General features: G+C 38.9%; 4 protein-coding genes and 3 non-coding genes across 7 annotated transcripts; 3 read left to right on the forward strand and 4 right to left on the reverse strand.

The window, feature by feature from the left end:
* Positions 1 to 17,781: 17,781 nt before the first annotated feature.
* On the reverse strand, positions 17,782 to 18,987 carry LOC130957504 (uncharacterized). The gene has a single exon (XM_057884360.1). The coding sequence runs from the start codon at positions 18,985 to 18,987 to the stop codon at positions 17,782 to 17,784; it is 1,206 nt and encodes a 401-aa protein (XP_057740343.1).
* Positions 18,988 to 20,436: 1,449 nt separating this feature from the next.
* On the forward strand, positions 20,437 to 22,533 carry LOC130954379 (ylmG homolog protein 2, chloroplastic). The gene is made up of 3 exons (XM_057881118.1): positions 20,437 to 20,862; positions 20,946 to 21,151; positions 21,978 to 22,533. Exons 1-3 carry the CDS (start codon positions 20,545 to 20,547, stop codon positions 22,249 to 22,251), a joined length of 798 nt encoding a protein of 265 aa, XP_057737101.1. The 5' UTR covers positions 20,437 to 20,544; the 3' UTR covers positions 22,252 to 22,533.
* Positions 22,534 to 23,178: 645 nt separating this feature from the next.
* On the forward strand, positions 23,179 to 23,517 carry LOC130957505 (uncharacterized). The gene has a single exon (XM_057884361.1). The coding sequence runs from the start codon at positions 23,179 to 23,181 to the stop codon at positions 23,515 to 23,517; it is 339 nt and encodes a 112-aa protein (XP_057740344.1).
* Positions 23,518 to 23,899: 382 nt separating this feature from the next.
* LOC130954753 (uncharacterized) lies at positions 23,900 to 25,972 on the reverse strand. Its single transcript, XM_057881517.1, has 2 exons — positions 25,795 to 25,972; positions 23,900 to 24,573 (listed from the first exon to the last, which is right to left on the reverse strand). The coding sequence occupies exons 1-2, from the start codon at positions 25,883 to 25,885 to the stop codon at positions 23,969 to 23,971; spliced, it is 696 nt and encodes a 231-aa protein (XP_057737500.1). The 5' UTR covers positions 25,886 to 25,972; the 3' UTR covers positions 23,900 to 23,968.
* Positions 25,973 to 39,243: 13,271 nt separating this feature from the next.
* Positions 39,244 to 39,351, forward strand: LOC130958854 (small nucleolar RNA R71). The gene has a single exon (XR_009077956.1). It is a non-coding gene; the product is annotated as a small nucleolar RNA R71 (small nucleolar RNA).
* Positions 39,352 to 56,729: 17,378 nt separating this feature from the next.
* LOC130959231 (small nucleolar RNA R71) lies at positions 56,730 to 56,837 on the reverse strand. Its single transcript, XR_009078324.1, has one exon. It is a non-coding gene; the product is annotated as a small nucleolar RNA R71 (small nucleolar RNA).
* Positions 56,838 to 69,869: 13,032 nt separating this feature from the next.
* LOC130959726 (small nucleolar RNA R71) lies at positions 69,870 to 69,973 on the reverse strand. Its single transcript, XR_009078793.1, has one exon. It is a non-coding gene; the product is annotated as a small nucleolar RNA R71 (small nucleolar RNA).
* Between the last annotated feature and the right edge of the window lie 1,787 nt (positions 69,974 to 71,760).

Consider the following 71,760-nt stretch of genomic DNA (forward strand, 5'->3'; position numbering starts at 1 on the left):
ATAAGATCTAAACTTGTCAATGGCATAAACCACTGCAAGTAATTCTTTTTCTGTGGTTGTGTAATTCTTCTGTGCATCATTTAGAACACGGCTAGCATAGTAAATGACATGCAGAAGTTTGTTATGCCTCTGTCCCAACACTGCACCAATGGCATGGTCACTGGCGTCACACATTAATTCAAATGGTAATGCCCAATCTGGTGCAGAGATGACTGGTGCTGTGACCAGTTTAGCTTTCAGGGTCTCAAATGCCTGCAGACACTGTGTGTCGAACACAAATGGTGTGTCAGCAGCTAGCAGGTTACTTAAAGGTTTTGCAATTTTCGAAAAATCCTTTATGAACCTTCTGTAAAATCCTGCATGCCCCAGAAAGCTTCTGATTGCCTTAACATTGGCAGGTGGTGGTAATTTTTCAATTACTTCTACCTTTGCCTTATCCACCTCTATTCCCCTGCTTGAAATTTTATGCCCAAGGACAATTCCCTCAGTCACCATAAAGTGGCATTTCTCCCAGTTTAAAACCAGGTTAGTCTCTTGGCATCTTTTCAGGACAAGTGCTAGGTGATTAAGACAGGAGCTGAATGAGTCTCCATATACTGAGAAGTCATCCATGAAGACTTCCAAAAATTTCTCTACCATATCTGAGAAGATAGAGAGCATGCACCTCTGAAAGGTAGCAGGTGCATTGCACAGACCAAAAGGCATTCTTCTGTAGGCAAACACGCCAGAAGGGCAAGTAAATGCTGTTTTCTCTTGGTCCTGAGGATCTACTGCAATTTGGTTGTAGCCTGAATAGCCATCCAAAAAGTAGTAGTAATCATGACCAGCTAGTCTTTCTAGCATTTGGTCTATGAATGGTAAAGGAAAATGATCCTTTCTGGTGGCTGTATTGAGCCTTCTGTAGTCAATACACATGCGCCACCCTGTGACTGTTCTTGTAGGAACCAGTTCATTTTTTTCATATGAACCTGTCATGCCTCCCTTTTGGGGACAACTTGGACAGGGCTCACCCAGGGGCTATCAGAAATAGGATAAATAATCCCAGCCTCTAGTAATTTAGTGACCTCTTTCTGCACCACCTCCTTCATGGCTGGATTTAGCCTCCTTTGTGGTTGAACCACTGGTTTGGCATTATCTTCTAACAGGATTTTGTGCATGCATCTAGCTGGGCTAATGCCCTTAAGATCACTTATGGACCACCCAAGAGCTGTCTTGTGTGTCCTTAGCACTTGAATCAGTGCTTCCTCTTTCTGTGGATTCAAAGCAGAGCTTATAATCACTGGAAAAGTGTCACCCTCTCCCAGAAATGCGTACTTCAGGGATGGTGGTAGAGGTTTGAGTTCAGGTTTGGGAGGTTTATCCTCCTCCTGAGGAATTTTCGAAAATTCCTTTGCTTCCTCTAGTCCTTCTTGATCAGGTTGAGCATCTTTGAAGATGTCCTCAAGCTCTGATTCTAGGCTTTCAGCCATATTGATCTCTTCTACCAGAGAGTCAATAATGTCAGCGCCCATGCAGTCATTTGGTGTGTCTGGATACTGCATAGCTTTTACATCATTCAACTTGAACTCATCCTCATTGACTCTGAGGGTTACTTCCCCTCTTTGTACATCAATGAGAGTTCGTCCAGTTGCTAGGAAAGGTCTTCCTAGAATGAGAGTTGCACTCTTGTGCTCCTCCATTTCCAGCACCACAAAGTCAGTTGGAAAAGCAAAGGGTCCAACCTTGACAATCATGTCCTCTATTATGCCTGATGGGTGTTTAATGGAGCCATCAGCAAGTTGGAGGCATATCCTGGTTGGTTTGACTTCTCCAGCCAACCCAAGCTTTCTGATAGGGATGCAGGTATTAGATTGATGCTTGCTCCAAGATCACATAGAGCTGTCTTGGTGCAAGCACCTTCTAATGTGCATGGTATCATAAAGCTTCCAGGATCTTGAAGCTTTTCTGGTAAGCTTTTCAGAATGACTGCACTGCATTCTTCAGTGAGAAACACTTTTTCAGTTTCTCTCCAATCCTTCTTATGACTTAAGATCTCTTTCATGAACTTAGCATAAGAAGGTATTTGCTCAAGTGCCTCTGCAAACGGAATCTTTATTTCAAGAGTCCTTAGATAGTCTGCAAAGCGGGCAAATTGCTTATCCTGTTCCGCTTTGCGGAGTTTCTGAGGATAAGGCATCTTGGCTTGATATTCTTCAACCTTAGATGCTGCAGGTTTATTCCTTACAGAAGTGGTTGAAGAAGCCTTTTTAGAGGGATTACTGTTAGCACTCTCAGGTGTCTGATCTTCCCTTGGCGTCTGAACGCCAGGATTGGGTGGAAAATGGGCGTTAAACGCCAGCTTTTCCCCCTTTTCTGGTGTTTGAATGCCAGAACTGGGCAGGGAATGGGCGTTTAACGCCAGCTTTTCCCCCTTTTCTGGCGTTTGAACGCCAGAACTGGGCAGGGAATGGGCGTTTAACGCCAGCTTTCCTTCCCTTTCTGGCGTTTGAACGCCAATAACATTCCTCTCTGGGCTCTTACTGTCCTCAGAGGGATTTTGAACAGTGGTTTGGTTATCCTCTGTCAATTGTTCCTTGTTTGGCTTTTTGCTCTTTTGAGCAGTGTTATTCAGTGTCTTTCCATTCCTCAGTTGAACTACTTGACATTCTTCTGTTATCTGTTTAGATATTTGCTGTTTTGCTTGATTCAACTGCAGTTCTAAGTTCTTGTTGGCAACCTTAGTATCATGGAGCATTTCTTTAAATTCTGCTAACTGTTCTGTCATCAGGAGCAATTGTTGATTAAGCTCATTCATCTGTTCTTGAGGACTAGGATCAGTGACTAATGCCATGACTTCCTCTTTTGGAGCGAACTCATTGCTAGAATATAAGTATTGATTTCTAGCAACAGTGTCTATAAGCTCTTGAGCTTCTTCAATTGTCTTCCTCATGTGTATAGATCCACCAGCTGAGTGGTCTAAAGACATCTGAGCTTTTTCTGTGAGCCCATAGTAAAAGATGTCTAACTGTACCCACTCTGAAAACATTTCAGAGGGGCATTTTCTAAGCATACCTCTATACCTCTCCCAGGCATTATAAAGAGATTCCTTATCCTCTTGTTTAAAGCCTTGGATGTCCAGCCTTAGCTGTGTCATCCTCTTTGGAGGGTAAAAATGATTCAGGAATTTGTCTGATAACTGTTTCCATGTTTTTATGCTTGCTGTAGGTTGGTTGTTCAACCACCTTTTAGCTTGATCTTTTACAGCAAACGGAAACAGTAATAGTCTGTAGACATCCTGATCTACCTCTTTATCATGTACTGTGTCAGCAATTTGTAAGAACTGTGCCAGAAACTCAGTAGGTTCTTCCTGTGGAAGACCGGAATACTGGCAATTTTGCTGCACTATGATAATGAGTTGAGGATTTAGCTCAAAGCTGCTTGCTTTGATGGGAGGTGTACAGATGCTACTCCCATATGCAGCTGTAATGGGGTTAGCATATGACCCCAGAGTCCTTTTGGACTGATTAATCCCACTTAAGTCCATAATGGACAAAAGGGAAATGATAATAATTGCAAAGAGATAAATTTTGTTTTTTTTTTTTTGAATTTAAACGAAAAATTAAAATAAAACAAAAGGAAATTAAAATAAAAAAAATTCGAAAATCAAAAAGAAAACAAGATCAAAGCAAATTGAGAACTAAATCAATCAGTTAACTAAAAAGATTTTGAAAATAGCTATTAAAAAGATATGATTGAAAAATTTTTATGAAAAAGATTTGATTTTTGAAAAGAGGAAAGAGAAAAACAACAAAAAGACACCAAACTTAAAATTTTTAGAAAATCAAACACTAAATTTTCGAAAATTTTGAAGGAAAACACAAAGGGGACACCAAACTTAGAATTTTTATGAATCAAAAAGGGACTAAGAACATGCAAAAACGAAAATCCTAAAAGAAAAACAAAAGCATGCAATTGACACCAAACTTAGAATATGAAACTAGACTCAACTAAAAGACTCTAAACCAACAAAAATAAAACAGTCCTAATCTAAGCAACAAGATAAGCCGTCAGTTGTCCAAACTCGAACAATCCCCGGCAACGGCGCCAAAAACTTGGTGCACGAAATTGCAATCACACTTTTGCAATCCCGCACAACTAACCAGCAAGTGCACTGGGTCGTCCAAGTAATACCTTGCGTGAGCAAGGGTCGATCCCACGGAGATTGTCGGCTTGAAGCAAGCTATGGTTATCTTGTAAGTCTTAGTCAGGATATCAGAAATTATCAGGATTGATTGTAAAAAGCAAAAGAACATGAAATGGTTACTTGTTTTTCAGTAATGGAGAATAGGTTGAAGTTTTGGAGATGCTCCATCTTCTGAATCTCTGCTTTCCTACTGTCTTCTTCATCAAACACGCAAGACTCCTTCCATGGCAAGCTGTATGTAGGGTTTCACCGTTGTCAGTGGCTACCTCCCATCCTCTCAGTGAAAATGTTCCTATGCTCTGTCACAGCATGGCTAATCAGCTGTCGGTTCTCGGTCAGGCCGGAATAGAATCCATCGATCCTTTTGCGTCTGTCACTAACGCCCCGCCTGCTAGGAGTTTGAAGCACGTCACAGTCATTCAGTCATTGAATCCTACTCAGAATACCACAGACAAGGTTTAGACCTTCCGGATTCTCTTGAATGCCGCCATCAGTTCTAGCTTATACCACGAAGATTCTGATTAAGGAATCCAAGAGATATCTACTCAATCTAAAGTAGAACGGAGGTGGTTGTCAGGCACACGTTCATAGTTGAGAATATGATGAGTGTCACAGATCATCACATTCATCCGGATTAAGAACAAGTGATATCTTAGAATGGAAGCAAGCATGATTGAATAAGAAACAGCAGTAATTGCATTAATCCATCAAGACACAGCAGAGCTCCTCACCCCCAACCATGGGGTTTAGAGACTCATGCTGTGGAAGGTACACAAAGAAACGTGTAAAGTGTCATGAGGTCCAGATACAATGTCAAAAGATCCTATTAATAGTAAACTAGTATCCTAAGGTTTACAGAAATGAGTAAATGACAGAAAAATCCACTTCCGGGCCCACTTGGTGTGTGCTTGGGCTGAGCAATGAAGCATTTTCGTGTAGAGACCTTTTCTGGAGTTAAACGCCAGCTTTTATGCCAGTTTGGGCGTTTAACTCCAAGTTTTATGCCAGTTCCGGCGTTTAACGCTGGAATTCCTGAGGCCGAATTGCTACGCCGGTTTGGGCCATCAAATCTTGGGCAAAGTATGAACTATCATATATTGCTGGAAAGCCCAAGATGTCTACTTTCCAATGCCGTTGAGAGCGTGCCAATTGGGCCTCTGTAGCTCCAGAAAATCCACTTCGAGTGCAGGGAGGTCAGAATCCAACAGCATCTGCAGTCCTTTTCAGTCTCTGAATCAGATTTTTGCTCAGAACCTTCAATTTCAGTCAGAAAATACCTGAAATCACAGAAAAACACACAAACTCATAGTAAAGTCCAGAAAAGTGAATTTTAGCTAAAAACTAATAAAAATATACTAAAAACTTAACTAATTATACTAAAAACATACTAAAAACAATAACAAAAAGCGTACAAATTATCCGCTCATCACCCGCCCTCAGGAGTTTGAAGCTCGTCACAGTCATTCAATCATTGAATCCTACTCAGAATACCACAGACAAGGTTTAGACCTTCCGGATTCTCTTGAATGCCGCCATCAGTTCTAGCTTATACCACGAAGATTCTGATTAAGGAATCCAAGAGATATCTACTCAATCTAAAGTAGAACGGAGGTGGTTGTCAGGCACGCGTTCATGGTTGAGAATATGATGAGTGTCACAGGTCATCACATTCATCCGGGTTAAGAACAAGTAATATCTTAGAACGGAGGCAAGCATGATTGAATAAGAAACCGTAGTAATTACATTAATCCATCAAGACACAGCAGAGCTCCTCACCCCCAACCATGGGGTTTAGAGACTCATGCTGTGGAAGGTACACAAAGAAACGTGTAAAGTGTCATGAGGTGCAGTTACAATGTCAAAAGATCCTATTAATAGTGAACTAGTAATCTAAGGTTTACAGAAATGAGTAAATGACAGAAAAATCCACTTCCGGGCCCACTTGGTGTGTGCTTGGGCTGAGCATTGAAGCTTTCATGTGTAGAGACCTTTTCTGGAGTTAAAAGCCAGCTTTCATGCCAGTTTGGGCATTTAACTCCAATTTTTATGCCAGTTCTAGCGTTAAACGCTGGAAATTCTGAGGCTGATTTGCAACGCCAGTTTTGGCCATCAAATCTCGGGCAAAGTATGGACTATTATACATTGCTGGAAAGCCCAGGATGTCTACTTTCCAACGCCGTTGAGAGCGCGCCAATTGGGTTTCTGTAGCTCCAGAAAATCCACTTCGAGTGCAGGGAGGTCAGAATCCAACAGCATCTGCAGTCCTTTTCAGCCTCTAAATCAGATTTTTGCTCAGATCCCTCAATTTCGGCCAGAAAATACCTGAAATCACAGAAAAACACACAAACTCATAGTAAAGTCCAGAAAAGTGAATTTTAACTAAAAACTAATAAAGATATACTAAAAACTAACTAAATCATACTAAAAACATACTAAAAACAATGCCAAAAAGCGTATAAATTATCCGCTCATCATGGCTCCATGAGAGCCACTGTCAAGCTATTGACATTAAAGAAGCGCTTGTTGGGAGGCAACCCAATTTTATTTATCTAATTTTTATTTTATTCTATTTTATTGTTATTTTGTGTTTTATTAGGTACATGATCATGAGGAGTCACGAAAAAATCATAAAAATTAAAACCAGAATCAAAAACAGCAGAAGAAAAAATTCACACCCTGGAGGAAGCACAGGCTGGCGTTCAACGCCAGCAAGATGCATCTGGCTGGCGTTCAACGCCAGAACAAAGCACCATTCAGGCGCTGAACGCCAGAAACAAGCAACATTCTGGCGCTGAACGCCAGGAATGTGCCCAGAGAGGAAAAACTGGCGCTGAACGCCAGTAACAAGCATGAAACTGGCGTTCAACACCATAAACATGCTTTACATGGGCGTTGAACGCCCAGAATGTGCACCAATGGGCGTTTAAATGCCAGAATGGTGTGCAAAGGCATTTTACATGCCTATTTGGTGCAGGGATGGAATTCCTTGACACCTCAGGATCTGTGGACCTCACAGGATCCCCACCTACCTCGCCCTCTCTCTTTCCATTCATGGTCATCCCTTCTGTTTTTCATTCACCACCTACATCTATCCACTCTTCCCCATACACCCCACCTACCTTTACAATTCAACTTCTCTTTCCCACCCAATCCCACCCATATAGCCGAATCCATCTCCCCTCACTCACCTTCATTTTTCTTCTTCTTCTTCCTCTCTTCTTTCTTCTCTTGCTCGAGGGCGAGCAATATTTTAAGTTTGGTGTGGTAAAAGCATAGCTTTTTTGCTTTTCCATTACCATTAATGGCACCTAAGGCCAGAGAAACCTCAAAGGAAAGACAAAAGCTTCCACCTCTGAGTCTTGGGAGATGGAAAGACTCATATAAAGCCGTCATAGCTCAGTGGTAGAACATGTGGCTGCAAATCAAGAGATCCCTGAGATACCTCAGGGAATAAGTTGTCTTCCACACAAACATTGGAAGCAACTAAGGGTAGAAACACCAAAATTACTAGGAATCATTCAACAGAAGCAAGGAAGAGACATAGAGGAGCTCAAAGAGCACCATTGGACCTTCAAGAAGGCGCCACCCTCACTCAGGTGGATTCATTCCTTGTTCTTTATTTCTTTCTATTTTTCAGTTTTTAATGTTGTGTTTATCTATGTTTTGTGTCTTTATTTCATGATCATTAGTATGTAACCATGCCTTAAAGCTATGAATAAAATCCATTAATCCTTCACCTCTCTTAAATGAAAAATGTTTTAATTCAAAAGAACAAGAAGTACATGAATTTCGAATTTATCCTTGAATTTAATTTAATTATATTGATGTGGTGACAATACTTTTTGTTTTCTGAATGAATGCTTGAACAGTGCATATGTCTTTTGATCTTGTTGTTTATGAATGTTAAAACTGTTGGCTCTTGAAAGAATGATGAACAAAGAGAAATGTTATTGATAATCTAAAAAATCATGAAATTGATTCTTGAAGCAAGAAAAAGCAGTGAAAAAGAAAGCTTGCGGAAAAAAAAAAAGAGAAGGAGTAGTAGAAAAAGCCAATAGCCCTTAAAACCAAAAGGCAAGGGAAAAAAGGATCCAAGGCTTTGAGCATCAATGGATAGGAGGGCCCAAGGAAATTAAATCCAGGCCTAAGCGGCTAAATCAAGCTGTCCCTAACCATGTGCTTGTGTCATGAAGGTCCAAGTGAAAAGCTTGAGACTGAGTGGTTAAAGTCGTGATCCAAAGCAAAAAGAGTGTGCTTAAGAGATCTAGACACCACTAATTGGGGACTCTAGCAAAGCTGAGTCACAATCTGAAAAGGTTCACCCAATTATGTGTCTGTGGCATTTATGTATCCGGTGGTAATACTGGAAAACAAAATGCTTAGGGCCACGGCCAAGACTCATAAGTAGCTGTGTTCAAGAATCAACATGCTTAACTAGGAAAATCAATAACACTATCCGAAATTCTAAGTTCCTAAGAGACGCCAATCACTCTAAACTACAAGGGAAAAAGTGAGATGCCAAAACTGTTCAGAAGCAAAAAGCTACAAGTCCCGCTCATCTAATTAGAATTAATATTCATTGATATTTTGGAATTTATAGTATATTCTCTTCTTTTTATCCTATTTTGATTTTCAGTTGCTTGGGGACAAGCAACAATTTAAGTTTGGTGTTGTGATGAGCGGATAATTTATACGCTTTTTGGCATTGTTTTTAGGTAGTTTTTAGTAAGTTCAAGCTACTTTTAGGGATGTTTTCATTAGTTTTTATGTTAAATTCACATTTCTGGACTTTACTATGAGTTTGTGTGTTTTTCTGTGATTTCAGGTAATTTCTGGCTGAAATTGAGGGACTTGAGCAAAACTCTGAAAAAGGCTGACAAAAGGACTGCTGATGCTGTTGGAACCTGACCTCCCTGCACTCAAAATGGATTTTCTGGAGCTACAGAACTCCAATTGGCGCGCTCTCAACGGCGTTGGAAAGTAGACATCCAGAGCTTTCCATCAATATATAATAGTTCATACTTTATTTGGAAATTGACGACGTAACTTGGCGTTGAACGCCAAGTACATGCTGCTGTCTGGAGTTAAACGCCAGAAAAACGTCATGATCCAGAGTTGAACGCCCAAAACACGTCATAACTCGGAGTTCAACTCCAAGAGAAGCCTCAGCTCGTGTATTGATCAAGCTCAGCCCAAACATACACCAAGTGGGCCCCGGAAGTGGATTTATGCATCAATTACTTACTCATGTAAACCCTAGGAGCTAGTTTATTATAAATAGAACATTTAACTAATGTATTTGATCAGCTTGGGACGATTAGTTCTCAGATCATGGGAGCTGGCCATTCGGCCATGCCTGAACCTTTTACTTATGTATTTTCAACGGTGGAGTTTCTGCACACCATAGATTAAGGGTGTGGAGCTCTACTGTACCTCAAGTATTAATGCAATTCTATTTTCTTCCATTCAATTCTCTCTTGTTCTTATTCCAAGATATTCATTCGTACCCAAGAACATGATGAATGTGATGATTATGTGACGCTCATCATCATTCTCACCTATGAACGCGTGTGATTGACAACCACTTCCGTTCTACATGCAACAGAGCTTAAATGTGTATCTCTTAGATTCCCCAACAGAATCTTCGTGGTATAAGCTAGATAGATGGCGGCATTTATGAGGATCCGGAAAGTCTCACCTTGTCTGTGGTATTCCGAGTAAGATCCTGGGAATCCAGAAAGTCTAACCTTGTCTGTGGTATTCCGAGTAGGATTCCGGTAATGAATGACTGTGACGTGCTTCAGACTCGCAAGTGCTGGGCGTTAGTGACAGACGTAAAAGAATCAAGGGATTCTATTCCAGTAGGAGTGGGAACCAACCAGTGATTAGCCGTGCTGTGACAGAGCGCGTGAGCGTAGTTTTCACTGCGAGGATGGGATGTAGCCTTCGGCCAGTGTGATGCCTCCAGACGATTAGCCATGCGAGTGACAGCGCAGAGGACCATTTTCCAGAGAGGATAGAAAGTAGCCATCGTCGAACGGTGAACCCCTATACACAGCTTGCCATGGAAAGGAGTAAGAAGGATTGAGTTGAAGCAGTAGGAAAGTAGGCATTCTTGAGCCATACAGTCTCTCCATTCGCTTATCTGAAATTTTCACCAATGAATCTGCATAAGTATTCTATCCCTTTTATTATTTCTATTTTCTTATTTCTATTTTCGAAACCATAAACCAATTTAATCTGCCTAACTGAGATTTACAAGGTGACTATAGCTTGCTTCATACCAACAATCTCTGTGGGATCGACCCTTACTCACGTAAGGTTTATTACTTGGACGACCCAGTACACTTGCTGGTTAGTTGAACGGAGTTGTGAATTCAACTGGTGCCATAATAATGATTTCATACAAGTACAAAAGAATATGGATCACAATTTCGTCCACCAATAGGAGGGTTCATTTGTTGGGAGAAAGGGTTCATGGTAGGAAGGTGGTTCATCTTGATAAGGATATGGAGATGGTGAATATTGAGGTGGTGGTTCTAAGTATGGCTCGTAGGGTGGTTGGTATGGTGGATAAGGATTAGGGTCATATGGAGGTGTTTGGTGGAAAGAGGCTTGTGAGTATGGTGGTCCAAAGTCATGTTGAGGATATCTATCATTTTGGTATGCATTGCAGAATGGTCTTCGTCCATGATATCTTGGAAGGTGTTGTTGCCTAAAGGGTTGATCAGATCCTCTTGGCTCCATCCATCCTTGATTGGTCTGACCTTGATGCATATTCTTGCTGTGGTTTCTATTTCCTTCAACAAAGTTAGAACCAAACTCAAAGCGAGATGGGTGAGAATTCATAGTAGTTATCAGAAATAAGGGAAACAGGGAGAAACAAATAAACAAGTTAAAGAAAAATATTTACAATAACCAATAATAAGGCACACGTTTGCAATTCCCCGGCAACGGCGCCATTTTGACGTTAGGATTTTTGCTAGTAAAGAATTTATAAAAATATTCGCGTTGTAGATATAGCTTCTAAACTAACAGAAATCCCTTCGTACAAAAGTTTGGTTGTCACAAGTAACAAACCCCTTTAAAATTGATAACCGAGTATTTAAACCTCGGGTCGTCTTCTCAAGGAATTGTAGGGAAGTATGTTCTTATTATTGGTTATGAAAAAGTGTGTTTTGGGGTTTTGGATTAAGGTAAAAGGTTAGTTGAATGACAAGTAAAATAAAATAATAATAACTGTAAAATAAACCTTTGGCAAGGTATAAGAACTGGAAGTCCTATCCTAGTTATCCTTATCAATTGTGATGAGAATTGGATTTTTCTCCCACCTTGTTAACCTTTAACTATGAAGGTAAGTTAAGTGGATGAATTAATTCGAATCCTCAAGTCCTAGCCTTTCCTTGGGAAAGGCTAGAGTTATTGGAATATGAATTAATGAAATGAAGAAATCCAATTTTCAATCAACGATGAGTTTGATAACTCTAGAGTCACCAATTATTTAACCAAAGACAAAAGGGAAACTATCTAAATTAAATAAAAAGCATTCATAAATAAAACAATCATAAACTGAAATACCTCAAATAACATTAATTAAGAAAATCAATCCAAACATGGAACATTGAAAATAAATAAATACAAAGAACATTAAACCTGGGATTGAGAGTCACTCCTAAAACTAAGAGAAGTCCTAAATCCTAATCCTAAGAGAGAGGAGAGAACCTCTCTCTCTGAAAACTACATCTAAAATAATAAAAAGAGAATTATGAATAGCATGATAATGAATGGATGCATTCCCCCACTTTATAGCCTCTAATCTGTGTTCTATGGGCCGAAAACTGGGTTAGAAACAGCCCAGAAGTCACTTTCAACGCTTTCTGGTCCGTACAGGTCGCGGCCAAGTGACGCGGAGGCGTCATCCACGCGTTCGCGCGGATTGCAGTTCGCAGATGCGACACGGGCGCGTCATTCACGCGTTCGCATCGCCTAACTTCGAGGCAGCTATGACAAATTATATATCAAATCGAAGCCCCGGACGTTAGCTTTCCAACGCAACTGGAACCGCGTCATTTGGATCTCTGTAGCTAAAGTTATAGCCGTTTGAGTGCGAAGAGGTCAGGCTAGACAGCTTAGCAATTCCTCCAATTTCTTGTATTCCTTCTACTTTTGCATGCTTCCTTTCCATCCTCTAAGCCATTCCTGCCCTATAATATCAGAAAACACTTAACACACATATCAAGGCATCTAATGGTAATACGAGAGGATTAAACATAGGGAACTTAAGGTCAAAGAAGCATGTTTTCAATCAAAGCACATAATTAGGAAGGCAAATGTAAAACCATGCAAATAGTATGAATAAGTGGGTAAAGAGTTGATAAAATCCACTCAATTAAGCACAAGATAAACCATAAAATAGTGGTTTATCAAGCTCCTTTGCTTGATCCTTCTAAATTTCAATCCTTCTTAAAGAAGAAAAAAGAAAAAGATGCTGGTGTTTCTGGGGTTGTCAAGGAGGCTTGTGGGGAGGCTGCTCAATCCGCCGCTCAACCTGCTTCATCATTCAAGAGAAAAAGGGTGGAAACTAACCAGTCCCTTGAGGTTATTTCTGAGGGTGAGAAGGACGTTGTTGGTTGCGACAGATCTATGTTTGATTGCCAGAGGCAGCTGCATGGGTTCATTCCTGGGACGAACACACACTCTTTGTGGAGTGATCAATTTTTCATTGCCGAGCTCTCAGATAGGGTTTCCCAATACCCTTGCGATATGCTCATGACTCGCTGTATTGGTATGGAGGGCATGGGAAAATTTATTCAGGTTAGTTTTTTGCGTTATGATCGGCTTTCTTTATTTTGTTTCTGATTTCACCCTAGTTCATATTTTTTGTGTACTTGTAGATCGTTGCCTCGCGTCTTATGTGTGTCGGCCGAACGACGGAGCTGGTTGGGGCTGAGCATCAGGTCACTGTCGGGAGGGTCGCTGAACTAGAGAAGTTGTTGAAGGAAAAGGATGTGGCTATGGAGAGAGTTCTGAAGGAGAGGGATGAGGTGGCCACTAAGATGAAGTCGTCTGAAGACGAAGCTACCCGTCTCAGAGACCAGATATGACTTCTGTAATCTGAGATTAAGAATAGTGATTTGGCTAAAGGGCAGTTGACTTTCCGAGTTCATGAGTTAGAGGAGTTAGGGATGGAAATGTTTGCTTCAGGCTTTGACCGGGCTGTTAGTCAGATTGCGGCCTTGGCACCTGAGTTTGATTGTGCTCGGCTGAATGTGACAAAAATTGTGATTGATGGAAAGCTGGTGGTAGATGGCACGGTGGAGGATCATGATGAGAATGTCCCACCTACCTGACATGTTTATCTTTTTTAGACATATTTTGTTTTTTGTTTGTAATGATAACTCTTGTTTTGCCGAGCTATGGTTGGTTTGATATTTTGTGAACACTTGGTTCTTGTTTTGACTTAAGTTATGTGTTGACCGTGGTTAGGTTACATTGATGATATGATTATTTTGATAGAATGGTATATTGAACGATAGTGTAAGATAGGTGAATATTGAACAGTAGTGTAAGATAGGTGAACAAATAATTGGTTGCATTTGTTTGATTTAGGCGTCCGGCCTCATTAAAACCCTCCTTAGGTAAAAACCCCTTTTGGGATAAAAAATCTCTAAGGGGGAAAAAGAGTGCCTTCATTCGCACAATGTACAACTTTATGATCTGTACAACTTTAGTGAAGAAATGTTCCAATTCCCTGAAATTGGACTGCCCTGTAATGTTTGTAGCTGGTAAGCCCCCATTCCGAGCACTTTGGACACTCGGAATGGTCCCTCCCAGTTTGCGGCGAGCTTTCCATGTGAAATTGGTTGTCTGGCTTCTTCTGTTCGTCTGAGAACTAGGTTGCCCTCCTCGAATGTCCTTGGCACCACTTTCTTATTATGCCTTCTTTCTGCCAGTTGTTTTCGGGCTCTTTGTTTGATGGCGGCTATTTCCGTATCCTCTTCTGCGAGGTCAAGCTCGGCATTTCTTGCGTTGTATTATGTAGTTTGTCGTATAGTTCGGCTCTTAATGTGGGGATGTCGACTTCTACCGGGATTAGTGCCTCCGAACCATAGATTAGTTTAAAAGGTATCTCGCCCGTGGTGGTTTGTATTGTGGTGTTTTAGCTCTATAATACTTTTGGAATTAGCTCCGCCCATTCTCCCTTTGCATTATCGAGTTTTTTCTTTAGTGCCTGCAGTATAACTCGGTTAGCAGCCTCGGCTTGCCCATTTGTTTGTGGGTGTTCGACCGAGCTAAAATAATGTTGTATATTAAAGTTATTTAGAAATGAACCGAGCTTATTATCTGTGAATTGCCTACCATTGTCTGATATTATTTCCTTTGGTATTCTGAATCGACATATGATATTTTTCCAAATGAAAGATCGTACCTTTTTGGCCATTATTCTCGCCAATGGTTGTGCCTCTATCCATTTGGAGAAATAGTCTATTTATACTAGGAGAAATTTTACCTGGCCTGGTGCTATTGGAAATGGGCCGAGGATGTCGAGCCCCCATCTGTGAAAAGGCTAGCTTACCTCCATGCTATGTAATACTTCGGCCGGCTTTGCAGAGATGGCGGCATGCTTCTGGCATTTGTCACATGTTTTGACTTTCGTTATGTAATCCCTTTTCATGGTCGGCCAATAATATCCTGTTCGGATGATCTTTGCGGTGAGAGCTCGTCCTCCGATGTGGTTTCCACATATGCCCTCATGAACTTCGTCCATCACTTCTTTTGCCTCTTCTTCATTTAGGCATTTTAGCAATGGTTGTGAGAAACTGCGCCTGTATAGTTCTCCTGCTATGTTTGTGTAGAGACTTGCTTTTCGTCTGAAGTGTTGCGGGTTGAGTTCGTCTCTAGGTATGATACCTGCATTGATGTACTCAAGGAAAGGTGTTCTCCAGTCGCGGAGGTGGTTAATGTTTATTATAAATAATAGTTCAATGCTGGGTTTTTTAAGTGTGAGTTGTGATAATGTCGATGTTTGTGTGTCTGCCCTAGTGGCGGCAAGTTTGGATAATATGTATGCCCTAACATTCTTTTCTCTATGCACATGTAGAATAATGAACGAACTGAACTTTGAAATGAGATCCTTTGCTATGAGCCAATATCGCTCTAGCAAGGGATCTTTTACCTGAAACTCTCCTCGGATTTGTTGAACCACCAAGAGGGAATCACAAAATGCTGTCAGGCTTTGTACTTAGAGGCTCAGGGCGAGCTTGAATCCTGCTATGAGAGCCTTATATTCGGCCTGATTGTTGCTTGTTGGGAAGTGAAACTGAAGGGACTGCTCGGCCACCACTTTGTCCCCTTCTTTCACGATTATCCCAGCTCCGCTTCCTCCTCAGCTGGATGCCCCATCAACGTGTAACTCCCAAGGTTTATTGTTCTCGTCCGGGGTTAGTTCTGAGATGAAGTCTGCGAGGACCTGTGCTTTCAATGCCGACCTTGGTTGAAATTGGATATCAAATTCTGAGAGCTCGATAGACCATTTGGTCAGACGTCCAGCCAGTTCCGGTTTTGTCAGTATTTGTCTTAATGGTTGGTTCGTCCGTACTATTACTGTGTGGCTCTAGAAGTAGTGTCTAAGTCTTCTTGCTGTTGTCACAAGTGTTAGAGCTAGTTGTTCTATCTTCAGATACCTTTGTTCTACTGATTGCATGACTCTACTAACGAAGTATACTAGTTGTTGTATTTTTTCTGTCTCAATAACTAAAACCGAGCTTATAGAATGGTTAGAAATTGATAAGTACAAATATAAGGGTTTACCGCTTCTGGTCTTTGCAGCATTGGTGGTGATGACAAAATTGTTTTGAGCTCGACGAACGCTTTCTCGCATTCCTCTGTCCATTGGAACTTTTTATTCTTTGTTATTGCTTGGAAAAAGTGGTATGATCGGCTTGATGCTGATGGTAGGAACCGGGATAGTGCGGCTACTTTTCCTACCAATTGTTGTACTTCTTTTATTATTTTAGGGCTCGTCATATTAAGTATTGCTTCGCATTTTTCAGGATTTGCTTCGATTCCTTGTGAAGTTAGCATAAATCCGAGGAATTTGCCTCCTTGTACCCCAAAGGCACATTTTTCTGGGTTGAGTCTCATCTTGTATGCTCTTATCTATGCAAATATCTCTTTTAGGTCTTCGCAGTGTGACTTTTCCTGGGTGGTCTTGTTGACCATATCGTCGACATAGATCTCCATGTTTCGACCTATTTGGTGATGGAATACTTTGTCCATCAGCCGTTGGTAGGTTGCGCTTGCATTCTTTAGACCAAATGACATTACTTTATAACAAAAATTTCCATGTTTAGTTATAAATGTTGTTTTGCTTTGGTCTTCTGGATGCATGAGTATCTGGTTGTAGCCAGAGTATGCATCCATAAGCTCAAGCTTTTGAAACCCGATGCGTTATCTACGAGTTTATCGATGTAGGGTAAAGGATAGGCATCCTTGGGGCATGTCTTATTTAAATCTGTAATGTCGACGCACATGCGCCATTTACCTGAGCTTTTCCTTACCATTACCACGTTCGAGAGCCATGTGGTGAATCTGATTTCTTTGATGAAATTGACTTTAAGAAGCTTTTTGGTTTCTTCTAGTGCTGCCTTTGATTTTTCTGCTCCGAGATTCCTCTTCTTCTGAGCTACAGGTCGGCTTGTTCTGTCGGTGGCGAGTTTATGGCAGATGATGTTTGGATCTATTCCTGGCATGTTTGCCGGAGTCCAAGCGAATAGATCGGCGTTGTCTTGTAATACTTTTATGAGCTCGGACCTTTCTTTTCCTTATAAGGCTTGACCAATGTATGTTGCTTGTTCTGGCTTGGCAGTCAATGGAACTTTCTGAAGTTCATCCGTTGGTTGAGGTCTTTCTTTAGTGTCCATTCGGGGATCAAGCTTGGCTAGGGTTAGGACTTCATTTTGACTGTGGATCGCTTTGACTTCTTGTTGATGTTTTTCTTTTGTCTCCAACTTCTTCAGGCTTGCGTTGTAGCACTGCCGAGCTTGTTGGTGATCCGAGTGGAGTGTTGCTATCCTTCCGTCCTATGCCTGAAATTTAACACATAGATGAAAGGTGGATACTACTGCCCTGAACATGTTCAGAGCAGGTCTTCCGAGAATAATATTGTAAGGACTTGGGCAATCAACTACCAGGTATTGTAAGTCAATAATTTTTGATAATGAGTCTTCTCCTATAATCGTCTTTAGCCATATATATCCCTTGATGGGGACCCTTTCTCTAGAGAAACCTACTAGTTCTCTGGATGAGGGTTGTATAAGTTTTTCAGATAATTTCATTTTTAGAAAAGTGGAATAGAAAAGTACATCTGCACTGCTACCTGGGTCTAAAAGGACTTTTCTTACCAATAGCTCGCCTGTTTGGATAGAGATTACCACTGGGTCATCTAGGTTTGGTGCTGCCGAGCATATGTCTGTCTGGCTTAACGTGATTTGGAGGTCGGACTTGTCTTTGTTTTGTGGCGTTGTTCCTTTGATTGTCAACATTGCGCGGTAGCTTCTTTTTCTTGCCGAGGTTGTTGCACCTCTGCTGGCAAACCCTCAAAAAATGCAATTTATAATGCCTTTTGGTAGTGCATTGTTTGACCATTTATTGTCCTCCTTGCTTCCTGAGGTCTGTTGGCGTTCTTCTCGGTCTCGGCTGTTTTCTTTATGTTTTCTTCCTTCAATATATTTGTCCAGAAGACCTTGCCGAGCTAATCTTTCTAGTAGATCTTTAGCTATGACGCATTTGTCGGTTGTATGTCCGTACTTCTGATGGAAAGCGCAGTGTTTACTTCTGTCGATGAATCGTTGGTCTTGATAGCTTCCTGCTCTTGCCGGAGGTTTTATAATTTTGGCATTGAGTATTTTTTTGATTATCTTCTCCCTCTTTGTGTTGAACCTGGTGTAATTGTCGAACTTTAGGGTGAGCTTAAATGGTTTCCTGGAGTCTTTGTGGTCGGTCGACCTTATTGTTCGGCTTTCCTTCCTTCTGGGTTGCCTTCTTTCTACTTTTTTGGCTTCACGGAGTTTCTCGATCTCCATTTGTCCGGCCGCCCTTTCTTGAAATTCTTCTAATGTTTTTAGTTTTGTTACCGCGATTGTTTCTCTGAACTTCCCGGGTTTGAGACCGGCCTTGAGGGCGTGTAGGTGGACAGCAGGGTCCAGGTCTGGTATCTCCATGGTGGCCTCTAGAAATCTCGTCATATAGTCTTTTAGGCTTTCTTGTGGACCTTGGCGGATGGTTCCTAGGTAGTCTGATCCGTGCACATATATTCGTGCCACCGCGAAGTAGTCGATGAAGGACTTCGCCAACTCCTCAAATGAAGAGATTGATCCTTCGGGTAATTTTGAAAACCAAAATAATGCAGCTCCATCAAGGTATGTGGGAAAAGCCCTGCAAAGCACGGGTTCATTGTTAGGGCCATTAAAGAACATCATAGATTGGAATTTCCTAATGTGAGCCCGGGAATCACCAATCGCCTTATACGGCTCAAGGGAAGATGGCAGTATGAAATTTTTCGGCATCTGATAGTTGGTAATTTTCTCAGAGAACGGGTTGTCCAAGGTTAACTTCTCCTTTGGTAGGTTGACGCTCAGTAGGTCTGTGTTGTCTTTGCCTGGGCCCTTGGGGCCGTTCTCCTCGTGTTTTTCGACGTTGTTTCGAGTGGACATCTCAGCGAGTCTTTGGACTTCAGCTTGCAGTTTTGCCATCTGGGCCAGGGGCTTGGCCTGAGTGATTTGGTGACCTCCATTATCGGCCATACTGGAGAGTTGAGAAACCCTGCACAAAGAAGATACGAAGTGCAATATGAAGTAAAAATGTGGGGTTAGATTAACTCTCGGGCCCCACGGTGGGCGCCAAATGTTCTATCCTGAGTACGCCGAGGTATATAGCTTCCGGGTGGGCACTTGGATCCTAGGTCAAGATATACGTCGTCCCGGGGCAGCGTTGCGGATTAACCTCGACCCTCTGAAATACGGCGGGGGAGCACCTGCACAAAGCACTCCGACGCTCAAGTAAGTATGTGAATTATAAAGGAATAAAGGAATAATAAGTGAGAATGAGTTCTGTGACCTGTCTCTCCTGGGCTATTGGAGTTTGGTTTTATAGATGAATGCCGTGTTGTGCATTGCTTGTTTGTTCCGATATTAGGGGCTCAGATGGTGAGTTTCGTTGCTGTTAATAACGGCTAGGGAATAGTGTTTGACCTGTGTGATTTCGGTCAAGTGGTTGCTTCAATTGAGTGTTGGCTTCCGAATTTTAAGGTCGGTTTCGATTCTGATCTCATTTCCGAATTTATAGGGTACACATCACTAACAATTAATAATAATTAATTTATTATCATACCTAGATCTTAATAAAAATTATCACTACAATAAATTTATTAATAATAATTAATAATAATTAATTTATTATTCAATCATACTTATAATTTTAATAAAAATTATTACTATAATATTTTTTTAATTTCTAATATTATCATTATTATTTTAATTAAATTAAAATATTTAATAATAAAAACTTATATAATTGAGATTATCAAAATAATTATTAATAATGTAGAACTTCGAACAATTAACGTCTTTTATTTTTTTTTTTAACATTGTTAAAGGTTGATGGTCTAATTTTTTTTGCTCCCAGGACTAATTTCATCAACAATGAAAAAAAAAAGGAGAAAGTGAAGTTGGAATGACCGAAGCAGGAGTGGAATGAGAATAAAAGGGGGGGGGGGGGGGGGGTCATCACCGGATAGTATACAATTATGGGGTGAATGCATGTTTAACGCTTGGTATGCAATGTGCAAATGGGAGTGAATTTTCTTTTGTAGAAAAAAATTGGATGGTATTTAGTGTAAAATTTTATTTTTTATTGTTCTCTTTTTTTTTATTTAATTTTAGTTTTATTTATAAAATTAAAAGTAAGAGATCACATCTTATTCTTTTAGATGTGAAAAAAAATGAAAAAGATCCATTTTCTATGCAAATTGAATAGTCTGTAATGTTTGTAATTGGACCCTTTGATTATTCTCTTCAAATCGAACCATCTAATTTGTCAAACCTTGGATATACACCCTGCACTTCCATAACCGAATTATACACCACATTTATCCCAATATCAAAATTAAAAAAAAAAGTGTGTAATATTACCTAACTAATAATATCTTAATTTAATTACCAGAAATAGATAGATAGTGGATATTTATTTATCTGGATTAGGATTATCTTGTCCACGCGCTTGCGTTATCCTGTGAGGGTTGCATAGCCTCTGGTAAGAGATACATAGAGAGAGAGAGGTAGGTTGAGTGTCGTTGAACTGCAATGGCCGTGACTATGAATGTAAATGAGTCATCGTCAACGACAACGACTACTGCCACTGAGATAGACGAAGCTAAGAAGGCGGCGTCGTTTTGCTCGGTACGCAGTTGGGGAAATCCTCAAACGCCGTTTGCACTCCCATTCCGCCGTTTCGGAGCTCCAACCTCCAACGCCTCTCCGAACAATCACATCATCAACATTCCTGAATTGCGCAGGTTCATGAGCGATGCTGCGCATGACCTCATCAGATTCGCTTCTCAAAACCCCGTTGTCAACAAACTCATCTCTCTCCACTCCCAATTCCAGAGCATATGCCTTCAGGTATCGCTCGGTTTCTTACTTAAACGAATTTCGCGAGCAGTTACGGTTATATTCTACTGATTCCTTGATTTTGGCGGTTGCAGATTCGGCGTAGTAGCTTGAAGAGCATGGGGTCGGTGAGTGGTAGTCACAATTTCGCAGCTGTTTTACCTGGCGGTGACTCGGTGGCGGGTCTCGTGGTTTCTAACGGAATCCTGAATTTCTTGAACATTTACAATACTTTGCTCGTTGTTAGGCTTGTTTTGACCTGGTTCCCCAATTCTCCTCCTGCCATTGTTAGCCCTCTCAGGTTAAACTTTCTTCCTTTCGACCTTTTTACATGCATTATTATTATTATTCACCACACAGTACACACGTATTTCACATTTGGATTATAACTAGGTTCTGGAATTAGGACATTAGGTTTAGGAACAGTTTCAAAAGGTCAATGATCACCTGACCTGTGCCAATTTCATATCAGTTCAGAATACTTTATAATGCTGAAGCCAATCTTCTAATTTATCAATCATATCAGAAATGTTGTAGGCGATGTCTTTATTCTGTATGTTGGATGGTGTCCCCATTAATCACCCACCGAATGTTCTATTCATCAAATTTAGAGTAAACTCTTAATCTTGTCCTAGACCAAGAACAAGGAAGACAGTTATATCTCGAGATTTTAAAACGACAAATTTGTTCGTCACCATTCAAAATAGTTGACATGCTAGTTCTCCTTGTGCATGTTGAGGGACTAATCTATCGCAAATTTTCAAATGTCGAGGCATGTTGAGTGTTTACTCTTAATCAGATGGTTCTGGATGATGGATTAAGTATGTGTATCTGTATGGGTTGATTAGATGGTTGCTGGATTGATGGATCTGCTCTTGTCGTTGCATAGAAGGTTCTGATATGATTCAAGATTCACCTTTACCGTTGGCCAAAGTACCAATTAAGAATTAAGAATAGAGAGATAAATATTTATTTACTGAATATTCTTGCATGACTTATATGCTCTTAAACTTTCAGTTGATCCATTGATTCGGGAACATGTTTCATGATAGCATACAGTAGTTTATTTGGTTCTTGAATTTGCAAGTGTTAATTGGTAATAAAATGATGATTATTTTTTCCTTCAGCACCATATGTGACCCATATCTGAACATATTCCGTGGACTCATTCCCCCTCTTGGAGGAACACTGGATCTCTCTCCCATCCTAGCATTCTTGGTCCTAAATGCATTCACTAACACCGCTGCTGCACTCCCTGCTGAGCTTCCAGCCGCAGAACAATCTGAACAACGTTGTGCACCACCATTGCAGCCATCTGATGTTACTACTTTTGCACAAAAGAAATGGTTGAGACGACTTCAAGGGAACAACAGGTCAAAGAGCTCTGATCGTGTTAATTAGAATATAAAAATAAAATATTTATTTGTCCCTTTGGCTGTTTATGAATTAATAATGTACATTGGTTTCTGATTTGTTCCCAATCTTTGTAGTTCTAGGCAGCACAATTTTTGAGCTTGTGGTACCGTAGATTTGGAGAGTTATTTTAGGCCACTGGTCAAATCGCACTGGTATAAAGCACCAGTTATATATTTCGGAGTAATCATACTATGTCATTTGTTTAAATTCTGTTTGTATGTATATATAACCACAATAAACCTTTCGGCAAGAATGCACTGTCAGTCTGTCATAATGCATAACTGGATAGGTTAATATATTTTCCACAAATAATTATGACACAAAAACAGCAACTCAGCAACAAAAAGAATGATATATTATCACTTAATTACGAGAAGATTATTTCTCAGAAACAATTAAAACAACATACCCAATAGTTTTAGTTTGTTACGTTTTTCACACTTTTTGTTAGTGAGTTCGTTACGTTGAGTTACACATTCGGGAAAAACCCACTATCGAATGTTGAGCTTTGTTCATGGAAAAATGGAAAATATTATCCCTACAGAAAAAGAATATTGAGCATCGAATATTTCCAGTCCTCTGCTATAACTTTACCTTTTTTAATAACTTTACCTTTTTTACACATAAATGATAAAACTGCGGTTGTAATGTAACATTATAAATCAGTAACAAAACATTAAATACTAATTGCGTAGCAATCGTAGCATTAATGCATTATTCCTTATTCTGATTCTTTTAGTGAAGAAAAAAGTAACTAGGATTTTGAATAATGAAAAAGGAATCTTCGAGTGTTGCCTATACACTTGTTAATGCAAATGCTAAAGTAAGTCACCGAATAAACGCAACCAGTTTTGGTAGGTTTTCCAGCAACACTTCAGTTTAGTTGTTTCTAAATTCCAACAGAGATTGTGAATGGAAGTTGAAGGAGGAGCATTCAGAAGGGGAAGCAGAGTTTCTTCATACGAGAAACTCGCCGCCATAGGGTTGGTGGTGCTAGCAGTGGCCTCTCCTCTTTACATAGACAGCAAGCCGGAGAGCGAATCGGAAGAAGATGAACCAATAAACTTTGCTTTTTGGTTGCCTGTGTTGCTCTTTCTGTTGATGTTAGCCATTGCTTTATCCACTCTCCTCGATCAGAGCTTCACAAGGTTTGATCGTAACTGGATTCACAGAGTTGGTGGCTCTTCTGGTGGTATTATTCTCATTCTCACTATCCTTTTTCTTGTTTTGAAGTTTAAGTCTTCTGTGTAATAATAAGTATGTTTGATCAAAAGCAGTTACTTATAGATATCCAAAGGTGACCATGTTAAGGATATTTTTTTTCTGATGTATCTCTGATATGTGAAAAACTTAGTTATCATATTAATGTTGTGGACTTGATGCGAGTTTAATGTTCTATCATAAAACGTTTTATACAGTCATCTAAATTCGGAGGTGGTTCGAATTGAAAAGATTGCATGCAAAAATCATTCCCTCTAATTACGAATTCTTGTTTCCCCTGAGAATACCAAAGATTTATATGCAATCAACAATTTAAGCAATATAATTAGGCATGAATCTCTTAAGAAATAACAAAAGAAAAAGAAAAAGAAAATGAAAAAAAAAAAGAAAGAATAGTTGAGGCCATGGCATATACAATAAACATGACAAAGGCCTTTGGATCAAAGTGGAAATCCATACAAAAATCATCTCAATTTTTAGATCATAATGGCAAAGCAATCCCCAAGGCAACCAGAATTGAAGTGGCAAGTAGCCACATCCCTCTTATTGGAGACCAACCATGGGCACCACTGCACTCATCATTCGCACCGCTAAAGCAACCAGGCTTCGATATTTTAGCCACACCATCCTCAAAGGTGAAGGTGCTGTTAGGTTTGCCACTGCTGAACAGAACACACCAGAAATAAGGAGAACCTCCATCAGTTCCTGTAACAGCAGCTCCAACCTGAGTGTGATTCTTACTATAAAGTATGTCTAAGCTTTTCTGGTTTCTTATCAGGATTTCGGAGAATGCCTCAGGTGCATGGACATACTTCGTTTGACACCCTAGGAACCGGCCGGTTATGGGACCAAGACTTGATACCTTAACACCACAACTTGGGGCAAAAACTTCGGCAAACTGAGATTCCGGAGGCTTCTTGGCATCAGGTCCTCCCACAGCACCACAGTCTCCCTGGTATGCCTTGATGTATTGTAAAGCAATGCAGGCCAGGCCTGGGTTATCGTATAAAGATGATGCCTTATGAGCAGTTCTGTTGTCATTAATCACAGCTACCAACTTGTCCGCAGGGTTTTTAGTCACTTTTACTGCAAAGTTTTGTTCATTAATTGCAACTGGGAAATTAGAAAACAGATACATGGGGAGAATGCTTGTAAACTCATGAAGAAATCAATTCAAGAATTAGGTACAGATACTGAACAATAAATGATATGGCACTTCAGGACTTTCATTAAGCAAATAACTAGGCTCTATATTAGGAAGAAAGTAATGATGTGGTCAAAATTAGTGAAAAAAAAATACAATATGTATATAAATTACAGCAATACGTGACCCTCACCAAAACACAGACAAGTTAATAGCATAGCAAACACCGGCAAGGTTAACGAGACAATAATCTAAAATTAATTTATTTAACTTAACATCTATACTTACACACTTATTACATCTAATATTACCAATTTATTCCAACAATAATTAATGAATACAAAATAAGGTAAGTTGAGAATTGATTTAGTCCGATTTTTATTGTCTTCCAAATATATTTTTTATCAAACAGTAGCTATATATAGCACATCCAAGAGAGGAGGAACAAGTAGCAAGCTTCAATTACACAAATAAAAAAAATAAAAAATAAAAAATTTCCCCACCTCTTAGTTTTTAATGTTTATATTTTGGGCTTGGATAAAAACCAAATTATGGTAAAACAACTAATTCATCTTTGATAAATATATATTTCTCTAGTGGTCATTGTGAAGGCCAGAAATTCATTAGCCAAAAAACACGTTCTCCGCCTCTCAGATCAACAACAATTCTCTAGCTGAAGTTATATTTCTGTATAATCAGCCTTAGGGAAAATGGGAAATGGCTGAATAAGCACTTGAGCTGTAAACCGCAAATGGGGTTGTTGCCATTGGAAACAGAAGATACGGTCAATGGCACACCCTTAGAAGTTAATAACTGATACAATTAATTCAGTTCCAATATTCAAGAATACAACATATATGTGAAGTCCAAGATCCAAAATGGGAAAAAGGTGTTCTTTATCCTGAATTTATTTAAGGAACCAAACATTGCACTAGAGTTATATATAAGACATCAAGATCTAGACACATATAAACAGCTATGAGCTTCTCACTGCCATTGTAAGCACTTGTTTTTGTTTATAGATAAAAACGGCAAGGATGCAACACACGCATGAGAGAGACTAACAAGAACTGAAAGTAAGCAACTTTATACAGAAAGATTGTAATGCAGATCAAAACAGAGAGAGGGTCCAAATCTGATTGGGTTTAGAGTTTAGGACTTACTTTGAGCGTGAATGGAAGCAGTGGCAGCATGAAGGAAGAGAAGTGTCGCGAAAAAATAGGAGGAGATGGTGATGATAATTGTGTTGGCCATTGCTGTGTGTTTGAAGAGAAGAGAGAAAGAGTAGATCGGAGTGGAACAGGGGAGAGAGTCAGTGTTATGTCAGCTTCAATAGCTGTAATGTAAGTATCAAGTATGTAACAACCGAGTGCCCCACTCCAACTTGCTTTTTTGTTTTTTTCATTAATTTATTAATTCTTATTCTGTTTTTGCCTATGGCTCTTATGTGGTGAAAGTGTGAAACCAATGTTCTGAAAACCAATGATAATACACATATTGCCATTTTTATGTTTTAAGATGTGAGAAAACAATTTTTTGTAATTTTTGTGAAAATATATAATAATATAATAATATTATATATATATATATATATATATATATATATATATATATATATTGTATTAATTAATAGTTATTCTTTACGAAAATATATGATAATACTATATATATAGTGTATTAATAAAATTACTTTATAAATATAGTTGCTTATGGTATAATATTTTATTATAATAATATATCTTTTTATCTAGATATGTTATTTAATTTATTTGTTAAAAATTATTTTAAGAATAGAATAATTTTCGCATTAACTTTGGATTGTGTCACTGATGCAACTCTGTATGTGTTGAGAATGAAAATATGAAATTTGAGTTAGATGCTTTTTTATTAGAGATTCTAAATAAAATAAATTGTTCAAGTCTATTACCACACAAGTTGATCATGAAGGTTGGCGCTCCTGTTATATTGCTGCGGAATATAGACCAAACTAATGGTTTGTACAATGAAACGAGAATGCAAGTTAAAAGAATGAGAAACCATGTAATAGAATGTAAGACTTTAACCGGTAACAAAGCTAGAAATATTGTTCTTATCCCAAGACTGAATCTAATTCCAAATAATGAAACATTACCAATAAGATTTCAAAGAAGATAATTTTCAATTATTATGTCATTTGCAATGATAATAAATAAGTCTCAAGAAAATTTTTTATCAAAAGTTGGAATATACTTTTTAAGGCCAGTTTTCACCCATGGTCAACTCAATTGTATGTTGTGTTATCAAGAGTAAAGAGTAAAGATGGTCTGCGAGTGTTGTTGCAAGATTATAGAGAAGATAACTGCACGATGAATGTGGTATATAGAGAAGTTTTTTAGAGCTTATAATGAAAAGATAATTTCTAAATCTCTTAATCAAATTTATTAAAATTTATTACTATTAATTAAAAAAATTGACAAATTATATGTGCTAATGAATAATACATTCTTATTTTACATTTATAACTTGAGAATATTAAAATTATCATAAAAATCTATATTATTTTATTCTCTTGATAAACTATTTTAAAATTATGTTAATCATATAATTTTGTATACTAATATTAATATAATATTGTTTCAGGTATATGTTTTACAGATATCAGAGGAGATTGTTAAGTTATTTTTTAGTGATTTTAATTTATTTATTATTTATTAGAGAACTTTGTGCATTAGAATTCTCTAATAATTTGTTGTTTATTTTGAACTGATTTTGATATGTTCTTACTTCACAGTAAAACAACATATAAAAATTTGTTGATGGGTTTAAGTATTACTAAGTTATTTATGGTCATATTGAGTATATATATCTGATTTATTGAAAAAAGTAGATTACTAAAACCGATTAATAACTATTTTAGAGATAATACACTTAACACTAAATTAAGAAAAAATGAACAATGCATAACATGTTACTCTTTTATTAATCAAATTATTATAATTCAAATTAATTTTAAAAAATAATTTAAAATTATAATTTCAATCATATCACATGCATGACACGGGTTATTACACTTATTTCTCTCTAATTTTAGTTTATAATATTGTTTTAGTTTAGTTTTATTTACATTTTCTTGTTCCTCTATGTTAGTTCATTAACTCTTTCTTGTTAGTTATTGTTTACATCATTTTAGCTTATGAACTCTTGTTGAATTTGTAATTTTCCTTTAATGAATTTGATATTTTATGTTTTTTGTTGCTTATTGGAATTGTTATTATTATTTTCTTGAATTGAGTAGTTGTCGATTTTACTAATTTTTGTAATTTATGAAGTTTCATGATTATGCACTCTAGGTGTTTGATAAAATGCTTGACTTAGTTATAGAGTAGATTTTTCATTCTTGGTTTGAGTTGGAAATTTGGGTGAACTTGAGTCATTGAGGTCCGATATTGATTGGTAATTTATGATTGTTAATTAATCTTGTTTTCATTAACGCTAATCTTCTACTAATTCAATTAATAAGTTGGTTAGGACTTATGGATTATGATTAATTATACCTACTTGACTTCCTCAATATGTAGATGTTGACGAAGTGGGATTAACTCTCCATAATTATCATGCTTATTGTCAGTAAAAAGGATAGTGATTTTTAACCCTCAACCTAGCCAAGATTCTTTTAGCATTTGAAATTACTTTCTTTTACTAGTTAATTGTCTTAATTGCCCCTAGTTTAATTTCTTGCTTGTTTGTTCGAGTTCTTGCTATTTAAATTCTCGTTACTTGCAATCAAAACCCTAATTTTTCTCAGCCAATAATATGCACTCTATTGTGATTCCAAGAGAGAACGATTTAGAATTAAACTCCTGGTTATTTATTTTAGAATTTGTGACAATTTTTACCAAACTTTGAAGAGCATTGAATTCCAGTTTAAAGTTACACCGAAATTGAGCTTTTAAACTTGTGAAGTTCTAAACCGGTGTTTAGCGCTTTAATCAAGTTTTTGGCACCGTTGCCGGAGAATTGCAATGTGTGCTTGTTATTGTGAATATGTGAATAGTGTGAATAGCTTATTTTTTGTTTGATTCCTTATTTTGTTAGTAGTTAGAAGTTTATTTTTCTTTGCTATTTGATATCCTTTATTTCTATTTTCTCTTTTTCTATTAATTCTCATCCTTGTGACTTTGAGTATGGTTGTGACAATTTTGTAAAAAATAGCGATTTCAATGATGGAATCAATAAGGAGTGAATTATCAATTGAAGGAGGAGGCTCACACTCAAAACCAATCTTTATGGCATCAACCTCCTCCACCCTACTATGATTATGTTTCATCCTATAGTGCATACCAACCAAATGACTAAGATGACCATTGCTATGGTTATGAACCTCAACGACCATATTTCTATGAATTTTATCCTCAACATTGCCCTCAAACACAATACCCTCAAGTCCCATTTCACCACCAAACACCTTTATGGGATCCAAATCCATATCCACCATACCACCAACCTTATGAGCCTCATAAACAACTATCCTTTGAACCACCACCATTCCAACATCAATACTCCCATACCTCTCTTGAACCATCACCTCCATATACACAATCCTCAATGGACGAAGGTCAACAACCATTAATCTAACAACAAAAGGAGCTTCGATTTATTTTTCAAGAGCAAAAAATAATTCCAAAAGAGGCAAAGAAACTTCATGGCTACTTTAGCCGAAACATTAACCTGCTTAGCCTCACTACATTCATGCCACAATCAAAGTATTTCTGTAGATGAATGTGAAGAATCAACTGAAGAGAGAGGTAGGAAAGAAAGCTTGGAACCTCAAGTGAAAGAAGAGGAGTTGATGGGTGAAGCGCAACAAGCGAAGGATGTTGAAGAGGAGAAGGTGAAGGATTCATTGCTAAAAGGTGAGAATATTGAGTGCATTAAATTCGACAGAGTGGTTGAAGGTTTAGGAGAAGTTGAGCAAGGAACGAGCTTCACTATTGAGAATGATTCCACACCAAATATAATAGTGACATTGATGATCTTGTTGAATCTTCTTCCATTGGATGTGAAATCAATTTTGAGGAGGAACATGCACAACCTCCGAAATATACTTTGAGCAATGAAGATTATATGGAAAAAAGTTGACGAGCAAGAGATGGAATTTGAAGAAGTCAATAATCAAGAGGTGGAGATCATCATACAAGAGTCAAAGGGAATAGAAATAGCCATGGCGCATCCATTGAAAATCTCCTTTCCTAAGTTACTATCATCCAAAATACAAGTTGAGTGGGCAAACATCTCATTCTTTAACTTTTTTGGCTCACATTAATATGCTTTGTTAGAAACGGATGGTCAACTTAAAACTCTTCTTGGGGTGCTAAGCAAGAAGGAATTGGATGTCGGGTGGCAATGTGAATCAATGTTCACTAAGAATAACATATCAAGACCTAGAGTCCAATGGTAGTGCAAGGATAAATTCATGGGATTTCGAATGAGGATTTTGATCTTAAAGGAGAATTCAAGATTTGTGTCGTCCAGATGGAAGCTTGAAGGTCAACAACAAGGTGGGTGGACAACCAAGATTTGGGACTTCGAAATATATATTCACTAATCAATAATTTCGGGAGCTCATTGCTTGGTTAACAACTCTTTATGATTTGGTTTATATGACTTGGGATTCCGGAGAGCATTTGAAGTCCAAGTAACAATAGAGATTTAAGGATGAATTTAAGTATAAGCCACCATGATAAGAGCCTCACCAATTGTCCAATTTAAGGACTTTAAATAAAAGTGTTAAGTAAGAGACAATCCACCTTCCTAAACTCATCTCTTTTTACTGTTCTTTTACATATTTCTCTTTATTATTGCCATAATTTGGTAGATTTTCAATATGAATTGAATGTTTGATAGTTGAAATAGTGTTGAAAAAAAAATATTGTTAATTTGGAGTTTAATTTATTTTTGTGTGTAAATATTATGTTAAAAGGTCTTGTTCATGCTTAAGTTGTGTTTGTTTGAAAAAAAATTTGTTCATAATTTTTTTAATTTGATTATCCTTTTTTTATTGGATTTATTAGAATTTTTAGTTAATTTGGAGTTAAATTTGGCTTTAGGATGTTAAAATCTAGTTTAGAAAATCCATTTTGGGATTAGTAAAAAAAAAAACGAAACAGAGAGCTCGCATACGCGAGCATATGCTTCGCGAGGGAAGGGAATCAATGTGAAAATCAAGGTTTTGAAAACCAGATCAGTCATCGAACCGCTTTCGTCACTAGTTTATTAGTTCAAACGGTTTAATCATGATCTAACCGAAAAAACTATTTTATAATAAAATAATAAATAAATACTCTAAAGCATAATTATGGTCTAATATGAACTTTAAAATATCTTCTAATTATAAAGTATTATATCAATTAAAATCTAATATAACCTTTGATTTCATAACTATTAATAATCTATTATTTATTAGTCATTATATCACTATTGAACTCAGTAAGATAGTCACAAAAATAAAAAAAATTCATTGAATTAACCAAACCAATAACAAATATTCGATCATCTATTGAACTATTTAATTGAGTTAATTCAATTCATCTATTACTTCATTGAATTAAAAACAATGAGCACAAAAGTACAACAATACAGTAAAATTCAGAGTAGAAAAGAACGAGCACAATAACAGTGAGCAGAGCTAATCAATAATCATTTAAAGTGGTTTCTGAACAAAATATTCATCTAGCAAATTTTATCTAGTGTCAATGAAGTCTTTGGCAAAAAAACCTAGATCTTGATCATCAATCATCTGTAGCAGGAAGCAAAAATAAATTCATGTCATTACCATAGTTTTGGGCATCCAAATAAATTCTTATCACTAACAAAAGCATACCAATTTTCGATTTTGTAGGAGAGGGAACAAAAACCATTTCATCAGGCTCCTAAGAATGGTAATTGACAAACTCATATAGTTTTTTTTTGCCAATGTGGTGCACAAACACAAAAGTTAAAGTACTTAGAAAGCAGAGGTTATATATCGCAAATATTTAATCAATAATCAATAATCAATAAATTAAAATAATAAAATTACAACACAAAAAAATAGCACAATAGAATTAGAGCTAATCAATAATCAAATAATCGCTCAACAAAAATTAAACACACAAGAAATATCTAAAAATAAAATATCAAACATAAAAGTTTGTCATCAATCATCAAAATTTGTCAAAACTAAAAAGTGTACTAACATTTATCTGTACTGATATAGGTTAGGCGAAGAGAGAGAGAGAGAGAGAGAGAGAGAGAGAGAGATATGAACGAGGGAAACATAGAAAGGTCTATGGTTAGGCCGGAGGGAGCAACAAGGGGGGAGAGTATTGGGGCGGGATCTTCTGGTGTCAAGGAGGGTGTTGGGGCGGGATCAACTAGTGTCAAGGAGGGCGAAAACAAGGGCTTGAAAGTTTCTTTCCGAGATAAAGTTGTAGGAGCTTCTAAACCTAAACCTCTATGCATGGATGGTGCACTTGTAGGAGATCGTTTGGCTACTGTGCAAGGCAAACAAGGCGATTCCAAACCTCCAAGTGTTACTTTCTCTGAGGAAGGACTCAAAGCGTTAGCAGAACCTTACTTGGGTTCTATTGTGATAAAAGTTCTTGGCAAGCCTCTTAGCTACTCAGCGATGGTTTTCAAACTCAAGCATGTGTGGAGGCTGCGTGGAGGGTACGAAGTTATGGATGTGGGTTTTGGTTATTTCATGATCAAATGTGATTTGATTGAAGATAGAGAGAAAATTCTTTTGGGAGGACTGTAGATGATCCAAGGATATAACTTAGCAGTTAAACCATGGTCTCCGTCTTTCGTCCGAATGATGCTTCCTTTGGAACTACTTTAGTATGGATTCGCATTTCAGGCTTAAACATTCTTTTCTATCAAGAAGAAGCGATGCGTCGTATAGCAGCAGCAATTGGTAACCCTATCAAAATTGATCTCGCCACTAAGAAAGCAGAGAGAGGAAGATTTACAAGGGCTTGCGTGGAGATAGACCTGGGGTTGCCTGTTGTCACAGAGGTGTTGGTAAATGGTAGCACATATTGCGTTGAATATGAGAGTTTAGATTTAATCTGTGGTACTTATAGGTGTTACGGGCATGTACTAGCAGATTGCAAAACCAATAACAAAGCTCCAACCTTCATATTAGCGACGAGCTCACCGAAAGAGACTCATTCTCACCAAGCTCCCTTGGGTGCGGCATCCACTGCGTCTTTGGAGAAGATAGGTAGTGGTGCGATGGTAGTTGATGCTCACAATCAATTGAAGATCCTATTGGTGCACGAAATTGTGATCAATACTTTGTCCATATTCAAATAATCCCCGGTAATGGCTCCAAAGACTTGGTGCTCAATACCATGGCATAAACACAACTTCGCACAACTAACCAGCAAGTGCACTGGGTCGTCCAAGTAATAAACCTTACGCGAGTAAGGGTCGATCCCACGGAGATTGTTGCTATGAAGCAAGCTATGGTCACCTTGTAAATCTCAGTCAGGCAGACTCAAATGGGTATAGTGATAAACGAATAAAGCATAAAGATAAAGATAGAGATACTTATGTATATCATTGGTGAGAGCTTCAGATAAGCGTATGAAGATGCCTTCCCTTCCGTCTCTCTGCTTTCCTACAGTCTTCATCCAATCCTTCTTACTCCTTTCCATGGCAAGCTCGTGTAGGGTTTCACCGTTGTCAGTGGCTACCTCCCATCCTCTCAGTGAAAATGTTCCCATGCTCTGTCACAGCATATGGCTAATCAGCTGTCGGTTCTCGGTCAGGCCGGAATAAAATCCATCGATCCTTTTGCGTCTGTCACTAACGCCCCGCCTGCTAGGAGTTTGAAGCACGTCACAGTCATTCAATCATTGAATCCTACTCAGAATACCACAGACAAGGTTAGACCTTCCGGATTCTCTTGAATGCCGCCATCAGTTCTCGCCTATACCACGAAGACTCTGATCTCACGGAATGGCTGGCTCGTTTGTCAGGCGAGCACTCGTTTGTCAGGCGATTAACCATGCATCGTGTATCAGGAATCCAAGAGATATTCACTAAGCCTCGTGTGCTTATAGAACAAGAGTGGTTGTCAGTCACTTTGTTCATAAGTGAGAATGATGATGAGTGTCACGGATCATCACATTCATCAAGTTGAAGAACAGGTGATATCTTGGAACAAGAACAAGCGGAATTGAATAGAAGAACAATAGTAATTGCATTAATACTCGAGGTACAGCAGAGCTCCACACCTTAATCTATGGTGTGTAGAAACTCCACCGTTGAAAATACATAAGAACAAGGTCTAAGCATGGCCGTGAGGCCAGCCTCCCAAATGATCTAAGATAGCATGAAACTCAAAGATAGCTACCAAGATGTCAAATACAATAGTAAAAGGTCCTACTTATAGAAAACTAGTAGCCTAGGGTGTACAGAGATGAGTAAATGACATAAAAATCCACTTCCGGGCCCACTTGGTGTGTGCTTGGGCTGAGCAATGAAGCATTTTCGTGTAGAGACTCTTCTTGGAGTTAAACGCCAGCTTTTATGCCAGTTTGGGCGTTTAACTCCCATTTAGGTGCCAGTTCCGGCGTTTAACGCTGGAATTTCTTGAGGTGACTTTGAACGCCGGTTTGGGCCATCAAATCTTGGGAAAAGTATGGACTATCATATATTGCTGGAAAGCCCAGGATGTCTACTTTCCAACGCCGTTGAGAGCGCGCCAATTGGGCTTCTGTAGCTCCAGAAAATCCACTTCGAGTGCAGGGAGGTCAGAATCCAACAGCATCTGCAGTCCTTTTGAGTCTCTGGATCAGATTTTTGCTCAGATCCCTCAATTTCAGCCAGAAAATACCTGAAATCACAGAAAAACACAAAACTCATAGTAAAGTCCAGAAAAGTGAATTTTAACTAAAAACTAATAAAAATATACTAAAAACTAACTAGATCACACTAAAAACATACTAAAAACAATGCCAAAAAGCGTACAAATTATCCGCTCATCACAACACCAAACTTAAATTGTTGCTTGTCCCCAAGCAACTGAAGATCAAATAAGATAAAAAAGAAGAGAATATGCAATGAACTCCAAAAACATCTATGAAGATCAGTATTAATTAGATGAGCGGGGCTTTTAGCTTTTTGCCTCTGAATAGTTTTGGCATCTCACTTTATCCTTTGGAATTCAGAATGATTGGCTTCTTTAGGAACTCAGAATCCAGATAGTGTTATTGATTCTCCTAGTTAAGTATGATGATTCTTGAACACAGCTACTTATTGAGTCTTGGCTGTGGCCCAAAGCACTCTGTCTTCCAGTATTACCACCGGATACATACATGCCACAGACACATAATTGGGTGAACCTTTTCAGATTGTGACTCAGCTTTGCTAGAGTCCCCAACTAGAGGTGTCCAGGGTTCTTAAGCACACTCTTATTGCCTTGGATCACAACTTTATTTCTTTCTTTTTCTTTCTTTCTCTCTTTTTTTTTTCGCTTGCTTCTCTCTTTTTTTTTTGTATTCACTGCTTTTTCTTGCTTCAAGAATCATTTTTTATGATTTTTCAGATCCTCAGTAACATGTCTCCTTTTTCATCATTCTTTCAAGAGCCAACATTCATGAACCACAAATTCAAAAGACATATGCACTGTTCAAGCATACATTCAGAGAACAAAAGTGTTGCCACCACATCAAAATAATTAAACTGTTATAAAATTCAAAATTCATGCAATTCTTTTTCTTTTTCAATTAAGAACAATTCTTAAGAAAGGTGATGGATTCATAGGACATTCATAACTTTAAGGCATAGACACTAAGACACTAATGATCATAAGGCACAAACATGGATAACATAAGCATGAAAATTTCGAAAAACAAGAAAATAAAGAACAAGGAGATTAAAGAACGGGTCCACCTTAGTGATGGCGGCTTGTTCTTCCTCTTGAAGGTCTTATGGAGTGCTTGAGCTCCTCAATGTCTCTTCCTTGTCTTTGTTGCTCCTCTCTCATGATTCTTTGATCTTTTCTAATTTCATGGAGGAGGATGGAATGTTCTTGGTGCTCCACCCTTAGTTGTCCCATGTTGGAACTCAATTCTCCTAGGGAGGTGTTTAGTTGCTCCCAATAGTCTTGTGGAGGAAAGTGCATCCCTTGAGGTATCTCAGGGATCTCATGATGAGAGGGGTCTCTTGTTTGCTCCATCCTTTTCTTGGTGATGGGCTTGTCCTCATCAATGGGGATATCTCCTTCTATGTCAACTCCAACTGAATAACAGAGGTGACAAATGAGATGAGGAAAGGCTAGCCTTGCCAAGGTGGAAGACTTGTCCGCCACTTTATAGAGTTCTTGGGCTATAACCTCATGAACTTCCACTTCTTCTCCAATCATGATGCTATGAATCATGATGGCCCGGTCTAGAGTAGCTTCAGACCGGTTGCTAGTAGGAATGATTGAGCGTTGGATGAACTCCAACCATCCTCTAGCCATGGGCTTGAGGTCATGCCTTCTCAATTGAACCGGCTTCCCTCTTGAATCTCTCTTCCATTGTGCGCCCTCTTCACATATGACTGTGAGGACTTGGTCCAACCTTTGATCAAAGTTGACCCTTCTAGTGTAAGGATGTTCATCTCCTTGCATCATGGGCAAGTTGAATGCTAACCTTACATTTTCCGGACTAAAATCCAAGTATTTCCCCCGAGCCATAGTAAGATAATTCTTTGGATCCGGGTTCATACTTTGATCATGGTTCTTGGTGATCCATGCATTGGCATAGAACTCTTGAACCATCAAGATTCCGACTTGTTGAATGGGGTTGGTAAGCACTTCCCAACCTCTTCTTCGGATCTCATGGCGGATCTCCGGATATTCACCCTTTTTGAGTGAAAAGGGGACCTCGGGGATCACCTTCTTCAAGGCCACAACTTCATAGAAGTGGTCTTGATGCACCCTTGAGATGAATCTGTCCATCTCCCATGACTCGGAGGTGGAAGCTTTTGCCTTCCCTTTCCTCTTTCTAGAGGTTTCTCCGGCCTTGGATGCCATAAATGGTTATGGAAAACGAAAAAGCAACGCTTTTACCACACCAAACTTAAAAGGTTTGCTCGTCCTCGAGCAAAAGAAGAAAGAAGAGAGTAGAAGAAGAAGAAGTGAGGAAGAAGGGAGTGGCTTATGTATTCGGCCAAGGAGGGGAGAAGTGATGTTTAGGTTGTGTGAAAATGAAGGAGTGAAGAAGGGTATTTATAGGAGAGAGGGGGGATAGGGTTCGGCCATTATGGGTGGGTTTGGGAGGGAAAGTGGTTTGAATTTGAAGGGTGAGGTTGGTGGGGTTTTATGAAGGATGGATGTGAGTGGTGAAGAGAAAGATGGGATTTGATAGGTGAAGGGTTTTTGGGAAAGAGGTATTGAGGTGATTGGTGAATGGGTGAAGAAAAGAGAGAGTGGTGGGGTTGGTGGGGATCCTGTGGGGTCCACAGATCCTGTGGTGTCAAGAAAAAGTCATCCCTGCACCAAATGGCATTCAAAATCACGTTTTGAGCCATTTCTGGCGTTAAACGCCGGGCTGGTGCCCATTCCTGGCATTTAACGCCAGGTTCTTGCCCTTTTCTGGCGTTTAACGCCAGTCTGGTGCCCCTTTCTGGCGTTAAACGCCCAGAATGGTGCCAGACTGGGCGTTAAACGCCCAACTGCTAGCCTCACTGGCGTTTAAACGCCAGTGAATTCTTCCTCCAGGGTGTGCTGTTTTTCTTCCTGTTTTTCATTCTGTTTTTGCTTTTTCAATTGATTTTGTGACTTCTCATGATCATCAACCTACAAAATAAGATAAAATAACAAAGAAAAATATATAAAATATAACATTGGGTTGCCTCCCAACAAGCGCTTCTTTAATGTCAGTAGCTTGACAGAGGGCTCTCATGGAGCCTCACAGATACTCAGAGCAATGTTGGAACCTCCCAACACCAAACTTAGAGTTTGAATGTGGGGGTTCAACACCAAACTTAGAGTTTGGTTGTGGCCTCCCAACACCAAACTTAGAGTTTGACTGTGGGGGCTCTGTTTGACTCTGAATTGAGAGAAGCTCTTCATGCTTCCTCTCCATGGTGACAGAGGGATATCCTTGAGCCTTAAACACAAAGGATTCTTCATTCACTTGAATGATCAGTTCACCTCCATCAACATCAATCACAGCCTTTGCTGTGGCTAGGAAGGGTCTGCCAAGGATGATAGATTCATCCATGCACTTCCCAGTCTCTAGGACTATGAAATCAGTAGGGATGTAATGGTCTTCAATCTTCACCAATACATCCTCTACAAGTCCATGAGCTTGTTTTCTTGAGTTGTCTGCCATCTCTAGTGAGATTCTTGCAGCTTGTACCTCAAAGATCCCTAGCTTCTCCATTACAGAGAGAGGCATGAGGTTTACACTTGACCCTAAGTCACACAGGGCCTTCTTGAAGGTCATGGTGCCTATGGTACAAGGTATGGAAAACTTCCCAGGATCTTGTTTCTTTTGAGGTAATTTCTGCCTAAACAAGTCATCCAGTTCTTTGGTGAGCAAAGGAGGTTCATCCTCCCAAGTCTCATTTCCAAATAACTTGTCATTTAGCTTCATGATTGCTCCAAGGTATTTAGCAACTTGCTCTTCAGTGACATACTCATCCTCTTCAGAGGAAGAATACTCATCAGAGCTTATGAAGGGCAGAAGTAAGTCCAATGGAATCTCTATGGTCTCATTTTGAGCCTCAGATTCCCATGGTTCCTCATTGGGGAACTCAGTGGAGGTTGGTGCACGTCCATTGAGGTCTTCCTCAGTGGCGTCCTCTTCCTCTCTTTCCTCTCCAGATTCGGCCATGGTTATGGCTTTGCACTCTCCTTTTGGGTTTTCTTCTGTATTACTTGGGAGAGTACTAGGAGGGAGTTCAGTAACTTTCTTGCTCAGCTGTCCCACTTGTGCTTCCAAATTCCTAATGGAAGACCTTGTTTCAGTCATGAAACTTTGAGTGGTTTTGATTAGATCAGATACCATGGTTGCTAAGTCAGAGGGGTTCTGCTTAGAATTCTCTGTCTGTTGCTGAGAAGATGATGGAAAAGGCTTGCCATTGCTAAACCTGTTTCTTCCACCATTATTGTTATTGAAACCTTGTTGAGGTCTCTCTTGATTCTTCCATGAGAAATTTGGGTGATTTCTCCATGAAAAATTATAGGTGTTTCCATAGGGTTCTCCTAGGTAATTCACCTCTTCCATTGAAGGGTTCTCAGGATCATAAGCTTCTTCCTCAGATGAAGCATCCTTAGTACTGCCAGGTGCATTTTGCATTCCAGACAGACTTTGAGAAATCAAATTGACTTGTTGAGTCAATATCTTGTTCTGAGCCAAAATGGCGTTCAGAGTATCAATCTCAAGAACTCCTTTCTTCTGACTTGCCCCATTGTTCACAGGATTCCTTTCAGAAGTGTACATGAATTGGTTATTTGCAACCATCTCAATTAGTTCCTGAGCCTCTGTAGGTGTCTTCTTCAGATGAAGAGATCCTCCAGCAGAGCTATCCAAAGACATCTTGGATAGTTCAGAGAGACCATCATAGAAAATACCTATGATGCTCCATTCAGAAAGCATGTCTGAGGGACATTTTCTGATTAATTGTTTATATCTTTCCCAAGCTTCATAGAGGGATTCTCCATCCTTCTGTCTGAAGGTTTGGACTTCCACTCTAAGCTTACTCCATTTTTGAGGTGGAAAGAACTTTGCCAAGAAGGCATTGACTAGCTTTTCCCAAGAGTCCAGGCTATCTTTAGGTTGTGAGTCTAACCATATTCTAGCTCTGTCTCTTACAGCAAAAGGGAATAGCATCAGTCTGTAGACCTCAGGGTCAACCCCATTAGTCTTGACTGTGTCACAGATTTGCAAGAACTCAGCTAAAAACTGATGAGGATCTTCCATTGGAAGTCCATGGAACTTGCAATTCTGTTGCATTAGAGAAACTAATTGAGGCTTAAGCTCAAAGTTGTTTGCTCCAATGGCAGGGATAGAGATGCTTCTCCCATAGAAATTGGGAGTAGGTGCAGTAAAGTCACCCAGCACCTTCCTTGCATTGTTTGTATTGTTGTTGTTTTCGGCTGCCATGTGTTCTTCTTCTTTGAAGAATTCGGTCAGGTCCTCTACAGAGAGTTGTGCCTTAGCTTCTCTTAGCTTTCGCTTCAAGGTCCTTTCAGGTTCAGGGTCAGCTTCAACAAGAATGCCTTTGTCTTTGTTCCTGCTTATATGAAAGAGAAGAGAACAAGAAAATATGGAATCCTCTATGTCACAGTATAGAGATTCCTTGAGGTGTCAGAGGAAAAGAAAAATAGAAGAAGGAGGTAGAAGAATCCGAACTTGATTAGATAGAGTTCGAATTGTGCATTAAGAAGGAGTAGTACTCCATAAATAGGAGGATGTGGAAGGAAGGGAAGAGAATTTTCGAAAATTAATTAGAAAGATGTCAAAAAAAACATTTTGAAAATTGATTGATAATTTTTCGAAAATTCAAAGTGGAAAAGAAATCAAGTGATTTTTTTGAAAAAGATTTTGAAACTAGAAATTAAAAAGATTTGATTGAAAACTTATTTTGAAAAAGATGTGGTTAAGAAGATATGATTGAAAAGATTTGATTTGAAAACAATTTTAAAAAGATTTGATTTTAAAAATTAATGACTTGCCTAACAAGAAAAGATATGATTCAAACATTAAACCTTTCTCAACAGAAAAGGCAACAAACTTGAGATGTTCAATCAAATCATTAATTGTTAGTAAGTATCTTTGAAAAAGGAAAGAAATTGATTTTGAAAACATTTGATTGAAAAGATATGATTTGAAAAAGATTTGATTTTGAAAAACTTTGAAAACTTGAAAAAAATTGATTTTGAAAACAAAATCTTCCCCCTTGTGCCATCCTGGCGTTAAACGCCCAGAATGGTATCCATTCTGGCGTTTAACGCCCAAAATGCACCCTTTTTGGGCGTCAAACGCCCAACCAGGTACCCTGGCTGGCGTTTAAACGCCAGTCTGTCCTTCTTCACTGGGCGTTTTGAACGCCCAGCTTTTTCTGTATAATTCCTTTGCAGTACGTTCTGAATCTTCAATTCTTTGTATTATTGACTTGAAAAGACACAAATTAAAAATATTTTTGGATTTTTAATAATCAAAATGCAACAAGAATCAAATAACAATGCATGCAAGACACCAAACTTAGCAGTTTGTATACTACTGACACTATATGAGACACATAAACACTCAAGTCAAAAGAATTCAAAGATCAGAGTAAGAAATCATCAAGAATTACTTGAAGATCCTTAAGACACATGAATGAATGTATGCAATTGACACCAAACTTAAGATGAGACACTAGACTCAAGCAAGAAACATCAAATATTTTTGGTTTTTATGATTTTGTGAATTTTTTTGTGCTTTTTTCGAAAATTATATGAAAATAGAAAATAAAGGTTTCAGAATTCTCAGTTTGGATTCCAGGAATCATTGTAATGCTAGTCTAAGACTCCGGTCCAGGAATTAGACATGGCTTCACAGCCAGCCAAGCTTTCAAAGAAAGCTTCGGTCCAAAACACTAGACATGGCCAATGGCCAGCCAAGCCTTAGCAGATCATTGCTCCAATAGCAAGATTGATAGAGATCAACAAGCTATTGTGATGATCAGTTGAAACCTCGGTCCAATAAGATTAGACATGGCATCACAGCCAGCCAGATTTCAGCAGATCACCATGAAACACTAGAATTCATTCTTAAGAACTCTGAAGAAAAATACATAATCTAAGCAACAAGATGAACCGTCAGTTGTCCATACACAAACAATCCTCGGCAACGGCGCCAAAAACTTGGTGCACGAAATTGTGATCAATACTTTGTCCATATTCAAATAATCCCCGGTAATGGCTCCAAAGACTTGGTGCTCAATACCATGGCATAAACACAACTTCGCACAACTAACCAGCAAGTGCACTGGGTCGTCCAAGTAATAAACCTTACGCGAGTAAGGGTCGATCCCACGGAGATTGTTGCTATGAAGCAAGCTATGGTCACCTTGTAAATCTCAGTCAGGCAGACTCAAATGGGTATAGTGATAAACGAATAAAGCATAAAGATAAAGATAGAGATACTTATGTATATCATTGGTGAGAGCTTCAGATAAGCGTATGAAGATGCCTTCCCTTCCGTCTCTCTGCTTTCCTACAGTCTTCATCCAATCCTTCTTACTCCTTTCCATGGCAAGCTCGTGTAGGGTTTCACCGTTGTCAGTGGCTACCTCCCATCCTCTCAGTGAAAATGTTCCCATGCTCTGTCACAGCATATGGCTAATCAGCTGTCGGTTCTCGGTCAGGCCGGAATAAAATCCATCGATCCTTTTGCGTCTGTCACTAACGCCCCGCCTGCTAGGAGTTTGAAGCACGTCACAGTCATTCAATCATTGAATCCTACTCAGAATACCACAGACAAGGTTAGACCTTCCGGATTCTCTTGAATGCCGCCATCAGTTCTCGCCTATACCACGAAGACTCTGATCTCACGGAATGGCTGGCTCGTTTGTCAGGCGAGCACTCGTTTGTCAGGCGATCAACCATGCATCGTGTATCAGGAATCCAAGAGATATTCACTAAGCCTCGTGTGCTTATAGAACAAGGGTGGTTGTCAGTCACTTTGTTCATAAGTGAGAATGATGATGAGTGTCACGGATCATCACATTCATCAAGTTGAAGAACAGGTGATATCTTGGAACAAGAACAAGCGGAATTGAATAGAAGAACAATAGTAATTGCATTAATACTCGAGGTACAGCAGAGCTCCACACCTTAATCTATGGTGTGTAGAAACTCCACCGTTGAAAATACATAAGAACAAGGTCTAAGGATGGCCGTGAGGCCAGCCTCCCAAATGATCTAAGATAGCATGAAACTCAAAGATAGCTACCAAGATGTCAAATACAATAGTAAAAGGTCCTACTTATAGAAAACTAGTAGCCTAGGGTGTACAGAGATGAGTAAATGACATAAAAATCCACTTCCGGGCCCACTTGGTGTGTGCTTGGGCTGAGCAATGAAGCATTTTCGTGTAGAGACTCTTCTTGGAGTTAAACGCCAGCTTTTATGCCAGTTTGGGCGTTTAACTCCCATTTAGGTGCCAATTCCGGCGTTTAACGCTGGAATTTCTTGAGGTGACTTTGAACGCCGGTTTGGGCCATCAAATCTTGGGCAAAGTATGGACTATCATATATTGTTGGAAAGCCCAGGATGTCTACTTTCCAACGCCGTTAAGAGCGCGCCAATTGGGCTTCCGTAGCTCCAGAAAATCCACTTCGAGTACAGGAAGGTCAGAATCCAACAGCATCTGCAGTCCTTTTGAGTCTCTGGATCAGATTTTTGCTCAGATCCCTCAATTTCAGCCAGAAAATACCTGAAATCACAGAAAAACACACAAACTCATAGTAAAGTCCAGAAAAGTGAATTTTAACTAAAAACTAATAAAAATATACTAAAAACTAACTAGATCACACTAAAAACATACTAAAAACAATGCCTAAAAGCGTACAAATTATCCGCTCATCACCTATCACCGGCGGTGTACCAAGTCAAGCAAGTTTTTAAATTTGGAGCAATTAGCGGGAATGATCGTTTGGCTAAGGATAGTGCGGATTTTATGGAGAAGAATGTGCATGCAAATCATGTTCTTGATGAAGGAGTTAATATAAATAATGGATGGACTAAAGTGGGTAAAAAAGGCAAGGCTATTCACGTTGTGGATGGGGGTATTAATGAAGGAAATGAATGGAAAAAGTAGTTAGGAAAAGTAAGGCTCCGATGGGTCCACATAATTCTAATGGTTCAATTGGGCCTATGAATAATAAAACCCAAGCAATAAATAAAGGAGGATATGCAAACATAAAGAGAAGAGGCTTTTCTTTGGGCCATAAGGAGACTAAGCTTGGTTCTAATCAGGTGAGGAAAGGGGTCAAGGCCAATAAGGCTGAGGTATTTGGCATCTCTAAAGCGTTATCCAAAAAAGCTAAACAGAGCATTGTTTCTCATTCTCCTCTTATTGGAACGGCAAGAAAGAGACACAGACCAGCATCTTTGCAATCTTCCCCAGTGAAACAAAATAAAACAGATGCAACGGCGCGTGAAGAAGGGGTTAGTGTGGAAGGCGGACCTACGACAATGGCAGAAGCCGCATTATGAAGTCACAAGCTTGGGTACAATATTTTTTGTTGATTATGGATAGACTGAATATTTTGATGTGGAATATTAGGGGTGCCTCAAACAAATTGGCACGGGTTCACTGCAAGGAATTAGTTAATAAATTTCATCCATCTTTTTTTATTATTGTTGAAACTCACTCTTCTTTCCATAATTTTAAATCCTTTTGGGAGGGTCTTGGTTATAATATTGTAGGAATTGTTGAAGCTGCTGGGCATAAAGGGAGAATTTGGTTCCTCTCTTCAATTTCCAACTTAACTTGCCAGCTAGTAAATAGCTTTGATCAATGCATTACCTTTGATTTTTATTTGGGTTCTTATAATTGGAGGTGTAGTGCAATTTATGCTAGCCCTTAGTTTGAGCATAGAATTCTTCTTTGGGAGTATCTTTCTAGTTTGGCAACTTCTTTTGAAGGCCCTTGGCTAGCATTGGGAGATTTTAATGAAATTCTCAAAGAAGATGAAGTTAATGGAGGTCATTTCTCCAGTCACAGAGCTGCTTTATTCTCCTCAACTTTGGATGATTGTGGGTTGTTTGATCTCCGAAGGATATGCAGGAATTTACATGGTATAGAAGAGTTCATAATAATATAGATATCGCAAAGAAGCTGGATAGAGTGCTTATCAATAGCTCTTGGCTTTCTTTATTTCCTGAGGCTTATGCTGAAATCTTATGTCGTCTTCACTCTGATCATTGTCTTATTTTATTAAGGTGCCATGCTATTTCTCAGCCAAAGGAAGATAGGCCATTCCGTTTCCAAGCTGCTTGGAGTACTCACCCTTCCTTCAAGCAAGTTGTACAAAATGCATGGAGTGGTAATAATCATAGTATCCCTACAAATTTAAATGCTGTTAAGCAAGGGTCCTTGGATTTTAATGCTAAGGTTTTTGATAATATTTTTGCTAAGAAGAGGAATTTAGAGAATCGGATCAGCGCCATTCAAAAGAGGTTGGAGGTGACTGATGTTCTTTCATTAAGGATTAAAGAAAAGAAACTTAATGAAGATTATAACCGCATTTTACTTCAGGAGGAGTTATTTTGGTTTCAAAAGTCAAGGGAACAATGGGTGTGGTTTGGTGATAGAAACACCAAGTTCTTCCACCTTCAAACGTTGGTTCGCAGGAGATTTAATAAGATTAATAGGCTATTATTTTTTATGATTCATGGTCTACAGATTCAGAAATTCTTTAACAAGAGGCCACCTCTTTCTTTAAGAATCTCTTTTGTTCTACGGAGGAGATAGAAGTTGATTGCTTGGGAGACATTACTTTGCCTTGCCTTAGTGCTGAAGCTTGTGAGACACTTACTGCTCCAATGACTCTTGCTGAGGTTAAAGCAGCAGTGTTTAGCATGAACTCCTTTAAGGCTCCAGGTCCGAATGGCTTTCAGACTTATTTCTTTAAGGAGTATTGGAAAATTATAGGAGTGGATATTTGGCAACTTGTGAAGAGTTCTTTAAGGGGTAATATTATTGATACAAGAATCATGGAGACTCTTATTGTGCTTATCCTGAAAGTATAAGTTCCTACTTATTTCAAGGATTTTCGCCCTATTAGTCTATGTAATGTGGTCTATAAGGTCATCACAAAGGTTCTTGTTAATCGCCAGCCTTCGACCTTTTTTTGACAAAGATTATCGGTCCTCTTCAAGGTGGGTTTATCCTAGGGAGGGGCGCCCCGACAATATAATCATTGCTCAAGAGATTCTACACTTCATGAAACAGACCAAGTCCCGTAAATTGCTTTCAAAATAGACTTGGATAAAGGTTATGACAGGATTGATTGGCGGTTCCTAGAGAATACTTTGGGCAAGTTTGGTTTTTCTTCATCTACTATCAAATTAATTATGACTTATGTTCGAGCTTCCTCGTTGACTTTATTATGGAATGGAAATAGATTAGACAATTTTGCTCCTAGAAGAGGCCTTTGGCAGGGAGACCCCATGTCTTCCTACCTTTTCGTTTTATGTATGGAGCGCCTAGCTGGGTACATTGCTAATCAGGTTGATTCGGGCATTTGGGATCCAGTGGCAGTGACTAGGGGTGGTCCTAGAATTTCTCGTCTCATGTTTGCAGACGATCTTCTTCTTTTTTGTAAAGTGCAAAAATCTCAGGTAGAATGTGTTATGCATGCCCTCCAAAGCTTCTGTAGAGCATCGGGGATGAAGATCAATTTGGACAAATCAAAGGCCCTGTGCTCTAAGAATGTCAATAATAGAAGGAAAGAGCTTTTTACTGGTGTCTCTTCTATCTGCTTTACCCAAGACTTGGGTGATGATTGGATTTTTGACGGTATAGAATTTCACTATTGAAATCTCGTTGAAGTATAGTCTCTAAACCAACAATAATCCTCTCATGCAAAAATTTGTTTGTCACAAGTACAAACCCCTAAAATCTATAAACCGAAGTATTTAAACCTCGGGTCGTTCTCCCTAGGAATTACAATAAAGTGTCTTGTTATTGGTTGTGAATTATTTTGGGGTTTTGATATAAAGCATGAAAGATAAATGGCAAGAAAGTAAACTAAGGCCTAAAAAGGTCTTGGCAAGGGTTGGTGATCAAGGATCTCTATCCTAATCACTAACCACAATATGAGAATTGGCAAGGATTGATCTCATTAAATCATCCTCTAACTAGTAGTAAAGGAAAGTCAAATGAGCTATATCAATCCTAGTCCATAAGTCCTACTCTCCACTAATCCAATTAGTGAGAACTAGAGTCAATGGCTCCCAATCATCAATCACTTGGACATTAGTAACTCAAGAGTTCCTAAGTTACCTCTCCAAGCCAAGAGCATAAAATTCTATTCTAAAATCCAACCAAGCATTTCATCAAACACTTGGAAGGCATAAAAGGAAAGCATAGTAAAATTGCAAGAAAAGTAAATCTAGACTACTCAATTTCAAGGAATTAAACAACAACAAATCAAATGAACACAATTATTATGAATTACCTCTAATTGAATTGAAAGAGAATAGGAGGAACAATACTAGATCTACAACAAAATATAAGAACAACATAAAGGAAATTACAACAAGAGAATAGAAGAAGATGAATGTAGCACAAAGAATTGAGAGATAGAAGTGGAAGAAAGCAAATATTAAAACCTAGATCTAAGAACTAAACCTAATCCTAGAGAGAAAAGAGAGTTTCTCTCTCTAGAAACTACTTCTAAACTAATCCTAGTGAGTGTGTAATGAATTAATGTCCCTTTGCTCTTCAATTCTTGGCTTTAAATAGCATCTTTGGCGCCAAAGTTGGTTGGGATTGGGCCCCACAATCCTTGAAAATTCGTTGGTCATGTTTTCATTAAAAAAAAATCATAAACCAACACCGACGCGTACGCGCACATCACGCGTACGCGTCCATGGGGTAATTCACAAGGTGCGCACAAGCGCCAGGTGCGCACGCGTGTCCATGGGCGAATTCAACTTCTTTGACTTTCCATGATTTCTCCACTTTGCATGCTTTCCTCTTCACTCCTTTGATCCATTCCTAGCCCTTTCAATCTGAAATCACTAACAAATATATCAAGGCATCTTATGGAATCAAATGTGAATGAAAACCATCATATTAAGGGTCTAAAAGCATGTTTTCACATCTAAGTACAAATAAGGAGACAATCACAAAACCATGCTATTTCATTGAATAAATGTGGGTAAAAGGTATTAAAATCTCTTAAAATCAATACAAGATAAACCGTCAAAACGGGGTTTATCATTGGGTAAATATCTTGAAGTTAATCTTCACCATGCTAGAGTTACTAGAGCCTCTTTTAATGGTATTGTGGATAAGATCAAAAGTAGGCTTGCTAACTGGAAGGGCAGACTTCTCAATAAAGCCGGCATGCTTTGTCTCATTAATTCAGTTGCGGCTTCCATTCCAACTTATTGAATGTAGGTATCTTTGTTTCCTTCTTCTGTATCTGATAAGATTACTTCTATGATGTGACTTTTTTCTATGAAAAGAAAAGGTTGATGGAAGGGGTTTAAGTCTGACTAATTGGAATACAGTTGTCACCCCAAAAAAATTTGGTGGGCTTGGCATTAGAGATCTGGCTTGCGCTAATGTTGCTCTGATAGGAAAGCTAATTTGGTAGCTCTTTAATTGTCTGAAGAAACTTTGGGTCCAACTGATTTTTCATAAATACCTCAAAAAGTTTGATATTAGTCTCTTCATGCCTCATAGAAATGCATCTCATGTATGGAGGAGTATTTGCAAGGCCTTTAATCTTTTAAGAGATGGTTTCACATGGAATATTGGTCCTCTTAACCAATCTTTTTGGTTTGGAAAATGGAGGATGGAAGGTCCCTTGGCCAAGGAAGTGCCGTATGTTCATATTTCTGATTTTGAGAGTAATATCAATTATTTTTGGGAGGATGGACAGTGGAAGCTTAAGAGGTGCCACACTCCCTTACCTGACCTTGTTAAACAGAGTATTCTTTCGTATAATCCAGATTGTCAAATGGGTGAGGGGGCTAATTGGAGGTGGTCAACAACTCCTTCCATTATTTATTCTTCTAGAAATGGCTACTCGTGGCTTTGTAAGCGTGTTTCCGGTTGGGAGGAGCAGACCAATTGCCTTTGGTTATGGCGGATCCGAGTTCCCAAAAAGTACAAAATTTTTATTCGGCTATGTATTCATAATGCAATTCCTACAACTGCTTTTCGATTTCATAGAGGTTTGGACAGCTCTGATTTGTGCTCTCGGTGTAATACTGAACCTGAAACGATTTCTCACTGTCTTTGTGAGTGCCCCAAGGCCAAAGCTATCTGGTATAATTTGAATTTGGAAGTTTACGGTCAATAGTTAAATTGCTGGTTGTGCAGTGGCATGAATTCCAATGCCTTCCTCTTCTCGGCGACTATTTGGTGGATTTGGAGAGATCGTAACAATGATGTTTTTAATCCAGCTAATCCATGGAGAATGGGTAAGTTTATAGCTCTTATTCATGCTTCTCAATTTGAACTTCATAAGTTCTTATCTATACATCATGTGTCTACTCCTTCTTATTTGCTACTTTTTTCGTCTCCTCCTACCCAATTTTCGGTTAAAGAAAACTATAATGCTAGTATATTTCGTGAATCTGTTGGTTTTGGGTGTGTATTGCGTGATTATAATTGCTCTTGGTTGCGTGATTGTGCTAGTTCTTTACCACCTGCTACTATTCTTTGAAGCGAGCTTTTTGCAATTTGGAGAGGGCTAATTCTAGCATGGAAAGCTGGGTTTAGAGAGGTCACTTGCGAGACGGATTGTTTGGATGCTTTTATCCTTGTTAATGATAGAAACAACCAAGTGCAAAGTTCTGATAATGATTTGGTGACTAAAATCAAAGAGGTTCTAAGCTGGAATTGGAGAGCAGAAGTCAATCTAATTCAAAGAGATGCCAACCAAGTTACTGATACTTTGGCTAAATATGCAGCATCTAATTGTATACAACAATTGGAATGGAATGAGATTTGGGAAGATTTAACAGTGTTGTTGCAACGGGACTACGTCCCTAGTGTTTAGTGTGTTTTCTTTGTTTTTTTCTTATCCTTAGCCACCAAAAATTTTTTGCCAAAACTCAATCTAAGCATAATTAAATCATAAAACAATGAATCATTTGGAGTTTAAGAGAGTTACAAACTCACAATTTAAACATAATTAAATCACAAAATAGTAAAAAGTAAAACAGTAACAACATATCACTACCCAAAAATTCACAAAACAGTAAACACAAAGCAGCAGCAATACTTCACTTTCCAAAAAAAAAAAGGTCAAAATAGTAAATACAAAGCAATTCATCACCAGAAGACAATAGCACATCATAACCCGAAAAAATCAGAAAACAGAAAACAAAAAACAGCAGCAGAGAGTTAATCAATAATCATTAATCATATATCATTCAACAAAAACAAAAAATATTCAATAATCATTCAATGATTTCTGAACAAAGCATAAAAAACGAAGAACAAGTGAGCTCTGAGTCATTCACCTTCGATCGCAGAGGAGGACAGACAGCGACAGACGACAACGATAAGACGGTAGAAGTTTAAGGTCCTCCTCCTCGGCGCAGCAACGGCAGAGTTCTGAAACTAGTGCTTTGTGATGCGTTTAGCAGAACTGATTGGAGGGTGGAAAGTGAGTACTCTGCCAGATCGAATGTGAAGCAAGGGGGAAGAACATCAATCCGCAAAGAAAAAGGGATTCAATGACTTGGCGGCAGAAGTGCAGCTGAGCAGACAAAGACGACGGACGCTGAGCTGACCTCGAGGAAGAAGCTGCGATCAGTGAAAGCAAATTGGGGTTGGAGATTTGGAGCACGAGGGAAGCTTGATGGACTAACAGACGGACGAACGGATGGCGGTGATGTGCCACTGCTTGCGGCGGTGGTGATGGCTAGGGTTTCTTTGGCTCAATTTGTTTCTAAAAAAAAATAAAAAAAAAGAAAGGGGTTGTGGGAGAAGGAAGGGAGAAAGGGGTTTTCATTTTTCACCAGGATTGTTTTCTTAAATAAAATAAAAAATTTAATAATTCCCCAAACAAGATATTTCAGCTTTATTTTCAAGAATACGATTTTTTTTGGTAATTAGGGCAAGTTCGCCGTACCCCTTGGTGAACTTTATATAAATTATAGAGTTCGCTGTACCCCTCGAACTCTATGATGAGTTCGGCACATTATATGTACCAGTGGGGCCATTTGTCTTTGTCCCTTTCTTTTCCAATCTCTCTTCCAAATTCACTCTGTTTCTCCTTTCACTTTGTTTTTTCGACGCCCGTAAAGTTCATTGTAGACGACATTCTCAGTTCCAGGTCAGCAAATAATGGGTTAGTTAATGTTAATTTTTTAGCTTACTTAGAGTTATTTTTTTTAGCTTAGTTAGAGTTACTGTTTACATGTTGGATAAAATTATTACTTATAGGTTGCATGTTAGTTAGGGTTACAGATTTACTGTTTACGTATTTTTTAGACTTACTATTTTTATGTTAGTTAAATTTTTTATGTTATTGTTTTTAAGTATAGTTATTGTTTATTGTCTATAACATGTTAAGTAGTATAACAAAATAAATTGTTAGTTAGTTTAGTCAGAATAATTAGTTTAAGTTGTGAATCGGAATGTAGTTAGTGGAATAATTAATTAGTTATTTATTAATTAATTAGTTAGTTGATGACGTCAGTTAGCTGGGACAGAAGTAGAATTACTAAGTTTATAAGCTATTTTGGATTTACATATTTTTTTAATAATTTAGTTAACGTAAAAGGAACTAAGTTCAGTGTGTGTGGTTTTATTTTACTAGATTGTGTTTAGATGGAGGAGCAGTTATTGGGTTATGAGGGTGAGATGTACCGATTGGACCATGCAGAGCACATTGCTGGCAGGTTTGATCGAGTGGTACGCTTTTTTAACTAGTTTTTTATTTTATTGTAATTAATAAGCAATGAACTTGTTATTTTTTATGTGTTCACCGTCCCCCTTTTTTTTATTTTTGTTTCCGTTTTGTAGGTGCCTCGGATCTTGCGCACCAGGAGGAATTTGATGACACGATTGCTGGAGCAGATTAGGCCATATCTCAGACGAGTCAAGTTTGAGTATGCGGCCTATATGGTCGAGTTCGAGCACGATTGGCCGCTTGCCTCGGCTTTGATAGAAAGGTGGAGACTTGAGTCCCACACGTTTCATCTACCGTGTGGGGAGATGACTATCACCCTGCAGGACGTGGCCTATCAGTTGGGACTCAGGATCGACAGTGATCCTGTGAGTGGATGCATTGGTGGGTGGGAGTAGCACCATCAGGGATGCACCATCGAGGAGTTATGTGAGAAGATTCTGGGTGTTGTTTCCAACCCAGACGACAGACAGTCACAGACGAAGTAGACTGTGAAGCTCACTTGGTTCTACAACACGGTTTGTGGAGAGCTGGAGTAGGACATCACATAGGTGTGCCTAATGAGGTACACAAGAGGGTACATCATGCAGTTGATAGGGGGCTTCCTATTCCTGTAAGACCCAGAATCTTTGAAAAGTCTTATTATGATCAAGTCTCAAATTCTACAGTTATCTATAGCCTTAATTTTGGAGATTTATTTTATTAAAGATAATTCAGGCAAGTTTTAATTTATTGGATTTGAGATGAGTTATGATTATTATCCAATTTTATAATTATTGAGTTATTTTCTATATTTAAAATTATAAAGTTGGTAGTTATGAAATAATAAGGATTTTATATGTTTTGGATTAAATAATTAATATTTTAAATATTAGTACTGCTGTTTTGGGAAAATAGAGGAGTTAATTATATTATTTCTAAATTTTGATTTGGACATTTTATTGAAAGTAAATTGTGAAATTGATGATCAAATAGTATTTTCTATATGCAATTAGTGTTGAATTTAATTTGGGTTTCAATTACTATATTATTCCCAATTTTATGTGAAATTACCAAAATGCCCCTAACCCTAATTTTTGAAAATGAAACCCTAACCCTAAAATCCTACCCAGTTACCTGTTGCCTCCCCCATGCCCCAGCAGCCAAACACACACAGTTTCCCCAACCAAATGAAAGAAAGAAAGAATGGGTTAGGAGGAAACGGGAAGAGAGGTCGAGAGGAAGAGATCCGGGGGAAAAAGGGAAAACGGGAAGAAGGAAAGGGGAGAGGGGAAGGGCGGCGCCGACGAGGAGCCACTATCGCCGCCACCGCATCGTCGCTGGGTTTCAGAGGGAGACCGTGCTTGGGTTGTCGCCGTCGCGCTACCAATTTGCCGCCGATCCCGTCATCCACGCCGTGCCGCCGCCTCTGTTCGTCACACCGTCACTCCTAGCCGCGTCGTCGCCAGTCGCGCGAGAGAGAGACGCGCCGTGAGGAGGGTAGCCACCGTGCTCAGCCACCATCACTTCCTGTCACCATCGAGGCTCGCGTCACTGTCACTCATGGCCGTCGCTCCTACTGTGCCCCATTCGGGTTCTGGGTTGAGCGCGCCGCTGTCACCTTTGGAAGCCGTTGCTGAGGCCGGGTTGCTATGGTGGTTGCTGTCCTTGTCAGTAGCGGGAGAGGATGAGACGCGATGATGGTGGGTGGTTCCCCCGCCCTTGCTGCCGTGCCGTTAGAATCTGCCGCCATGGCCGCCGGAGCTCCGGGCTGGGTTTCTGATGAGCGGATAATTTGTACGCTTTTTGGCATTGTTTTTAATATGTTTTTAGTATCTTTTAGTTAGTTTTTATTATATTTTTATTAGTTTTTAGTTAAAATTCACTTTTCTGGACTTTACTATGAGTTTGTGTGTTTTTCTGTGATTTCAGGTATTTTCTGGCTGAAATTGAGGGATCTGAGCAAAAATCTGATCCAGAGACTCAAAAGGACTGCAGATGCTGTTGGATTCTGACCTCCCTGCACTCGAAGTGGATTTTCTGGAGCTACAGAAGCCCAATTGGCGCGCTCTAAACGGCGTTGGAAAGTAGACATCCTGGGCTTTCCAGCAATATATGATAGTCCATACTTTGCCCAAGATTTCATGGCCCAAACCGGCGTTCAAAGTCACCTACAGAAATTCCAGCGTTAAACGCCCAAACTGGCATAAAAGCTGGCGTTTAACTCCAAGGAGAGTCTCTACACGAAAATGCTTCATTGCTCAGCCCAAGCACACACCAAGTGGGCCCGGAAGTGGATTTCTATGTCATTTACTCATCTTTGTACACCCTAGGCTACTAGTTTTCTATATATAGGACCTTTTACTATTGTATTTTCATCTTTGGATCATGTTTTTATGATTGAACCCTCTTTGGGAGGCTGGCCATTCGGCCATGCCTAGACCTTGTTCTTATGTATTTTCAACGGTGGAGTTTCTACACACCATAGATTAAGGTGTGGAGCTCTGCTGTACCTCGAGTATTAATGCAATTACTATTGTTCTTCTATTCAATTCCGCTTGTTCTTGTTCCAAGATATCACCTGTTCTTCAACTTGATGAATGTGATGATCCGTGACACTCATCATCATTCTCACTCATGAACAAAGTGACTGACAACCACTCTTGTTCTACAAGCATACGAGGCTTAGTGAATATCTCTTGGATTCCTGATACACGATGCATGGTTGATCGCCTGACAAACGAGTGCTCGCCTGACAAATGAGCCGGCCATTCCGTGAGATCAGAGTCTTCGTGGTATAGGCGAGAACTGATGGCGGCATTCAAGAGAATCCGGAAGGTCTAAACCTTGTCTGTGGTATTCTGAGTAGGATTCAATGATTGAATGACTGTGACGTGCTTCAAACTCCTAGCAGGCGGGGCGTTAGTGACAGACGCAAAAGAATCGATGGATTTTATTCCGGCCTGACCGAGAACCGACAGCTGATTAGCCATATGCTGTGACAGAGCATGGGAACATTTTCACTGAGAGGATGGGAGGTAGCCATTGACAACGGTGAAACCCTACATGAGCTTGCCATGGAAAGGAGTAAGAAGGATTGGATGAAGACAGTAGGAAAGCAGAGAGACGGAAGGGAAGGCATCTTCATACGCTTATCTGAAGCTCTCACCAATGATATACATAAGTATCTCTATCTTTATCTTTATTCTTTATTCATCATCTATACCCATTTGAGTCTGCCTGACTGAGATTTACAAGGTGACCATAGCTTGCTTCATACCAACAATCTCCGTGGGATCGACCCTTACTCACGTAAGGTATTACTTGGACGACCCAGTGCACTTGCTGGTTAGTTGTGTGGAGTTGTGTAGTGAATCACAATTTCGTGCACCAAGTTTTTGGCGCCGTTGCCAGGGATTGTTCGAGTATGGACAACTGACGGTTCATCTTGTTGCTTAGATTAGGTATTATTTTTCTTCAGAGTTCTTAAGAATGAATTCTAGTGTTTCAAGGTGATGTTCTTATCATCACCAAAGCTGATTGATCATCATCAATTTAGCTCTTGAATGCAATGTCCTGCTGAAGCTTAGCTAGCTATGTCTAATTCCTTTAGACTAAAGCTTTAGACTAACATTGCATGATTCCTGGAATTCTCATTAAGAATTTTGATACCTTTATTTTCTTCTTCCACTTAATTTTCGAAAAAGCACAAAAAAAAATTACAAAATCATAAAATCCAAAAATATGTCTTGTTTGAGTCTAGAGTCTCATCTTAAGTTTAGTATCAATTGCATGTTTCTGTTCTTATTGCATTCATGCATGTGTCCTCATTGATCTTCAAGTTGTTCTTGATGATTTCCTTGTTTTGATCTTTGAATTCTATTGACTTGAGTGTTTTGTTATATGCATTCTCATTTTGTTAGTGTCAATGGTATACAAACTGCTAAGTTTGGTGTCTTGCATGCATTATTATGTGATTTTAGTTGCATTTTGATTATTCCTTATTATTAAAAATCCAAAAATATTTTTAATTTGTGTCTTTTCAAGTCAATAATACAGAGAATTGAAGATTCAGAACATACAGCAGAGGAATTACACAGAAAAAGCTGGGCATTCAAAAATGCCCAGTGAAGAAGACAGACTGGCGTTTAAACGCCAGCCAGGGTGCCTGGCTGGGCGTTTAACGCCCAAAAGGGTAGTAGTTTGGGCGTTAAACGCCAGAATGTGCACCATTCTGGGCGTTTAACGCCAGGATGGCACAAGGGGGAAGATTTTGTTTTCAAAATCAATTTTTTTTCCAAGTTTTCAAAGTTTTTCAAAATCAAATCTTTTTCAAATCATATCTTTTCAATCAAATGTTTTCAAAATCAATTTCTTTCCTTTTTCAAAGATACTTACTAACAATTAATGATTTGATTGAACATCTCAAATTTGTTGCCTTTTCTGTTGAGAAAGGTTTAATGTTTGAATCATATCTTTTATTGTTAGGCAAGTCATCAATTTTCAAAATCATATCTTTTAAAATTGTTTTCAAATCAAATCTTTTTAAATGTTTTTCAAATCATATCTTCTCAATCACATTTTTTTTAAAAACCAATCATATCTTCTTAACCACATCTTTTTCAAAATAGTTTTCAATCAAATCTTTTTAATTTCTAATTTCAAAATCTTTTTCAAAAATCACTTGATTTCTTTTCCACTTTGAATTTTCGAAAATTATCAATCAATTTTTCAAAATGTTTTTGACATCTTTTTAATTAATTTTCGAAAATTTTCTTCCCTTCTTCCCACATCCTTCCATTTATGGAGTACTACTCCTTCTTAATGCACAATTCGAACTCTATCTAATCAAGTTCGAATTCTTCTGCCTCCTTCTTCTATTTTTCTTTTCCTCTGACACCTCAAGGAATCTCTATACTGTAACATAGAGGATTCCACATTTTCTTGTTCTCTTCTCTTTCATATGAGCAGGAGCAAAGACAAAGGCATTCTTGTTGAAGCTGACCCTAAACCTGAAAGGACCTTGAAGCGAAAGCTAAGAGAAGCTAAGGCACAATTCTCTATAGAGGACCTAACAGAAATCTTCAAAGAAGAAGAAGACATGGCAGCCAAAAACAACAACAATACAAACAATGCAAGGAAGGTGCTGGGTGACTTTACTGCACCTACTCCCGACTTCTATGGGAGAAGCATCTCTATCCCTGCCATTGAAGCAAACAATTTTGAGCTTAAGCCTCAATTAGTTTCTCTAATGCAACAGAATTGCAAGTTCCATGGACTTCCAATGGAAGATCCTCATCAGTTTTTAGCTGAGTTCTTGCAAATCTGTGACACAGTCAAGACTAATGGGGTTGACCCTGAGGTCTACAGACTGATGCTATTCCCTTTTGCTGTAAGAGACAGAGCTAGAATATGGTTGGACTCACAACCTAAAGACAGCCTGGACTCTTGGGAAAAGCTAGTCAATGCCTTCTTGGCAAAGTTCTTTCCACCTCAAAAATGGAGTAAGCTTAGAGTGGAAGTCCAAACCTTCAGACAGAAGGATGGTGAATCCCTCTATGAAGCTTGGGAAAGATACAAACAATTAATCAAAAAATGTCCCTCAGACATGCTTTCTGAATGGAGCATCATAGGTATTTTCTATGATGGTCTCTCTGAACTATCCAAGATGTCTTTGGATAGCTCTGCTGGAGGATCTCTTCATCTGAAGAAGACGCCTACAGAGGCTCAGGAACTAATTGAGATGGTTGCAAATAACCAATTCATGTACACTTCTGAAAGGAATCCTGTGAACAATGGGACAAGTCAGAAGAAAAGAGTTCTTGAGATTGATACTCTGAATGCCATTTTGGCTCAGAACAAGATATTGACTCAACAAGTCAATTTGATTTCTCAAAGTCTGTCTGGAATGCAAAATGCACCTGGCAGTACTAAGGATGCTTCATCTGAGGAAGAAGCTTATGATCTTGGGAACCCTTCAATGGAAGAGGTGAATTACCTAGGAGAACCCTATGGAAACACCTATAATTCTTCATGGAGAAATCACCCAAATTTCTCATGGAAGAATCAAGAGAGACCTCAACAAGGTTTCAATAACAATAATGGTGGAAGAAACAGGTTTAGCAATGGCAAGCCTTTTCCATCATCTTCTCAGCAACAGATAGAGAATTCTAAGCAGAACCCCTCTGACTTAGCAACCATGGTCTCTGATCTAATCAAAACCACTCAAAGTTTCATGATTGAAACAAAATCCTCCATTAGGAATTTGGAGGCACAAGTGGGACAGCTGAGCAAGAAAGTTACTGAACTCCCTCCAAGTACTCTTCCAAGCAATACAGAAGAAAATCCAAAAGGAGAGTGCAAGGCCATCAACATGGCCGAATTTGGAGAGGAAGGAGAGGCAGTAAACGCCACTGAGGAAGACCTCACTGGGCGTGCACTGGCCTCCAATGCGTTCCCCAATGAGGAACTATGGGAATCTGAGGCTCAAAATGAGACCATAAAGATTCCATTGGACTTACTTCTGCCTTTCATGAGCTCTGATGAGTATTCCTCCTCTGAAGAGGATGAGTATGTCACTGAAGAGCAAGTTGCTAAATACCTTGGAGCAATCATGAAGCTAAATGACAAGTTATTTGGAAATGAGACTTGGGAGGATGAACCTCCTTTGCTCACCAAAGAACTGGATGACTTGTCTAGGCAGAAATTATCTCAAAAGAGACAAGATCCTGGGAAGTTTTCCATACCTTGTACCATAGGCACCATGACCTTCAAGAAAGCTCTGTGTGACTTAGGGTCAAGTGTAAACCTCATGCCTCTCTCTGTAATGGAGAAGCTAGGGATCTTTGAGGTACAAGCTGCAAGAATCTCACTAGAGATGGCAGACAACTCAAGAAAACAAGCTTATGGACTTGTAGAGGATGTTTTGGTGAAGATTGAAGACCATTACATCCCTGCTGATTTCATAGTCCTAGAGACTGGGAAGTGCATGGATGAAACCATCATCCTTGGCAGACCCTTCCTAGCCACAGCCAAGGCTGTGATTGATGTTGATAGAGGTGAACTGATCATTCAAGTGAATGAAGAATCCTTTGTGTTCAAGGCTCAAGGATATCCCTCTGTCACCATGGAGAGGAAGCATGAAGAGCTTCTCTCAACTCAGAGTCAAGCAGAGCCCCCACAGTCAAACTCTAAGTTTGGTGTTGGGAGGCCACAACCAAACTCTAAGTTTGGTGTTGAACCCCCACATTCAAACTTTAAGTTTGGTGTTGGGAGGTTCCAACATTGCTCTGAGTATCTGTGAGGCTCCATGAGAGCCCTCTGTCAAGCTACTGACATTAAAGAAGCGCTTGTTGGGAGGCAACCCAATGATTATATTTTATCTATTTTCCCTTGTTATTTTATCTTATTTTGTAGGTTGATGATCATAAGAAGACACAAAATCAATTGAAAAAGCAAAAACAGACTGAAAAACAGGAAGAAAAATAGCACACCCTGGAGGAAGAACTCACTGGCGTTTAAACGCCAGTGAGGCTAGCAGTTGGGCGTTTAACGCCCAGTCTGGCACCATTCTGGGCGTTTAACGCCAGAAAGGGGCACCAGACTGGCGTTAAACGCCAGAAAAGGGCAAGAACCTGGCGTTAAACGCCAGGAATGGGCATCAGCCCGGCGTTTAACGCCAGAAATGGCTCAAAACGTGATTTTGAGTGCCATTTGGTACAGGGATGACTTTTCCTTGACACCTCAGGATCTGTGGACCCCACAGGATCCCCACCAACCCACCACACTCTCTCTTCTTCTTCACCCATTCACCAATCACCTCAATACCTCTTCCCCATAAACCCTTCTTCACTCCTTCATTTTCACACCACCTAAACACCACTTCTCCCCCTCTATGGCCGAAACACAAAGCCACTCCCTTCTTCCTCATTTCTTCTTCTTCTACTCTCTTCTTTCTTCTTTTGCTCGAGGACGAGCAAACCTTTTAAGTTTGGTGTGGTAAAAGCATTGCTTTTTGTTTTTCCATAACCATTTATGGCATCCAAAGCCGGTTCAACTGAGAAGGGATGACCTCAAACCCATCACTAAGAGAAGGATGGAGCAAACAAGAGACCCCTCTCATCAAGAGATCCCTGAGATGCCTCAAGGGATGCACTTTCCCCCACAAGACTATTGGGAGCAACTAAACACCTCCCAAGGAGAATTGAGTTCCAACATGGGACAACTAAAGGTGGAGCACCAAGAACATTCCATCCTCCTCCATGAAATTAGAGAAGATCAAAGAATCATGAGAGAGGAGAAACAAAGACAAGGAAGAGACATTGAGGAGCTCAAGCAATCCATAAGACCTTCAAGAGGAAGAACAAGCCGCCATCACTAAGGTGGACCCGTTCTTTAATCTCCTTGTTCTTTGCTTTTCTGTTTTTCGAAAATTATGCTTTATGTTTATCCATGTTTGTGTCTTATGATCATTAGTGTCTTAGTGTCTATGCCTTAAAGCTATGAATATGAATCCATCACCTTTCTTAAATGAAAACTGTTTTTATTACAAAAGAACAAGAAATACAGGATTTCAAATTCATCTTTAAAACTAGCTTAATTAGTTTGATGTGGTGGCAATACTTTTGTTTCTGAATGTATGCTTAAACAGTGCATATGTCTTTTGAATTTGTGGTTCATGAATGTTAAAATTGTTGGCTCTTGAAAGAATGATGAAAAAGGAGACATGTTACTGAGGATCTGAAAAATCATTAAAATGATTCTTGAAGCAAGAAAAAGCAGTGAATACAAAAAAAAAAGAGAAAAAGAAAGAAAAAGAAAGAAATAAAGTTGTGATCCAAGGCAAAAAGAGTGTGCTTAAGAACCCTGGACACCTCTAATTGGGGACTCTAGCAAAGCTGAGTCACAATCTGAAAAGGTTCACCCAATTATGTGTCTGTGGCATGTATGTATCCGGTGGTAATACTGGAAGACAGAGTGCTTTGGGCCACGGCCAAGACTCAATAAGTAGCTGTGTTCAAGAATCATCATACTTAACTAGGAGAATCAATAACACTATCTGGATTCTGAGTTCCTAAAGAAGCCAATCATTCTGAATTTCAAGGGATAAAGTGAGATGCCAAAACTGTTCGGAGGCAAAAAGCTACTAGTCCCGCTCATCTAATTTGGAGCTAAGTTTCATTGATAGTTTGGAGTCTATAGTATATTCTCTTCTTTTTATCTTATTTGATTTCCAGTTGCTTGGGGACAAGCAACAATTTAAGTTTGGTGTTGTGATGAGCGGATAATTTGTACGCTTTTTGGCATTGTTTTTAGTATGTTTTTAGTATCTTTTAGTTAGTTTTTAGTATATTTTTATTAGTTTTTAGTTAAAATTCACTTTTCTGGACTTTACTATGAGTTTGTGTGTTTTTCTGTGATTTCAGGTATTTTCTAGCTGAAATTGAGGGATCTGAGCAAAAATCTGATCCAGAGACTCAAAAGGACTGCAGATGCTGTTGGATTCTGACCTCCCTGCACTCGAAGTGGATTTTTTGGAGCTACAGAAGCCCAATTGGCGCGCTCTCAACGGCGTTGGAAAGTAGACATCCTGGGCTTTCCAGCAATATATGATAGTTCATACTTTGCCCAAGATTTGATGGCCCAAACCGGCGTTCAAAGTCACCTACAGAAATTCCAGCGTTAAACGCCCAAACTGGCATAAAAGCTGGCGTTTAACTCCAAGGAGAGTCTCTACACGAAAATGCTTCATTCTCAGCCCAAGCACACACCAAGTGGGCCCGGAAGTGGATTTCTATGTCATTTACTCATCTCTGTACACCCTAGGCTACTAGTTTTCTATATATAGGACCTTTTACTATTGTATTTTCATCTTTGGATCATGTTTTTATGATTGAACCCTCTTTGGGAGGCTGGCCATTCGGCCATGCCTAGACCTTGTTCTTATGTATTTTCAACGGTGGAGTTTCTACACACCATAGATTAAGGTGTGGAGCTCTGCTATACCTCGAGTATTAATGCAATTACTATTGTTCTTCTATTCAATTCCGCTTGTTCTTGTTCCAAGATATCACCTGTTCTTCAACTTGATGAATGTGATGATCCGTGACACTCATCATCATTCTCACTCATGAACAAAGTGACTGACAACCACTCTTGTTCTACAAGCATACGAGGCTTAGTGAATATCTCTTGGATTCCTGATACACGATGCATGGTTGATCGCCTGACAAACGAGTGCTCGCCTGACAAACGAGCCGGCCATTCCGTGAGATCAGAGTCTTCGTGGTATAGGCGAGAACTGATGGTGGCATTCAAGAGAATCCGGAAGGTCTAAACCTTGTCTGTGGTATTCTGAGTAGGATTCAATGATTGAATGACTGTGACGTGCTTCAAACTCCTAGCAGGCGGGGCGTTAGTGACAGACGCAAAAGAATCGATGGATTTTATTCCGGCCTGACCGAGAACCGACAGCTGATTAGCCATATGCTGTGACAGAGCATGGGAACATTTTCACTGAGAGGATGGGAGGTAGCCATTGACAACGGTGAAACCCTACATGAGCTTGCCATGGAAAGGAGTAAGAAGGATTGGATGAAGACAGTAGGAAAGCAGAGAGACGGAAGGGAAGGCATCTTCATACGCTTATCTGAAGCTCTCACCAATGATATACATAAGTATCTCTATCTTTATCTTTATGCTTTATTCATCATCTATACCCATTTGAGTCTGCCTGACTGAGATTTACAAGGTGACCATAGCTTGCTTCATACCAACAATCTCCGTGGGATCGACCCTTACTCACGTAAGGTATTACTTGGACGACCCAGTGCACTTGCTGGTTAGTTGTGTGGAGTTGTGTAGTGAATCACAATTTCGCGCACCAGTTTCTGCCACCTAAGACCCTGCTGCCATCGTGTTCCACCGCCGGTAAGATTGTGAGTTTGGTTTCTGTTCTGTTGGAATTCCGGAAAGGTTGTTAACGCAGCGTGGTTGTTACAGTTACCGTCACTGGTGTTTTTGCTCGCGGTTGTCACTTGGGGTTACTGACGGAGCCACTGCCGGGTTGATAAGGAGCTGCGGCTGCTTCATTTTGTTATTTCAGTGAGTATTTCGATTTTCGAAAGCCCTGCGTTAGTGCTCTGTTCCGTGTAATAAAGTATTTGCGATGTTAATGGTTTTAGGAGTTAGAATCTGGTTTGCTTATGCCGCTTGTAGCTGTTTCTGCTTTCGAGAGAGAGCAAGCCGAGTCGGGTTCTGATTACCGGTGATTTCGGGCAGAGCGAAAAGAGTTCAGTTGACACGTTTGGGTTATGGAATTTGTGTTTTGAGGTAGGGGCGCTTTCCAAAAACTATGTTTTATGTATTGGAATTATTACATATGGATACTGATGTGAGATATTGTGTATTTAGTGATTGTATCTGCCTTATGTATTATTTGATTGACTCGAATGATTATGGATGTTGGTTTGGCTGAATTGTTGTGCGGCTTGTGAAATGTAATGTTTGAAGTTGATTCTTTAAAGATTTGAATCCGAGTTTAATTCGTTGAGGATTGATTTGATTTGAGTTAATTATTTTGATGATTTGAAAAGTCGAATGCACTTTTGGATTCAGCCTGGTTTACTTTAATTGACTTGGTTTGGACAAATGATTTATTACTGAGCTGTTTCTTTAAGGCCTTGGGAATGAGTTAAAACGGTTGATATTGAGTTGATTTTGAAATGATTTCCTTGAGATACGCCACTGAGGCGATTGTTGGATTTAGCTTGCTTTAAATTGATTTCTGATTTTGAGCTGTTGAAAAGGAATGAGAAATGGTTTAGTTGGGACCCGAACCGGGTGGCAAAAGTCCAAGTTTTAGGGGAGGTGCTGCCGAAATTTCTACAAAATCCTACACTTGTTTGTAAAGTTATTTAAAAAGGGTTGGATTTGAGAAATTGTATTATTTGATTTATTAAGAGAATATTTATGTTTTCAAGCTTAATTTATTTACGGAACTTTATGCGTTGAGTTCGGCTTATTTAGAAATGAACTATTTATACAGTTTGAATCACTGAAGGAAAGAATGACGCTCTAATATTGATTTCAATATAAAAAGGAGCTTTTAGTGATTTTAAAGGAATGTAGACTTTTGATTGAGTAATCAAGTTTGATGCATTTTGGAGGAGTTAGAAAAATGGGTTCCAAAAAGAAACCTGAAGGTGGTTTGATTCCAATGAACCGGTTCCGTTTCAAATGAGTTGATTTTTGGACCGGGTTTGAACTCGTGATTTTGTATGATCGGTTTCATAATAAATTCAGTTTTATTTACTTGAACCGAGAATCTATGATTTTAAGAGTTTCAATGAATTTTAAGGAATTTATATAAGTTGACCTTCCCTAAAGACTTGGGACTCTGCCGAGAAACTTTTGTTATAAAATTCCATTGTTGGATGGGTGATTTTGAATGCTTTGAAATAGATCCTTAACTTGCCATGGTTTTGGAAGTTTTGGAAAGAGAATGCCGAGAGTGGCTCTGTTTTAAAAAGGGAACTCACTTTGAGTAAATTTGGCTTATGAGCCTGAGATGATTTGAGAAATGAGATTCCTAAAAGCCAAGGCTAAAAAGAGTCGAAACTTGATTTCAAGGAAAAATGAATTGAGAAAATGATTTATGGCTTAAATGCCAATTTCATGAATTTGATGATTTTGAGTGTGGAAGTGCTGTTTTGTTGAGAGCCGGAATGGCTGTGTATGTTTATACATATTGATTGGTTCTGGATTGAACCGTGAGCCGGAATGGCTGTGTATGATATGAATATTGGCTGGTTCTGGAATGAACCGTGAGCCGGATGGCTGAGATGGATGGTGATCCATGGATGAGATTGAATGCATGTTTATGCTGAATTATTGATAAATGTGAATGTTGCACTTCCACTATCTGAGATATGGGTTTCCCTGGGTAGTAGCAGTGGCTAGCCACCATGTGCTCCAGGTTGAGACTTGATACTCTGTTGACCCTATGTCGTAAGTGTGGCCGGGCACTGTGAAAGTCCCGGATGAGCTCGCCCCCGAAATATTCACCAGTGAGGGTGATGGATATGGATCATGTTTATGATCAAGTTTATTATGAGTATAACTCGAGTTGGGGATGCGCGACAGAGGGACAGTCCAATGGTTAGCTACCAGGACTTGTCGAGTTGGCTCTATAACCGACAGATGATATCATCAGCCACTAGGGACAGGCATGCATCATATGCATCTATGTGACATTGTTTGGGTGTGCATATTGTACTTGGTTTGCCTATGTGATTAATTGCTAATTGTCCTACTTGCGATAACTGTTTGTTTGTGCTTGCATCTTCCTATCTGTGTTTGCAACTGGGACTTTGTTGGATTGTGGTGATTTGGTTGAAGGTTAGATGGTTTGGGCCTAGGGCCATGATTGGATTGTTTGGGCCTAAGGCCGTGGTTGGAATGAGATGAACTGATGGTTGATTTCGGTTTTGTGTTTCTGGTTTGGAATAAAATATGAAAAGCTATTTTGGTTCCGCATAGATAAACCGTTTTGAAAGGCTTTTGAGTTTTTGAGAATTGAATGGTTCCTCTTTCAGAAAAGATTTCTGACTTTACTTTTATTGTAAACTGTTGTTTTTGAAAAGAGGCATAGGACGGTTATTAATCACTGGTACGATTTATCTTCATGTATCCTATTACAGTAATTCCCAAAAACCCTCTACTGAAAACCCTTTCGAGGATGATGTTCTCACCCCTTACATTTTTCCCCTTTCAGGATATGGGCGCAGAAGTTACGAAGAATTTATTTAGTTATTGTTGTGATGTTCTGTATTGCTTTAGATTATTAATTATTGTACCCTCGCCTTTATCTTGATATATTCTGTAAGAGGGATAGGAATTGTATTGGTTAATGTCTGTAATATTATTTATATATATGTATGTATATATATGGATGTACTCTTTATGAGTTTTTGTAAGTTGTATGGTTTCTATGGATGTACGTTATCGAACGAAAGTATTTTTGGGAACAGTATTTGCGGTTCAAAGTTTCAAACAGGCTCATATCTTAGTATTAAATAGTATAAGAGTCGTCGTAATGTCCGAGCTATCAGAGTGGCGCAGCCGGAAGCGTGAGCTTTGGTAGTTAGGGTGTTACAATTCCCAAATGCATCTGACTCTCAGGTGCACATCAAGTGGCTCCCCCTACTGGAGGACCTTGATACGTGTGGTCAGTTATCGTGGGGCTCGACTGTGCTAGCATGGCTGTACCACCAAATGTGCCAGGCCACAGAGCATGGTCAGCGTAATTTGGGTGGGTGTGTCAGCTTGCTGTTGTCCTGGGCTTATCACCATATTCTGCTGCTACGGCCTGATGGCTTTAATACTCGTCGATTTCCTTTGATGGAGAGGTATTATAAATACTTATAATAACCTTTCATATTATTATTACTTAGTTAATTAAATTGAGCGATACACAGGATGTACAAACTGCTTCCAATCAAGTCTTGCATGAGAGCAAGTTGCGAGGGCATGACGACAAGGAAGGTGATGAAGAGCCTGAAATATCCACAGCGACACTTACCCTTATTAAGTAGCACCTGATAATTCTGTTGCCTAGACCCAGGAACTGCCGCTAACTCTTTAACCGTGAAGTTTGTCCCCGATCGATTAAACTGGTACACATTCATAGTATTCACGTGCTTAGAGTTGAAGTCTATGGCTTTCACAAATGTCTAAGAGAATTCAGCACAGACTTGAAGTTGGGCCAGTGCCTCAGAACCCTTCCTTGCAAATAGTTCACCCAATCAGAAATAACTTGACTTAACAACAGCCGTGATCGGCAAATTGCAGGAACCCTTCATAATAGCGTTAATGCACTCGGAGATATTGGTCATTGATGAGCGGATAATTTATACGCTTTTTGGCATTGTTTTTAGGTAGTTTTTAGTAAGTTTAAGCTACTTTTAGGGATGTTTTCATTAGTTTTTATGCTAAATTCACATTTCTGGACTTTACTATGAGTTTGTGTGTTTTTATGTGATTTCAGGTAATTTCTGGCTGAAATTGAGGGACTTGAGCAAAACTCTGAAAAAGGCTGACAAAAGGACTGCTGATGCTGTTGGAATCTGACCTCCCTGCACTCGAAATGGATTTTCTGGAGCTACAGAACTCCAATTGGAGCGCTCTTAACGGCTTTGGAAAGTAGACATCCAGAGCTTTCCAGCAATATATAATAGTCCATACTTTATTCGGAAATTGATGACGTAACTTGGCATTGAACGCCAAGTACATGCTGCTGTCTAGAGTTAAACGCCAGAAAAATGTCATGATCCGGAGTTGAACGCCCAAAACATGTCATAACTTGGAGTTCAACTCCAAGAAAAGCCTCAGCTCGTGGATTGATCAAGCTCAGCCCAAGCATACACCAAGTGGGCCCCGGAAGTGGATTTATGCATCAACTACTTACTCATGTAAACCCTAGTAGCTAGTTTATTATAAATAGAACATTTAACTATTGTATTAGATGTCTTTTGACCACGTTTCATCTTTGGTCTCAGTTTTGTTTTATTCTTCATCTTAAGAGACTATTGATCACGTTTTGGGGGGCTGGCCATTCGGCCATGCCTGAACCTTTCACTTATGTATTTTCAACGGTGGAGTTTCTGCACACCATAGATTAAGGGTGTGGAGCTCTGCTGTACCTCAAGTTTCAATACAATTATTATTACTTTCTATTCAATTCTCTTTTATTCTTATTCCAAGATATACGTTGCACAACACTTTGATGAATGTGATGATCCGTGACACTCATCATCATTCTCACCTATGAACGCGCGTGACTGACAACCACTTCCGTTCTACCTTAGGCTGGACGCATATCTCTTAGATTCCCCAACAGAATCTTCGTGGTATAAGTTAGATAGATGGCGGCATTCATGAGGATCCGGAAAGTCTAAACCTTGTCTATGGTATTCCGAGTAGGATTCTGGGATTGAATGACTGTGACGAGCTTCAAACTCCTGAAGGCTGGGCGTGATGACAAACGCAAAAGAATCAATGGATTCTACTCCAACCTGATTGAGAACCGACAGATGATTAGCCGTGCCGTGACAGAGCATAGGACCATTTTCACTGAGAGGATGGGATGTAGCCATTGACAACGGTGATGCCCTACATACAGCTTGCCATGGAAAGGAGTATGAAGGATTGGATGAAAGCAATGAGAAAGTAGAGATTCAAAGAGGAGCACAGCATCTCCATACACCTATCTGAAATTCCCACTATTAATTTACATAAGTATTTCTATCCCTTTTTATTTTCTTTTTATTATTAATTTTCGAAACCATAAACCAATTTAATCTGCCTAACTGAGATTTACAAGGTGACCATAGCTTGCTTCATACCAACAATCTCTGTAGGATCGACCCTTACTCACGTAAGGTATTACTTGGATGACCCAGTACACTTGCTGGTTAAGTTGAACGGAGTTGTGAACCATGGTATTGGCATCATGTTTTTTGCGCCATTACCAGGGAATGAAAAGCAATGAATTTTGCAAAATGGAATAACAAATGAATCACAATTTCGTCCACCAAGTTTTTGGCGCCGTTGCCGGGGATTGTTCGAGTATGGACAACTGACGGTTCATCTTGTTGCTCAGATTAGGTAATTTTCTTTTCAAAAATATTTTTCAAAATTTTTCTTTTATTTTTCGTTTTTCCTAACTTTATTTTCAAAAAAAAATTAATAAAAATCCAAAAAAATTAGAAAATCATAAAAATAAAAAATATTTTGTGTTTCTTGTTTGAGTCTTGAGTCAATTTTTAAGTTTGGTGCCAATTGCATGCTTTTAAAAATTTTTCTTGCATTTTTCGAAAATTTCATGCATTCATAGTGTTCTTCATGATCTTCAAGTTGTTCTTGATAAGTCCTTTTGTTTGATCTTGATGATTTCTTGTTTTGTGTTGTTTGTTGTTTTTCATATGCATTTTTTGTTTGTTAGAGTCCATGCATTAAAGATTTCTAAGTTTGGTGTCTTGCATGTTTTCTTTGCATCAAAAATTTTTTCAAAATTATGTTCTTGATGTTCATCATGATCTTCAAAGTGTTCTTGGTGTTCATCTTGACATTCATAGCATTCTTGCATGCATTCATTGTTTTGATCTAAAAATTTCATGCATTGAGTATTTTTGTTATTTTTCTCTCTCATAATTAAAAATTCAAAAAAAATAAAAAAAATATCTTTTCCTTATTTCCCTCCAAATTTTCGAAATTTTGGGTTGACTTGGTCAAAAATTTTCAAAATTAGTTGTTTCTTACAAGTCAAGTCAAAATTTCAATTTTAAAAATCTTATCTTTTCAAAATATTTTTCAAAAATCATATCTTTTTCATTTTTTTAGTTATTTTCGAAAATTTTAAAAATTATTTTTCAAAATCTTTTTCTTATCTTTATATCATATTTTCAAAATTACACTAACAATTAATGTGATTGATTCAAAAATTTGAAGTTTGTTACTTGCTTGTTAAGAAAGGTTCAATCTTTAAGTGCTAGAATCTTATCTTGTAGTTTCTTGTTAGTGAAGTAAGTAATTTCAAATTTTTAAATTAAATCTTTTTATCTCTTATCTTATCTTTTTCAAAATTTTATCTTTTTCAAAATTTGATTTCAAAATATCTTATCTAACTTTTTATCTTCTTATCTTTTTAAAATTTAATTTCAAATCTTTTTCAATCAACTAACTAACTTTTTGTTTGTTTCTTATCTTTTTCAAAACCACCTAACTACTTTTCCCTCTCTAATTTTCGAAAATATCTCATCCCTTTTTCAAAAATTCTTTTTAATTAATTAATTGTTTTAATTTTAATTATATCTTATATTTAATTTTTGAAAATTACTAACCCCTTTTTCAAAATTATTTTCGAAATTCTCCCTCTCTTTTCTTATTCTATTTAATTATTTATTTACTAACACTTCTCTTCACCTCTCTTCATCTAAAAATCCGAATTCACTCTTTTGCATTCTTCTCCCCTTTCTTTTTCTACTAACATAAAGGAATCTCTATACTGTGACATAGAGGATTCCTCTTCTCTTCTTGTTTTCTTCTCTTTCATATGAGCAGGAACAGGGAAAAAGGTAATCTTGTTGAAATAGATCCAGAACCTGAAAGGACCTTGAAGAGGAAATTAAGAGAAGCTAAATTACATTATTCTAAAGGTAACCTTTTAGAAACATTAGAACAAGAGAAGGAGATGGCAGCCGAAAATAATAATAATGCAAGGAGAATGCTTGGTGACTTCACAAAGCCAACGTCCAAGTTTGATGGAAGAAGCATCTCCATTCCTGCCATTGGAGCCAATAATTTTGAGCTTAAGCCTCAACTAGTTGCTTTAATGCAACAAAACTGCAAGTTTTATGGACTTCCATCTGAAGATCCTTATCAGTTTTTAACTGAGTTCTTGCAGATCTGTGAGACTGTAAAGACGAATAGAGTTGATCCTGAAGTCTACAGACTCATGTTTTTCCCTTTTGCTGTAAGAGACAGAGCTAGAATATGGTTGGATTCACAACCTAAGGATAGCCTGGACTCCTGGGATAAGCTGGTTACAGCCTTCTTGGATAAATTCTTTCCTCCTCAAAAGCTGAGCAAGTTGAGAGTGGATATTCAAACCTTCAAACAAAAAGATGGTGAATCCCTCTATGAAGCTTGGGAAAGATACAAGCAGCTGACCAAAAGATGTCCATCTGACATGTTTTCAGAATGGACCATATTAGATATATTCTATTATGGTCTCTCTGAATTTTCGAAAATGTCATTGGACCATTCTGCAGGTGGATCTATTCACCTAAAGAAAACGCCTGAAGAGGCTCAAGAACTCATTGATATGGTTGCAAACAACCAATTCATGTACACTTCTGAGAGGAATTCCGTGAATAATGAGATACCTCAGAAGAAAGGAGTTCTTGAAATTGATGCTCTGAATGCCATATTGGCTCAGAACAAAGTGTTGACTCAACAGGTCAACATGATCTCTCAAAATCTGAATGGATGGCAACATGCATCCAACAGTACTAGAGAGGCAGCTTCTGAAGAAGCTTATGATCCTGAGAACCCTACCATGGCAGAGGTTAATTATATGGGTGAACCTTATGGAAACACCTATAACTCATCATGGAGAAATCATCCAAATTTCTTATGGAAGGATCAACAAAAGCCTCAACAAGGCTTTAACAATGGTGGACGCAATAGGCTGAGCAATAGCAAGCCATATCCATCATCTTCTCAGCAACAGACAGAGAATTTTGAACAAAACACCTCTAATTTAGCCAATCTAGTCTCTGATCTGTCAAAGGCCACTTTCAGTTTCATGAGTGAAACAAGATCCTCCATTAGAAATCTGGAGGCACAAGTGGGCCACCTGAGTAAGAAAGTCATTGAAACTCCTCCCAGTATTCTCCCAAGCAATACAGAAGAGAATCCAAAAGGAGAGTGTAAGGCCATTGATATAATCAACATGGCCGAATGCACAAGGGAGGAGGAGGACGAAAATCCTAGTGAGGAAGACCTCTTGGGACGTCCCTCAAACAAGAAGGAGTTTCCTATTAAGGATCCAAAGGAATCTGAGGCTCATATAGAGACCATAGAGATTCCATTAAATCTCCTTCTGCCATTCATGAGCTCTGAAGACTATTCTTCCTCTGAAGAGGATGAAGATGTGACTGGAGAGCAAGTTGCTCAATATTTAGGAGCTATCATGAAGCTGAATGCCAAGTTGTTTGGTAATGAGACTTGGGAAAGTGAACCTCCCTTGCTCATTAGTGAACTGAATACCTGGATTCAGCAAATTCTACCTCAAAAGAAACAAGATCCTGACAAGTTCTTAATACCTTGTACCATAGGCACCATGACCTTTGAAAAAGCTCTGTGTGATATGGGGTCAGGGATAAATCTTATGCCACTCTCTGTAATGGAGAAGCTGGGGATCATTGAGGTACAACCTGCCTTGTTCTCATTACAATTGGCAGACAAGTCATTGAGACAAGCTTATGGAATAGTAGAAGACGTGTTAGTAAAGGTTGAAGGCCTTTACATCCCTGCTGATTTCATAATCTTAGACACTAGGAAGGAAGAGGATGATTGCATCATCCTTGGAAGACCTTTCCTAGCCACAGCAGGAGCTGTGATAGATATCAACAGAGGTGAATTAGTCCTTCAATTGAATGGGAACTACCTTGTGTTTAAGGCACATGGCCATCCCTCTGTGACAAAAGAAAGTAAGCATGAAGAGCTTCTCTCAGTTCAGAGTCAAGAAGAGCCCACACAGTCAAACTCTAAGTTTGGTGTTGTGAGGCCACAACCAAACTCTAAGTTTGGTATTAAGACCCCATATCCAAACTCTAAGTTTGGTGTTGGGACTATACAACATTGACCTGATCACCTTGTGGCTCCATGAGAGCCACTGTCAAGCTATTGACATTAAAGAAGCGTTTGTTGGGAGGTGATGAGCGGATAATTTGTACACTTTTTGGCATTGTTTT

This window comes from Arachis stenosperma, chromosome 10, assembly GCF_014773155.1.
Source record: "Arachis stenosperma cultivar V10309 chromosome 10, arast.V10309.gnm1.PFL2, whole genome shotgun sequence".
In the NCBI taxonomy this organism is placed as follows: domain Eukaryota; kingdom Viridiplantae; phylum Streptophyta; class Magnoliopsida; order Fabales; family Fabaceae; genus Arachis; species Arachis stenosperma.

Bases quoted from the DNA above. Each gene is read 5' to 3' on its own strand.
- LOC130957504 (XM_057884360.1), bottom strand. From the start codon at position 18,987: ATGGCCGATAATGGAGGTCACCAAATCACTCAGGCCAAGCCCCTGGCC.
- LOC130954753 (XM_057881517.1), bottom strand. From the start codon at position 25,885: ATGGCCAACACAATTATCATCACCATCTCCTCCTATTTTTTCGCGACA. The intron at 24,574-25,794 runs GTAAGTCCTAAA...AAAACTTTGCAG, and splicing joins TGCTTCCATTCACGCTCAAA to TAAAAGTGACTAAAAACCCT.
- LOC130957505 (XM_057884361.1), top strand. From the start codon at position 23,179: ATGGAAGTTGAAGGAGGAGCATTCAGAAGGGGAAGCAGAGTTTCTTCA.
- LOC130954379 (XM_057881118.1), top strand. From the start codon at position 20,545: ATGGCCGTGACTATGAATGTAAATGAGTCATCGTCAACGACAACGACT. The intron at 20,863-20,945 runs GTATCGCTCGGT...TGGCGGTTGCAG, and splicing joins TCCAGAGCATATGCCTTCAG to ATTCGGCGTAGTAGCTTGAA. The intron at 21,152-21,977 runs GTTAAACTTTCT...TTTTTCCTTCAG, and splicing joins GCCATTGTTAGCCCTCTCAG to CACCATATGTGACCCATATC.